The following is a 64,461-nucleotide window of genomic DNA, read 5'->3' as shown; positions in this document are numbered from 1 at the left end:
CGGCCGCCTTCCCTCTCCGCTGCTTCCGCGGGGAGATCTGCGGCGGCGAGCGACCTGGGCCTGGGCCGTGCCCCGGCGGAGGCAGCTCTGCCGCCGTGACTTCAGCTCCGGGGACGGCTGAGGCCGCCCTGGCAGCCGCCGCTCGGGTGAGCGGAGCAGAGCGGAGGCCGGTGCCGCGCAGGAGCCGCGTTTTGCCTCCGCGGCTCCTCCAAGCTGTGGCAAGTGGCCTCGGTGTGACACTCGTCTGTCGCCTGCCTGGCGTGGGGGCTTTTCGCCGTGCAGGCGGTTTTCGTTACTCGTAGTATGCGAGTCAGCTTGCTCCTTCACGTATTCCTCGTTTTCCCTTGTTAGTTTGCTTGAGAAGGGAGCTTTGGTCCCCGCACCAGCAACACAGTGCACGCCTCCCAGCATTTCTTGGTGGAATAGCTTTTTAAATGTTGCAGTCAGAAAATGCTAAAATTCTTAATTCACAGAGTGGTTAATATTATTTTCAAATGATGAGATTTAATAACTAGTTTTGTAAAGCAAATTCCAAAGATTTTGAAAACAACTTTTGAACCCTGTTTCAATTCTGCTTTTTATTCCCGAAATTCCTTTAAATAGATAATGGAAGTAATAGAAATAATTGCCTTGCTTGGCAGTCCGGTTTGCCAGTACAGCTAAGCTACTCTGTTGGCTGAGCAGGGTAGTCCCACTTCTACAGCCTCCCTTGCCCCAGTGCTGGCTCTTAGCTGACCTGGTGAGCTGGCTCTGGGAACTAAACCAAACCGTCTCTCCACATGTCAGGAGCTTTTGCAGCCTTAGCTCTTTGAATTGGCTCACCTTGAGGTCAGGTGGGTGCCAGTTTTCATGCAGAGGAATTGTTGATGCATTAGATTGGTTTAGCTCTGTCGTCTGGCTGCACCCTCTTTCGAAAGGGATAAATAGTAAATATTTTCAATTAGATGCTTTGAAACTGTGTTTTCTAATATAGTTGCAAAGATATTTGAGAGTTCTTTTTCAAAACCTGTGTTTAAGCAGGTGGAAGTTGTTTAAAGACCCGTAGTGATCCTCCATAGGCCATGTTAGAAACAAGCAATACACAGTGCAAAATCGTAATATGAATACAGGTTTCCCTTGTCGTCAGAGTATTTCAGGTTTTTTTTTTTTTTCTTTTTAAGATGAATCCCCAAATAGGTTGAAGAGCTTGTTCAGCTATGTATGTGCTTTGTGAGGATCTACCAATTAATTTGCAGAAGGGGACCACCAGGTCTTCCTGTGAGGCCAGCTGAGCAAATGTTTGACAATATCTTTAAGTCATTTCGGGAAGAGGATGGTTATGAACAGGGTGACAGAGGAAAGTGGTTCTGTGGCACGTTGATCTTTAACACTTTGAAAATCCACAAGAAATCTGGTGACTAATGGCAGTTTAAATTTACTCTGGAGCCTAAAGCTTGGGTTTAATCCCCCATCCCAAGCTGTTTTAGATCCTTGAATAATAATGTAATGCCGTATGGCAGTTTGCAAGGAAGTTTCATTAAAATGTAATTCAGGAACTCTTAACTGTATGCATAACTTTTTTTTTTTTTTTTTAATGTAGAGAGTCCTACCTGTAAAGAGGACATGTCTCACCCCACTGAGTATGAGCTGCATACATAAAAGTATAGTGAAGACTTAGATTATCAAAAATAGAATTAAATCAGAACTGAAAAATCCATTGTTTTTCATATGTGCCATTAGCCCTAACCTTACTAACTGCATGTGGTCTGTTAGCTTCCTCTGTGCATTGATCTTTCACATAGAAAAAAGACAAGAAAAACACTTGAAAAGAGAAAGGATAAACACTTGAAAAGAGAAAGGATAATGAAATGGAAAGAAACCTTGCGACCTCAGGCTGGTAGCAGGATACCTGAAGTGTCTTTGAACTCCTTTCTGAAGCTTAATAAAGCTTAAGTTGAGGCCCTTTTAAATATCCGTCTGTCAGTAAGATCAGTGCATCTATCATACATTGCTGAGTAGGTTTGTACAGCTTGCAGTCACTCTAGAGGCCTGTGTAATTATGTTTTTAGGTATCCATTTCTTCTAATAGATACAGTGAATACATAAAGAAAGGCAATTGTGTTAACAGTTTATCTATGAAGCTTTGCAAAAGCTTCATGAAGAGAGTTATGCCCTTTTTGTGTTTTTTTGGTCATTAAAAAAAATCCGGCTCTGAGCCAAGATTACTCTGGGGGAAAAAAAGGTATATAATGTGTGCTCCCTGAGGCATACAGAATGGCATATTTTGAGTTTCCCCAGTCTTGGATTTCCATACATCTTAGCAATATAATGGAAGCTATTACTATGTGGTTCATAAGAAATAAATTTTGTGTTAATATTCAATACTATGCTCAAAAGGAAAACTGGAAGGTGCTAAAGATCTAGGTTATACTATTGCTTTCTGAAAGTTCCCACTGAGTCGCTTTGAACATCAGGTTATTTCATTTGAACTTTAAGGTTGCTCAGAAAGCGCTGCCTCAGGCCACAAGGTTGCCTGCCAGCAGTCAAACTGAGCTCAGGTCTGAGCAGTTGTGGAGTTGAGATGTTTCTGTAGATACTTGGTGCTTCAGATTTCTGTGCCTTAGTATGATTTATTTCAGCATTAAGTCTCAGAAACCAGGTACAGTCCCCAAAAAAGCACAGCTGTGGAAAAAGAGAAAAGAGAATGAGAATGTTTACCAGTTCCAGGCACTCCACATATTAATTAACTAACAGCGTTGTTTATTAAATTTCCAAAAGGTGTCTGAAGTAGTCATGCTCTTTAGAGCAGTAGAGAGGTCAACATTCATAGCACAAACAAGACAACCCCTCTGCCCTTTAGGGAAAACATGACTAATGATAATTAAAAACCAAAATTAAGATCCAGTGGTTGAGCAAACAAAGGTTTACTGTTTTTCTTCTCAGAGTTTGTTGGGTGAACCCAAGTCATCCCCTATGTATTTCATACTTGAGAAGCTGATGACTTCTCTTGTCGGTTCTCCACCACATGGAGCCATTCACCAACTCTCCCCTTAACACAGGTCCCATTTCAACTCTCCTACRTAATTCCAGTTTGAGGCCCATGCGTTATCGTCATCAGTAAAGGAATTGTTTTGGTTGTAATCCCAGTATAATTGTTGATGTCTGCCTGTTCTGGGCATTAATTTATGGCAATTGTTTTGGAAGGTGAATTTTCAGTTATTTATATCCTCTTTCCACTCTGTGAAGTATTTAGTTTAAGGAAATTTGAGGTCATATTCTTTTAAAAATGACTTTTAACTGTCAAAATCACCGTGGTAAGCATCTGTCAAATTATGTAGTAGAAACTAGACAGGTTAGAAATAGATGAATCCTCCAAGTCCAAGAAAATCTTGCAAATGGAACAAATTTTTCTGTTAGCTTTGGCGATGTAATTCATCAGTTTACTCTCCCTCTCATGCTGAGGTAGTGTAGCTTGGTTGAAAACTTTTGAAAGGGGAGGTGAACCATGTTGCAAGGGTGGATATTCTTGCTCTCCTTAAGCTAAGTCTCTTGAAGCTAGGCTGGGTATAACTTTGCAATGGCATAGGTGGCATAGATGTACCTCAGCTGTATAGACAGGATGCAGGATTTCACTTTTGTTCTCAGAGATATAAATTGTTGCTATAGTTGTTTGCTGGATGCATCTTTTGATTTCCCAGGTATGCACAGTAACCCTGGATTACTAAAGATTGCTCAGTTATGTACCAGTGTACTTTTGTCTGACTCTACTATGGTAGTAGATATTAGTGAAAAAATCAGATGTGCAAGATTCTAATGTTTACAGCATTGGTCATTGGCTACTATGCCGTTTAATTGTCTGTTTTTTAATCATTAATTTTACATGCAGAAAAGTCTTTAAATTTTAGCAGGATCTTTTTGTTGGTGATACAAAAGGAGTGGCCTGATGATATATAATGTAAGAGGAGAGAGATTTTAGACCAACAGGGTTAGTGCTAAATCGATGGGTATTCTTTAGTTTTCTGTTAGATGGTGAGGAATTGCAATGTGGAAGAATTCATATATTGTCCAGAAGTGCTGCTTACAAGCCAGCACCTTCCACAAAAGGTAATTTGAAATGGAAGTAACGTGAACTGGTTGCGCAATGATGTTGAATTTCTAAATTAATGTAAATAAAACTAATGAAGATGAGGAAAGTAAAAACAACTCCTGGGAGTAACAATTTTAGGATTTGTTTTTGCAGGTTGATGCTATCTCATCAGATGGTGGATTAAAAAGAAATCCCTCCTGTAGGTCTGTACTCTTTTCAGTTTTGTTGGCAAGGCTTATGGACATATTAATCGTTTCAATTAACTAAGTTAAATTGAGATGTTAGAACAAAACGGCAAATAATAGAACTTGAAGTGTTTGCTCTTACAAACAAACTTGAATTGGTAAGGAGTTTGCATCAGGAAAGATTAACCGGAATTTTTATTTTCATGTCACCTTGAAAACTACATTTCTTTGTGTAACCTAAGCTTTCTGGCTTTTACTGTCCCATGTGCAACATTTCTCACTTTTTAAGTATTGTAGGTTTTATGCTGCAAAGATTATCCAAAAATGATTGATATGTGTGTGTGGAGGGGAGGAGGGTCAGTGCATGATAAGTGACACATTTTTGATAGGCAGTAAAGCATATTTCTTTGGTTTTGTCTGTTGTTTGTCTGTCTTTACTCTCCTTTATCGAATCAAGATTTTCTTTTCAAATATCACTTAAAGCTTAAAATCTCTCTCAAAAAAATTCAAGGGCCAAGCAGCTGTCACTTGCTCTTAGGGCAGGTCCTTTAAATATTCTTTGCTGCCTTCCCTGACACAGGCTATAAAATTTATACACAGGAGTATCTTTTCCATTGCTGTTCTGGTTAAGAACTAATGAAACCTGTGTATCCAGAAATACTTCCTTTATTTCTAGGTTTCAGAGACAGTATTGAACTGCTATGAAGTGCCTTAATCTCTCTGTGGCTGGTTACAAAAGGGCTGTCAGAAGTGTGAGCTTGCCCCAGCCGTGCTGCCAAACTGTTTTAACTCTTCTTGAATCACCTGCTTCTGGCGTCGCACTTGCTCAGCCCGCGATGCCTCTGCTGAGGCTGTCAGCAGGCTTATCCTGTTGTAGCAGTGTGAAACACAAATCGACATGGCTGTGGGTATCTTAAATATTGACGCCTGCCTGCTCTAGTGGCTTGCTGACATGGTTGCTGATTGGAACGTAACTCACCCAGGTAGCAAGGGAGATGCCATCATCTTGCATCTGCCGTTGTACTATGATCACGTATAGTAGGGGTAGAAGCAAATAGGAGCCTAAAATATTAAAACCGAAAGCAGATCAAGAACAGCCTGCCTATAGATCTCTACTTAATTGCTGCAGATTTAGAGTTTGGGCTTAGTTCCTGTTTTGTGTTTCACGTAGTGGGGGATAAGCGATGAATTTAGTGGATTTGCTTTCACTTCTCGCTTTGTGTTTCAAAGGGATGCTTTTCTGTTTACATCGTTTCTAAAACTAAATCATGACAAGGATTTGATATGTGGTAAATGCTTATATTTTGCAAAATAAAAAGCAGTGCAATACAAATTAAGAGTTCTCCTGAACTTTGCTTTTTATTACACTATTCATGAAGTACTCTTCTGTATAAATAGTATTGTTATTGCTCTGGTTTTTAACTTGAAATTACAAAAGTGAAGTTCTTCAGCCCTTCCTGTTTTATAGGAGTGTTTAACATTCCAGTTTGTGGCCTTTTGCATAGTGTTATGCAAACCATGGACTTTTTTTTTCTTCTTCTGATTGCAACAAGTTAATAGGGATGAGAGTTATAACAGAGTTGAACCTTCTAAAGTAGTATTGGAAGCAAGTGGTAAAATGAGCAGCTAGTTCTCAGATGACATGAAGTGACTGAGAATGGGAGACGTGGCCCTGAAATAGCTACTCCACAGATTTGCCACTTTTAAACAGTTTTGGCCTGTTTTCCAAACCATGATTATTAAAGTACTCTGCAAAAATTGGGGGGGTGGGGGAGGGTGGGAGGTCATCCTTAAAACTTTTATGAGGTTCTCCTTCCTTCTCTTATACAGATTTAACTTAGGTTTGTTGGGTTTGTTTTTTGTTTTGTTTTTAAATTTTGCTGTAGTGAAAGCTGGCGGGATGCGGATTGTGCAGAAACACCCACACAATTCTGATGCCAAAGAAGAAAAAGATAAGGATGATCAAGACTGGGAAACCAGCAGGTGAGCATTCTGATTTGGTGGATATGTTATAGCTAATTTCCATCCCTTGAATATTATCGCTGATTTGTTTTCCTTGCAGATATCAAACCAATGATACAGTTCTTTCTGTATGATAAATTTCATTTAAAGCAGTAGCAAGTTATATGCTCCTTCAAGAGAACTGGGGAATTCAGGAATTTTTACCTTGCTGAGCTTCTTTTAAATGATCCTGCCAAGTTAAGAGAAAAGAAGGTTAGAGAAAAAAGTACAGTTAAAATAAGACTTCAGCTTTCCTAAAATCTCTGAAAATCATTTCAGGTTGTGTGGAAACATGGAGGCTAGGCATATTTGGGCACAAACATTAGGCTGTCCATCTGCATATCAGGTTTTCTTGCTATGTGCTAGTTGATTTCTTCTACTGTGTGGCCTGTACCCCTTTCCTGTTGAGGTATTTGGCAATATGGCATGAAAAGACAAGTAAAAATAAATGCTATTAATATAAGCCCCTTTATTTTAGGTGAGAAATTACCAGTTTTAGTGGAGGAGGATCCCAAGACAGTTCCTTACCTTGCTATTCATCTGCTTAAAACTCTTCAGTAATGAGTGTGGGGAAATGAAAGCAGGGAAGTTCGATGGACTCTACCATATTTCTGTTCATATAGAAGCTTTTGTGCTGCTTTCCTTGACTAGCTGTTTTTCTTTGTAGTCAAGACTATATTTACCTGAAATCTTTCTGTACTCGCTTACTGCATTGCTTTGCCATTGCTATTAGCTCAAGGAAAAAAAAAATCTGAGAGCTATTTTTGTGCTTTTGTACGTAGACTGATTTAGGTGATGCTTATTTTGCATTTGAAACAATGGTAGGAAATAGGCATTGTGAAATGTCTGTGTGAATAGAAACAAACTGTGATTTATTTATTAAATCTCAACCTGAACAGGAGAGAAGTAATACATTTATGAGAAAGAAAACCTAGTTTCAATTGATATATCCAGATGAAAGGCCAGAAAACTGAACTTTCTGCCTTTTCTTCCATAACCATATTGGTCACTTTCTATTTCTGTTCAGTGGAATCCAAGTTGGAACAGAGTTTGTAGTTCAGTCAAGTTTTGTCCAAAGTAAGGAATCACATCCTGTAGCTAATTTAAGCTTTGCTTGGGGGTTAATTATTTTCTTTAAGGTGTCTTTTATATATATATGTGTGTGTGTGTGTATGTGTCTATATATTTATATATACACGTGTGTGTACGTGTATGTGTGTGTACACACACACAGAGTTACATTTTGTTGGCATGCCAGTCTCGTTGTAAGAGAGTCTAATTAGTGATAGGATCCAAATGAGAAGACTCCTTATGCCTGTTCACAGACTTAAACCTCCGTTACAATATAGCTATTTACTCCTTTCCTCAAGTGGATGATCGTTTTCCCCTCTCACTCTAAAACAGTGTAGGGAAAAGTTATAATTTTACCTTGATGTTTGTGGCTGTCTCTGTCTTAGCAAGTATTGTGGCATAATAGAAGCAGATCTGTAGAGGGACATGGTCCTGAGGACTTCATGTTTACTTTGCATGTGTTTTAGAGAAGGAGGTTACTTAGTCTGGTCCTCTGGACTGAAAGACTGGTAATAGTTGTTGTGTGTTAGGTGTGCTCTTGGAGTACACGTTCCATTTCAGTTTCATCTTCAAGGAGTCCAGTTCAGGTGCCTTGAGACCACTCCACAAGGCAAAACGAAGTGTGGCCAATGGGAGGACAAGGAGATGAAGTGCACTTTTGATACTAACTAAGAAGCTTAATAAATATATACCCTGTGTTAATGTTGTAAAGCAGGTCCAGAAGCAGTTTTTGTGCTTAATGGAGGTATAAAGTTTAGCGATCTCTAGAGCTTCCATATTAACTAGGGAATAGTTAGTTATTGTACCTCATGAAATCCATCCCCTCAGCCACCAGTTCAGTTTTTTTGTCAAAATATACACTTAGAGTGGGCTGTTCACTTTGGTTTTGTTGTAAAATGTTCATTGTTGGCCCTTCTGAAGCACTCAGGTGCATAGTTATTCTTGAGCCTGTGTTTTAATCTAAAAAACATTGGTCTGCATTTTCTTTCTTTAGTTTAAGTCCTGCTGGGAAAGAAAGTGGCAGGAACAGCATGAAGAACATAGGTGGGAATCAGTGTGAATTACAAAAGAAAACTCTAAGTTGGTTTACAAGTTTGGGAGAAGTTGTTTTCCTGGTAGAACTGGAAAACCTTTTCTTCTCTGGGGGAAACAATTTAATATGTGTGTTGTAGGTTCCTACTGAAGTACTTCTGCAGCTGGTGGCTGTATGAGCTGCAGATATGAGCAAGAGATTATTTAGCTGTAGACAGAGTGAGTGAACTCGACAGGCCATAGTATATGAAGTTTTTGTCACTTGTCAAAATTAAATTACATGTTTGCAGCATGTCAGCTACTTTCATGCTGGAAGATGGAGTCCCTTGGAGTTTCTGTGCCTCTGCTCCAGGTGATCTGTGTTGCCCTTGTAAAACATTTGGATTTCTGATGCCCATGGGGAGAGGTTTTCATGTGTTTATCAGGAGGGGGAGAAGAGGCCACTAGCCTTGCATTCTGGTTCCTCCAGCGTCAATATACTTTTTGGTCACTGCCTGCTGATATTTTATGTTCCTTCACTAAGCAAATGAGGGGACATCTGTGCTTTTAGCTTTCCACTCTTACATTTTTAGTCTTGGCCATTTAAAGACAACCATTTTAAGGTAATGTTCTTGATATGATGCAATCTCTATTGCCTGTTGCATTCAAAGTCAAAGGAAGCAAACAGACCATTCAGGGAGTTCTTATCAGGTGGTATTGGCAGCTGATAATGTTTTAAGAGAAAATAATGAAACAGGGAAGAATAATTTCTGTATGGTAAGAGGGAGGGTGAGACGACCTAGTGATTATTTTAATCTCATTATAGGCTTAGTTGAGGATAGATTAGTGATGGCAAGATTTGGAATTGGTAGTAAATTGTGGCAGGTTTCAAGCTCTCCTGGAGTTCTCTGGGAATGTTTCAGAAGAGGTCTCTCTAAGACCATACTTCAGTATGGCAAATAGATAGCAGCTCAACAGGAAAGCTTTCTACTAGAGTTTCATAAAAAATACTTGTGGCTTTGGGGACAGCTGGCATTGTTTGCATTAAGACTAGAAATACTGACCCATTGTCCAGTTCTCCAAGCATACTGCAAAAACAAAGCTGATGGTGGTAAAGGTCTTTGAAGTGTGCTAACTGTGATAAAGGTTACTTTAAAGTAACATCCACCAGTTAGACATTCTTTGCCATTTCTTTTTCATAGTTGTTCAGAAACTTGGAATCCAGTCTCCATAACCTACTTTGCAAAGTATTTTAATCAGTCCTAGTTCCTTAAATAAAATTGTTATGACAACCTACCATGAAATGGTAGGTTGTCTTGTCATAATAGTGGTTTGCCATCCCTTAAAACAATATGTGGTAAGATGATTTTATACTAATTCTGTTCTAATTTTAAACTTTTCCTACAAGGCAGTTTTCAGCCTTGAACAGTAATGGAAATAATTGTAGATGTCTGATATAAATATAATATTACTTAAGGAGGAATGGTTGGATATGATTATATGGAGAAGAGCTCAATGAAAGAAGGGAGGAGTTGGCATCATTTGGTTTAGGTGAACTAAAAAAAAAATGTGTGGTATCCAAAGCCAGTAGTGGCACCACCATGGCCAAGATGTCAATGTTGAATGTGACTGTGAGGGTGGGGTCCTTGGCCCGCATGTTCTTTAGGACAGCAGTGATTTTGATCAGCCTGGTTGGAGACAGGATAATGGCTAGATGGACCTCTGGTCTGATCCATTATTGCTTTTCTTATCTTCCTGTAATTTTTCAAGGCTTAGGTTGACTTAGATTTTGGTTGCAGTTGGTTATAGTTGCAGTTTTGATTGACAGTCATACCAATGGCTTCTGGATAGTTTTGTGCTGTTGTATGAAAGTGAAAAACTTAAAAGTAGGATTATGAATACAAACAATCGTTTTTCAAAACTGTTTGTTGTCGTAGAAAATATGTGGAGTTAGTCTACTCATAGTCCTGGGCTTTCTCAGATTGCTTGTTTAACTGAGATTTGAAGTATCACGCTAACTCCTCTGCGAGCATCTGACTCCAACCCTAATAAATATTCCAGAAATGCAGATAAAGTGAAATGAGAGCTGTTTGTTCAGTTCTGCACAAGACCTTCATTAATTGTCACTCTGGGACCTCAAGAAGAAGAAACTATAATTATTTATCAGTACTTGGATTTTTAAAAATATTTAAAGCAGATACCTGGCTCATCTTGTCCTTTAACAAACCAGGTAAACTGCAGAGGTTTTCAAGACTAAATACTCTTTCCTTCTCTTTTGTTATATTTGTGATATAGAGTGGGTTAATTGCAGTGATTTAATTACTGAATGTAAATACAGGACAGTGGTTTCTCAGTGTACATATGTAAATTGTATGTGCTGTGCATCTTAAAGACCAAGTTTACCTGGAGATTGTGAATCCAGCAGTATGCCTGACTTTCCCCTTGACTCTGGATAGAATAAATTATGCAGATTGGATTTTAATTCAGTTTAGGATGTGTATAGCCCTAGCTATATTGATTGTGCAAAAAAAAGGGGGGGGGACATTTAAGAGGATAATTTAGAATATGGAATGTAGTGACTCAAAAGTAAAACCATACTAATGAAGCATATGGGTGTCCATATGTCAAAGAGCCTGTCTCTGTACTTACTTAGTTCCATGGTGAGAGAGGAATTGTTGAAGCTCTCTGTCATCCTTCAGGCGTCTCTGTGTTAAGTCTCTCTTGTTAAGTCTGAATATTTTAGTTAATCTACATCTGCTTTTTCTTTTCATAAGTGCTGTGGAAATCTCAAAAATTTACCCTGTCACTGTATATTCTCATTCAGAAATAAATTTGTTTTTCCTTTCCCTCACTTCACTTTGTTGTAACTGATAAGAAATAAGCTGTGGGCATTATTTCCATTTTTCATTTGCCATTAAAGATTGTCTGTTGTCATTGCAACATATTTAATTTTTGCCTTGTAACGACCCTTGTTGTGCAAACTTCTGGCAGAATTAAAAAAAATTAAAGTATACTATGTGGGTGAGCCATTAGAGCAGGTTTGTATGTTTGTTTACGCTGTAATATGGAAATGCTTGAAATCATCTCTGCTCCTCGTATTTCACCCTATTTTGGTTATTTGGCAGGGGCAGGAATGGTAGAGTCAAAGTACTGACCCTTTAACTTGGGAATAGTTGCTATTCAGCATGGTCAAAAACTGGGAAATGGCAGCCAGAGTTCATTTTGCTTGCATACAAGGCAACTTGTTAAGCATGGAAGCAAACCCCCAAATTTCACAAGGCCAGTGGCACAAAATGCCTGAATAAAGTACTGCACCGTACTTCTGTAAATATTCAGAATGCATAGCCCATCAGTGTTTCTCACATGTGGGTCACCAACATAAAGCTGAAAAAAGAACTCTTACCAGTATTCATGTATCTATAAAACAAATCGTTGGAAAAGTAAGTGGGCATTGACTCAGCATGTTGAATATTCAAGGTTTAAAAAAGATAGTTCAGGACAGATAGGCTGCTGTGCCTTCCACTTTAGTTTTTGGAGGTCCTGCTTGTAGATCTATGATCTTATGAAAACCCAATCTTAATAGTGGGTTAAGTGGGTTCTGAAATTTTGTTTAAACAAGTAGATGACCATTCTTGAAAAGGGTTTATTCTTTTCCTCTTAGATTTATTTTGAATATCAGGGTTGTTTTTTTTTTTCTTTAGATTTATACATGAAACATTTGGGACCAAGTTTTTATTTCCTTTTGGAAAAGGAGGTTCTGTCTGAGAACATTGTCACATCAGACCATTGGTCAGATGTCCTGCCTCAGCAGAAGCTAGTGGTGGAAGGTAGAGATGCTTGCTTTCAGTATTTAGCTCTCATAACTGTTCTTAGACTGCAGATTTCTCTGACATGGCTATGTCTTAATTTCTTAATCTCCATGTCATAATTTCAGCCTTTAATGTGCCATATGTACCTTCTCTATGGGTAAAATAAACCCTAAACTCTTGTACTGTTGTTAGTGTTGTTAAAGCTCTATGAGCTGAGGTGGCTTGATATGAAGATTATGCTCAGGGAGGATATATTACCATTTTGCCCTTGACCATATGAAAACTGAAACTCAATTAACTATATGGATATAATGGATATGACTCTTACGGGTTTTCATTCGTATCTTTGGTTCTGAAGAGTTCTGTTTTCTTGGAAGTGGAGCTTTGGAGCCAGTTGGTCTTCTCTTCACAGTTAAGGGAAAAGTTTCTTAACAGCATCACGCTCTGCTTTCCTACGTAAGTGATACTGCCCTCAACACATTTTCGACTCATGTCTTAATCTTTTGCATATAGTTGTTGTTATTAGCAGATGCAAAAGTATAATAAAGTTAATTGTAAATCATTAAAAATATTAAAATATTAGCAATTAAACATAAATTATTTAATTTTATATATAAAAAAGTATTAGGATTTTTTGTGCAATGGTTTCAGGACAGTACCATCTCCAGATGACTGGTTAGTTGGAGAAGTAACAAAATAATTACTATGACCTGTGTTGAACTGTAACAAATGTATATATGGTTATAGATCTAGCTATAAATACAGAAAATAGCATTGTAATACTCAACTTTAAATTCATATCTTCTGCAAGACAAGAAAGAGGTTGTGAATATCTCCATTTAAGAAATGAAAATCCTGTTAATGCAGGGAAAAGCTAAACACAGTTATGAATGAAGCATTTCTCATACAGGAAGATGCAAGTCTTCTGAAAGATGTTTCATGCTCCCAGTGTTTCTTGATGCTTGAAGCAATAAGTTGGTGAAGAAATCCGTCAGTGTAGGTGCTGAATATGACTTTATATGGATAGCTCTTTACATATCGCTTAAGTACTGTGTGCACATGCTAAAAGAACTGAAAAAGATCTCATATTTTTCCCCTCAAAGTGAATAGAAGATATGCCATCCAGCTCAGTGATAGTGGGGTTCAGTCCCAAAGAAACATATGCCATCCTATGAAATTAGCTGGGAAGCTGAATTGAACAGTCAGCCAAGTTGGGGTAAGAAAAAGATTATAAAAGAAGTGAAAGTCCATCATCTGTATTCTGTGTGTTGAAGAAAGTGAGAAAAGCTTAGTCATATGTGAGAAGAAAATGGATGCAAGAGGAGGTAGCATCTTGTGAGTGACAGCATATTTAGCAAGATGTTCTGTGTCAGTATAAAAAAGGAAAATATCTAAGTTAATGGGCTTGGGGAGTGATATTTTGCATTGCACTTTTCTCTCTGTATCATTCCTAAATACTGGAATACATGGGATGAAGCTATCTGTGCCAGTTTAAAGCAGTGTTGAAACAGAGGTTTTCCATGGGCTTTATAATACACAAAAATCTCCAAACCCAAGTGTATAATCACATGGCATTCATTACTCTAGCTAAGCCCAGATCTCCCTTATCTGAGTACTCAGTGACTCTGGGAGCCCTTCATAAAGCTAAGGGTATGAATTTTGTACTAGAAAAAGCTGCCAAAGAACCATGCACTACTAGTTCTTTTGGAAACAAAAACCTCTGTAGGAAGTCATGGCACCATGAGCTACAAATGGGTAGGCGATGTGAAAATGACTGCGTGCTCCAAGGGGAATCTGTTTTTTCAGGTAGCGCCTTCCTCTCCCTTGTTTGATTTAGTCTGCTTTGACTGAGTCAAGCACTRTACTTCTAAGGAATTTAATATTTAAGTAAACTTGTGTGTTATCATTATTTGTTGACTGTCACTGGGCCAAACAGGAAGGAATTTTTCTCCTTTACTGCTCCCAGGACATTGGTACTAGAAGCAGGAGATATATGAGAGATAATTAAAGACAACCCTGAAAAAATTTGTTAAATTATCACCAGAGTTTTAGTCTGTTGTAGCAGTTGATAGAGCTGTTCCATTGCAACAAGTTGCTTAATGTGAATGTGTTCACTGTAGTAGGCTTGCTGTCCTCTGATTTTGTTGTAATGTTTAAATGATTGCAGCTTGGTAAAAGGCATCCTGTTAAATAAACTGCAAATTGTAAAAGATACTTAGGCAGCATTCACACAAGGCTTAATTCTGATGAGTTTGAGTTTCTCTGAGTCTCATCCCTTAGAGTATATATACTGTGAGCCTGAGCCTGTTCATGCTTTCGCTCAAAAAGGAGCTGGTTCAATTGCTGCAGTGTACAACGAAAGTGACTGCAGGTTGTTCATTTATTTTCCCCAGTGATCTCCAAATATACAACTTTTCTCAAATTGTTTGAGCGATGATTAAATACAAGGCTAGCTCTGTGACCTGAATTATGGGGAGACCAGTGGCTTGCATAATCTAGTACCCCATGCTTCAGGACTGAATTGGACATTCCTGCAGCCCCAGCATTTTGGGTTTCATTGCTGTCTTTCAGCAGCAGACAGGAAAAGGCCTTTTCATAGTATAGACACATTGATTCAGACTCAGTTCCTGTGGGTTGCATTAGGATTATGTCAGAGATTGGGGGGGGGGAGGAGTAGCATTAAGCTTGTAAATGAGGCAGTCCTGAGGATGTGCCTCTGTAGGTGACTTTTCAAATTCTAAATTTTACTCTGGGAAAATTACAAATATGAGAACACTATACTTAAGCAAGAAAATTTTTCATGTGTTTGCAATACTGAATGTTTGTCATTGCTTCCTAAAGCCTGCTGTAGGGCTGCCTTTGTGAAAAGAAATGCAATGCTCCAGATACTGTAGTGGAAGTGCTGGGCAGTTTTGCTAGAACAGCTTAAGTTGTAGTGTCTCTCTTAAGATTTAAGTGTATTTAGAACAACTAAAGTCTTTAAAAATAATTCAGTGAAGCAGAATTTCATTATTGAGTGTGTCCATCCTCATACTCCTTAGACATTGATAATGAATGTTCTCCAGTACTGACAGTCACTGTTCTGAGATTGTAACTTCATATTAATATTTAGAACATGCATTGATAAATTGTTTACTATTTGATTGTTGATAGGATGATCAAGAGTACCTTGCATACATGCCTCTTGCTACAACAAATTCAGTAACTTCTGCTCAAAAGAAAAATGTATCCTGCTATTACTAAGGCTGCCATTGACAGATCTTTTGTGTGTGGGTGTGGGTGTGTGGGTGCGCGCACACACACACGTGCACTCTACGTATTACCTGTCCTAGGTATGTCCTGAAGGACTTTTGACTTTGTGCAGCACTAATGCCTTGACTGGCCAGTTAATGCACAACCCTATTTGGCTTGTTCGACAAAATGCTCTTTTTGTGTTGGAGGTGATGGAATGAAATTTCAGTAAACTGAATTGAGTGGTTTTACACTTCAGTGGTTCTTCTTTTATTTCTGGTATCATGCTAACTTGTGGTTATAGAGCAAAAGTGTATGTAATTGTGTGTACGCTGTTTTAATACTGGCACTAATAAAATTTTCAAAAATTCTTCTACGTAGGACTATTCAGAAGGCTTTTGACTAAAAGAAATTTGGTCTTCATATTTACTATTTTGAAGACTGTACTGTAGAAATGATTTCCTGTTTCCAGATGTTACACAATTCTGTTTCTGCTGGTGTGTTTGAAGATTGTGTTCTTGTTTTAGTTTACAATGGAAAAAAAAGTCAGAATCTCAAAAACTGCTAAGGAGCAGAGTTTGTATTTTGCTGTTCTCTGCAAACAAACTTGTTCTGGCTGATAATACTGGCTCTTCTGGTTCCTTCCCTGTATCGGGATGGTTTGGATGATCTCTGGATGTCCTTGAAATTAATACCACATTTTTCCTCTATATCTTGTAAGCAAGCAAAGTTAAATAAAACTTTAAGGCCTGCTGGTAATGTGTTGTTTATTTCTGCTGCAGCCCTTTGAAGGATTTCCCTCCCTTCATGCCACCTTGTTTCCCGGTCTTTATGTTCTTATTTCATATTGTGCCTTACCCTTGAAATCATTTCTGTATTAGTTAATGACTAACAGTTGTCTTCCTGTTATATTTTCCTAAAAACATCTTTTTTCTGGTAAGAGTTCTAATTTTGAGAGACTTATGTATATATATTCCTTCTTTTGTATGGGGCTTATTAACCACTTAGCCTGTCTGACAATTAGGAATTGGCTCTCTTATATTTTGTGTCAGGTTAAAAAATAAATAAAAGTGGTGTTTAGGAGCTGCATACTTGTAATAGAAATAATAATGTGATAGAAATACAAATTTTACAGCACTGGTTGTCATTTTTGTGATTGGCTTTGTAATTCTTACTGAGAAGAGGAAATTAGCCAAATTAATGCAGACTGTTTCTTTCCCCAAAAAGTGGGAGAAAAGGAAAGATAACTGCTCACAGTTAATGCACCAGATTTTCTCTTCCTCTCCAGTATCTTTTAAATGCATGTAGGTTTATTAGGTAATAGCTTTTGAAGACACTGTGTAGCTCATACTTTTCCCTGCTTGTTTCTGTGTCTTCTAAAACAATAAAGAAATATTCATTCAGCAAAGGAATGGCGGAGTTATAAGCTCATTATAATCTTTCTTCCTCTTTTGTCTTAAAGGATATATGCGTGGTTATAGTGGGTCAGAACAAAAATCTGTCTATCTTAACTGTCTCTGTGCAGCAGTTGCAGCAGATGATACTTGGGGACAGTGCCCAAGAAGGGCAAGTGTAGCATGAGCCTGGTGAACTCTCCTAGCACCTGGCAATCAACATTACTGTTTAGGAATTTGCTATTCGTATTAAATTTCTGCCAACGGACCTACTTTCTATTTCTCTAGCCCCCTTTCAAACATATTTCTTGCTTTGATAATATTCTTCCTGTAGAGGTAGTACCAGTTCAGTGCATGCAGTAGAAAGTATTTCTTTTTGCTTGCCTTATGCAGTAAGAAATAGTGAATAATTGTTTTCTTCTCCTTTCTCCTGTCTACTGTATATATTTTTCTAGTTCAATTGTATCTTTTTGTTTGCTTTTGAGATGGGGTAACTGGAATTACAGTGTTGAATGTAAAAACATACCACAGACTTGCACAGTGGCATAGTTCTATTTTTCTGCTTGTTATTAGTCTAATTGTTCTTGTGTTCCACGTGCCTTTTTAACTGCCATTAGGGAATTAAGCTGATGATTTCAGAAATCCTTTCTGACTCCAACATTTCTCTCCAAGTTTAATAACTATTCTAAAGCCCATTATTATGAATGTATAGATAAGATTATTTTTCCCCACTATGTATTACTTCATATATATTAAGATACCATCTTTCACTTTATTGTCCCATCATTCCTCTAAGATCCTTTGTAACTGTATACATTCAATTTGGGTTTTTACTACCCTGAATAACTCCTTATCATTAGCATRCATTGTCATCTCACTATTTATTCCTCTTTTCCAAAATTTTGTGGGATCCCACTGTTAATCTCTATCATTGTGATAATTGACTTATTTCTGATCCTCAAGAGTGTCTTCTGTCATATCCTGTGGTAACTCAGCTTATTTCATGAGAGGCCTTGTTGGCATTTTTTGGAAATCTGTGCATACTAAATACTCTTTTGCATGCTCCATTCTCATGTCCTTCCCTGGGTGTTCACTGCTGCCCACTGAAAGTCAGCAAGATGACCATGTAGTCTGGCACTGTATAGCTATTTTTTGACTTACCTTGAGAGCAGTTGCTGTTTCAGTAGACACATATGTGTTTTGCTAGGAAATGGTGACCTCATAAAAGATTTACTTACTGACAGTGAGTAAGAGAAGTTCTTGGGAATTTGGCCTCTCTGAGGTCATGGTGGCATTAGTCGATTGTGCAAGCAATCCAGATAAGTTTGCAGTGTGGCTTTGCTGCAGGAGTTTACAGAACATTTATGGCTGATTTTTAGGAATTTGGAAGCCTGCAGCCTGCATCAGAGCACATTCTAGGAAGCCATTTTAAATCTGTATTTTGAATTACTCTAACAAACTGCTTGTTTCTCTAAACCAGTTATAAGTAGGATTTTGGGGCTAGATTCTCAGCTGGTGGCTTCAGGCCTGCCTCAATAGCCTACTAGATGAAGATCTGGTCTCTTCATCCTATGCCTGTTTACTCTATGTGTAGGCTCTATAACAAATTCAGGGAACAATTCAAATGCAGCATTATTCTTTGGATTTACAACTGTTGCACACGATGTTGTTATTATCTTTAATCGCACAAGATTCCTTGGGCAAAAAGGACAAGAGAAAACATAAAGCTAATTGCTCAAACATGATCCGGATACTGTTTACAGTTCCTCAGAAAATCTCTCCTGGCTAGATTCTGAGAATTAGTCTTGAAGAAAAAAATTGCAAGACATACTCTCTGAATTAGGTGCTGTGGAGTTTTCTTTCACAGGAAACAATATAAAAGTTTTTTTCATCATCTTTGTGTGTTGTTTTTTTTTTTTAAGAGTGGATTGCCTAGGAATCCTTCCTGGAGTTTTGGCATAGCAGTGCATGCGCTAGCACCCTAACTCTCCTAGATTTTTTTTTAGGTGTATATCTGTTATCTTTAACCTGTAGCATAAATTGGATATGATTAATTCTTTCCTCGTTTCTTCAGACTATAAGCATGGGCTGAAATATAGACTGAGCTTTTCTAGTAGATAATAGAAAAGAATGAAAATGGTTGCTAAAGCAAATAGAGGAGAAGAGTCTTGATTTATGCCTTTTCAATTTCATTTTCTCTTTCTTAAGATGAAGGGAGATGTGAATTGTGGTGTTAGTAGATGATTCATCATCTGCCAAATCCAATTTGGCTAAAAGGAGAAAAAAACAAACACAAGTTTTAACTTTTGAAATATGGGAAAGGAAGGAAATGTTCTGAAAAAAGAATTTCACTACAAATCTGACAGATTTTAAGGAGGGAGATTTTTGTGCAGTTGAAGATTCGGGAAAACAACCTGGTAAATAGAGATGAAAAACCTTAAGTGACACATTTTTGTCAAACTATCTGTTAGCCTCTAGAAATAAATGCTACTGTGGGACTAGAGACTAGACAATATTTGGATAGATATCAAGACACAGATGTGTTTGAGCTCAAAGTTTAATTTGGTTCTGTACATCTTTCACTTATTCTTTCACTTCCCTAAAGTAAACTGTTAGAAGGAAGAGGTGAAATATTGTATGGGAAGAAGCCTGAAAAATCTTCATGCAGAGTGCAGTTGCTGTAATTCAGTGTTGGATACTTGACTTTTCCTATTCAGTAATGAGCTCCTCTTCACCCCTTCCCCCCTGTGCTCCTGGAGTGATAATTTTCATTTAGGATATAAGTCTATGGTCTATCTGCTACTAGGCATCTTGAAGCAGTCTGGCAATGACATTGTTCTGGAGACTATGTCCTGGAAGAATTCACAATCAGTAGAAGTAGTATTGACAAAATAAATATTGGCTTCCATGGTAGCACTTAAGAGCCGGTAATTATGAACAAGCTTATAACTATCAGAACTTATGTCTGTCACTTATCCACACATTATTGGACCAGAGACTTTTTCCACATTCTTGAAAAGTGAATCTTGATCCACTAGAGCAATAGAAGCATTTTCTGAGGCAAGAAAATTCTTCTGAAGTCGTTTAGCCTTTTGTCTCTTGAGACTGCCAGTAAGGTTGGTAGCTGCTGAAAGTCATTGTTTGTAATGTGAATGGTACTGTGTTCTGGAAACAAGACCAAGACCACCAGGTTCGAAGTGTGAACCTGATTTGAGGTCGGTTGGTAGGCCTGACATGAAGAAGAATCTGCTCTCTTCAGTCCTGAGGCCTCCCCAAGTCCCATCTTTCCTGCAAGGGTAGAATATTAGTAGCTTTAAGAACCTCAGTTACTTTTTTTTTTTTTTTTTTTTTTTTTTTTTTTTAATCTGCTGCTGTCTTAATCATGCCCAGAACTTATAGCTGGGGGAGCTAAAACTGATTATTATTATTATTATTAGCAGCAGCAAACACCATTATAAAGGTAAGCCCATCAGAGCAGGAGTATGAAGTGAGCTTGTTAGCCTGTGTGGGAATTTCAGGTTTTACATAACCCTGGGTAGGTTCGGGGGGAAAATATTTCTGTGATTATTCTCCTAAATAGAAATCTTCTTAAGGGGGATTGTATGTTATCAAAAGCAGGAGATCTGATGGATTAGTAGTAAACTGGGAACAGGCAAGGGGGAAGAAAAAGCTTTTACAGAGAATCCAGTGGTTTCTTAAGTCAAAATTACTAGAGCTCCCAGATGGATGGGCAACAGGCATGGGTGGAGGTCCCAGGTGAGGCTGAGGAGGGCAATTAAGGTCTGTTAGGGCACTCCAGGCCCTCACAGTATAAACTGATACAGAAAGATAGAACTCCGTATTAAATTTAACTGCTTCATTAAAATCCAGCACATGTCCCCTAATTTAAAAAAAAAAAATGCTAGCAAGAACCTCAAATTCAAACTAATCAGGCTGAAAAGTACGAGCTAACTTTAAGTTGCAGAAGCTCATTAAATCTCCAGATGAGTGGCAAAATGACAGGAAGGAGTTGTTTCAGAAAGCAAAGGGCAAGTTATTCTCACCTGCTAGAATACTTTAGCATGTTAGCAAAAGAGGCTGGTGGAATTAATTGGTGTCATGTATTGATGTTTCCAAATGCATTTGAAACCGCCTTTGGGAGCGGGGAGAGGTAAGTACTTTAAGGGAACCTAGCCACCAAGTTATGTGATAAATAAATTACTTAATGAAGAGTGGATGGAGATGGGCTCTGCTTCTGTTATAAGTTTCACCTTAGAACCCTGATCATGGGCTAATGTTATTTTGTGCTGGTTAACAGAAAAAATTACTCAAATCTAGGCTGCAGCCAGGAATACAAATCATCTTCCTTCCCTCACTTCCAACAGCAGGGAAGAATTTGTTATCTGAGATTACTGACATCAAGAGTTTGAGCCCTATATGTAATGTAAAAGCCCACTAGGAACCTGCTTCTAGTGCTTTAGTAATTACAGATGATATTGCTGCCCCTCCAGCTCTGACCTGTGGTATCTCCCTGAGAAAAGCATCAAGAATTTGTGTGTGTGTGTGTGTGGGGGGGGGGGGGGTTAAGGATGACTTTTTTCCTCACATTTTTAAAGCTGAATAAATCTGTTTATATAAGCCTGAGGTAGAAGTGGCAACAACTGTGCTAATTTATGGTCTCCTTGTAGTAAACAAAAGCAGAACACGTGTTCAGTTCTGTCAGTGGCCTTTTAGAAAACTGGTCAGGAGAGTCTGTTGGCTTGTGTTCCTCCCTCTCTGTGATAATGGAAAAGAAATTGCATACAATTGTTCTTTTGCCCCAAGGGCCGTTGTAGATATTACCCACARGGATCTGCAGTGTCTCCTGCTATGAGTAATGTGCGAACAAATTCCTTGGGGACTAAGGCACATCCTGGGTACCACAAGATGTCTTCAACTCAGCCTGGCTGAGATGAGGTACTATTGAGGAACCCAGCAAGGCAGTCCGTAAAAGAACCTATAGCAGACTACTGTTACGTTCTTAGAGTAAGTCTGAGTTGAGTTGCGGAGGTGATAACTTTAGACTGCTCTTTTTCCCTTTGTATCTGCCTTTATACGTATGGTCTTTTCTCCCTGATGCAGGGATATTGCCACTAAGGTGCAAGAGTGTCTCCTTGTTGCTTATACTCCATAAGGGACCACTGAGAAGCTGAATCCTTAGTTAAACTTTTGATGCAGAAGTGTACTTTATAAATATGTCAGTGGTCTGTGCAGATCTGTGTTGGCTCTTAAGTTCATGAACTGAATGAAGAATTATGGCTTTCATCCATAGTTGCTGCCTGTTTTGTTCTTCATTAACTTGTCATACAGTAACCACAGGTGCTCAACTTGAACTTACATCCAGTAAGAGTGCTTTGAGGGGGGGTGTGAACATTAGTCTCACATACTCCAAATTTGCTAAAAAGGAAAAGATCAGCTTTGCAAGGTATTTTGGAACTTCCTGTCTGAATGAGCGGAAGTAGGAATGAGTTGAGGTTGGATGTATATAAAGGTAGTACTTTACTTATGTTGTTTTTTAATTTGAGGTGGAATTTCAGACCACTGGATTGTCTACAAGTGTATTTTTAAAAGCCTAGTCCAAAAATGAAAATATTTGATTGAAACACAGTTGACCTAAAACTTTGATAACATTGCAGCCAAGAGCTCTGGAATGTGTGGGGTTTTTTTCCTTTTTTTTTTTTTTTTTGTTTTGTAATAGATAGATATCTCTAATGTGTGTGTATGTGTGTAATATATGTATGTGTATATATGTGTGTATATATTCATATATATGCATATATGTATTTATACATATACACACACCATCTTCCTTAATAAATGCCAACCTCCATGTGATACAGTAGGGAAAATTTTCCTTATAATCAGATTTTTCTTTAATTTGCTTATTGCTGAGTTTCTAGCACCTTTTCCAGAGATAAGGTGAGCCAGTGAACTGGTTGGAATATTGCCTCGATACTGAGTTAAGATGATGAAGTGTTCAAGCCTAATTTTGCCTGTGTTTCTTTGGGCGTTTCTTTTCATTTAGATATGGCAAAAATAGCTGTCCTTCAGTGTCCTTCATTTCTGATAGAAATAGCTAGATGCCACTGGAGACATATTTTTATATTTATTTATGAAGGTATATGTATATATACTCATATACCTATATGCAGGATGTTAAGCATCAACTGTCCYAACTGTACTACTTTGGTTACTGTTATTCGCTCCAGTAGCCACTCTGCTGACCTCAGTTGCAAAAGGGTGAGGGCACGGATAGATGAAGAAGCTTTCTGAGGATAGGCAGTGGAGTGTAGAAGGTATTGTATTTATTAAATGTTGGTTCCCTGGAGCATATTGTCATCCTCATTTAACAGACTCCTGTAGGAGAAGTTCTCTCTTCTGCTCTGTTTTTATACATTCTGTTAGCCGCTATCCTAGTAAATAACTGGAATACCTCACTCTAGGTTTCATGTCTGCATCTTTAGGGAGGGGGAAATTTTTCATTTTGTGTACTGCCTGCAGGTAAGTTAGAGGTTTGCTATGTTCATATTAAGAATTTGTGGAACAGCAGGGAGAGCAATACCACCTAGCAGAAAGAGGTTGTTGCAAAAGCTTGATGAGGGAGGTATTTTGAAAGAAGAGAGATATGTGCCTTAGTTAGATTAATACACATTCTTTCACCAAGGGACTGACTGTCAGTTTTAATTTGAAAGCAAACTAGTTGTTATGTCTGACAGCCTGATGTGCTGGGAAACATGATAAATACCTTGGTACCAAAATCATTTTCAGCTCTATTATCTTAAATGTTGTTTGATTTAGTGAGAAAGAAAGAGCTGAAACACGTATGTTTTTAGGAACAACCACCTCTAAATTATTCTTATGTAGAAATAATGCAAACTTTTGTACTCTTTACATCAAATGCTTTAAAAACTATTGTACTTCTGTTTCATAATCTTTTCTAATTAACACAGGCATACAAATACTGCTAGTTTTGGTGACATGATAGAATGTTTATCCCAGTGTTTTTAGTCCTGTTAATGTATTCTTCCATACTCTGGTGTATTTGGGACAGAGAACAATCTGAATTCCCTAAACTATCAAGATGTAAAACTAAAGCATTAATTTGCATTTTTTGATCATAAGAGGTTTCGTTAGAATCACTTGAACTAATTGCAAGCTTATTTTCCGGTTGGTATTAAAAGGACAGCAAGGTCACTGATCAAAGCAAAGACTCAAAAGAACTGCTTGGCAATTGACATAGACAGACTTGGAACCAATTTTATGAATCATCGAAGTTTTATTCTTATCGCTTCAAACTAGTGTAATTAGACATTACCTCTTAGGCAGTCACASAATGTGCTTGGTTCTCTCCAAAACGAAAGGAAGCTTGCCAGAACACTGCTGTGAGCCTGGCTTTGAAGTAGATAGCATAACGTTTTCTCAGGAAGGTAGGACTTCAGACAACACTCTGGATTAAGTGCTGTCTTTTTAGACAGCCATCTTACTGCTGGTACTAGGTTCACTTATGATTAAAATTCTCCTGAAGAAGTGACATAAATTTATCAGCTCTTGCCTCATGACTGTAGTAAAAAATGCCCAACAGTGCCAGTAAGATTTTTAGGAAAACTTTCAAGTTAAGTTTACTGTTAAGTAAATATGTGTCTAATCATGAGATGATGTTTCATCATCCACAGACTGTATTCTGTCTCTTAGCATTCCTTGTTATGTTCCTCTCCAGCTTAGCTGCTGGTGTCTTTTCCTCTCTTTCACAAGTCAGTCTTTTGTCTTTTTTTATCTTCATCTATTCTCAGCCAGTCAAGCTCATATATTTTGTCTTGGGGGGTTTTCTGGGCACTGGGTATAGTAAGGACAGTAGAGAAGCAATGATAATAAAGCATAGSTGGTATTTTATGTGTTGTTTCATGGGGACATTGCAGTCTGCCAAAACTGCAGGACAGTCACATTTGGCTCATGAAACTGAGGAATCATGTAGTGAGGGAGAACTGTATTTCCTGTGCTTTTGCACATCCCTACTGGATATGTGCAAGCACAAATRCTTTCAAAGTATAACCTACAAATAGAAGTGATGTATCTTATTAGACCAACTAACATACTTGGAAAAGTAGATGAGCCTTTGAGCTCACTGGCCTTTTGAGGCTTGAAATATTCAAACTTCTGTTTCAAAACTGAGAGTATTACCTATAGCTACATGTCTTGCCGTGTGTACATCCTTATGCCGTCATGGGAACAATGCTGTCACCTCAAGGCCTATCATACCGTGTACTTTTTTCTCACAAATGCCAGAGGGCATGTTCTTGACAAAGAAGCTACAGTCAAGCCTCTTCTTTAAGCTGTTAAAATGCTCCTGCTTCTTAAAGTTCTTTCCAATTTCAATGTGGCAGAACAATTTACCTTCCCCTGAAGACAATTATTCAAACAGCTGGATTACCATCCCTGTTTTCTGGGGGGGGGGGGGGTGTCAATGCTTTCTGTGTTAAGGAATTATTTTACCTGTAGAGGGGTAACCTCTTTGCTGTATTGGAAGTCAAGTCCTGTTGAGAGCTGTCTCAGTTCTGCTGTCAGTCATGCATGAATCTTTCAAGAAGTATCAGGATGAATTTTTCAAAAATTAGGAAGTAGTACAGTCTGACTTCTGTATAGCTAGAGGTGCTTTAGTGAATCATGTCATGTGAATCCTACCCACTAACTTCTGTTGTACATCTCTTCAAGGTCTTTTTTTTATTTCTTCTTCTTCTTTTTCCCTTCCTTAGCTGATGAATTCTAAGAACCAGATGTTTCCAGAAAACATCCCCTAGCTAATCTGTACACTGATCTTACAGTATCTTGGAAAAACAGAGGCAGGTGTTTTTTGCAGGTTTTTTGCAATTCAGAGAATAGGTAATGTAGAGAGAGTGAGATTATCATTCATCTGCTGCAACTAAACAGTTCAATGTCTCAGAGAGCATTTCCTGCCATGGATAAAGGATTCATTCTCACTGAGGTGGACATCATTTTGGGTGGAGTTCTCATAACCAGAGGAAATCTGTAGTGGATAAACTAAGATCTGGACTGTTGTGGAAACATAATTTAGTGTGGACAGAAATTTTTATTCAAAGCTTTGTATTTTTCATAGAAAGAAGTTGCCCCTATGTCTTGCAGTGAGAAGCTTTTTATTTAAAGTATGGGTATTAAACTAATTTAGGAAATGTTAATTTTTTTTCCTGGCTATGAAAATCATCTCAACTGGAGAAAGCTTTAGTGTGAAAGGTGTTACGTATTCATTTTAAGGGTATGTTGCTTATTCTTATGTCTGAGCTGCAAACAGGATGAAGTCTCTCAAACTCACTAAAGTACCTAAAGAAGGCCAGTCGCTAAGCAGTTTTAGTTGTTTGCCTATGTATATTTATTACATGTGTCATTTTTATGGCACCACTTTTATCAGAGGTTCCCTATTCTCCACTCTCAAAACTGAGGTTTTTAAGGCTTTATATTTGTAAATTGCTGTTAACCCTGACAGTCTGAGACTTGATTTCCTCCTCCATAACTCTGCTCTCCCGTGAAGAGGGGTTAACCAACAACCAACCAATCAATCTTTGGACAGCTTTGTATTATTTATTTTAGAGTGAAAGCACTGCAGAAAAATTAAACAATCAGTTTACAAGTTAGTTTTCGCAGGATTTGCCTAAGATGCTGCCATGTCGCAGGTTCACTAGTCTTCTATTAAGTCTAATGGCTTTTAATCCATGCAGCTTCTGTGAATCTGAACTGTATTGACTGTGGAGATCCATGCTTCCTGATTTGTTTACCTGCTAGGGATTTTACATGAGTTTTTCCCATGCAGTTTCAGGAGCTCAACCTTTATCTCATCCTTATATCAGAGATAGCTACTCATTAATAATACATTTTATTGCTGGAAGGCACTGGAAAAATAGCCTAGACTGACCAGATTAGTAATTAACATGTTAGAGGCAGTTAGAGGCAGTTTCTGTATAAATAGACACTATGAACCCCAAACACATGTGATTGAACTGAATCACATATTTTAGAAGGACATTCATCTCTTACAGCTTTACTCAGAAATTGGTGTGGGAGCATTTAGAGGTGGGATGCCCAACACTTGACACAAGCTGTAAAAGGAAGGTCAGTAACACTGTATACCCCTCTCTACAGTCTTTTCCCACCATGGCAGAATATCCTTTTGAAGTATATATTGGCAGGGTGAGAGTCCTGGGCTTAACCTGACAGCTCATCAGACTAGTTTTGGTCTTTCTATGAAACTTAACAAAAATGTGCCTTTTAAGACAGGTAACCCATATATTTTCTGTGTAACAAGGTCCAAATTAGGTGCACCTAGACTTTAATGTGCCACTGCATTTTTGCCGCTCTAGGCAGAACAAACTAGAATGTTTTCTGTATTACACAGGAGTTGAGTTCATAAATGCAAGGAAGAAGGAAATTGAACTCTGTTGTGCAAACAGCACTTTGTAAAAACTGTGTAGATAATAACTTCATAACTTTGTCTATATGACAAGCTTTTTTAGTGGGGCAAACATACTACTGCTGAAATTTGCCAATTTGCAGCTTTTTGGAGAGGAATGAATGTGTACATAGTTACTCCTAAAGCATAAAAAAGTAAATGTTGTGGATGTCATAATCACTTCAAGAGTTTATAGTTCAGTAATTATTTTTGGTATTTATTGTGGCATAATACTGTATAATGTCATGTACATGTCTCAACTTAAGTTTAAATTGCTTTATATGAGACTGTGTGTTTGGCACTGAAAAGATTCAGTTCTGCTATGTTAAAAGCTATGAATCAATTCATTGAAATAAATGAAAATAAAATCTTTAGAAGATGTAAAAATCATATTGGGAATTTTGATGTTTCAATCCCACCCTTACAAATAGCTTTTTTGTTTTCTTGAAGCACTTAACAGAAACTCCCAGTAGAGTAAGAATTTTGTTTGTTCCAAACAAAGGAAAGAAAATTCCCCGTGTTTAAAAGCACCAGAAGATCTTGTGTGTAACTTTTGGCCTGAATGGACTTCTCCATAATTACAGCCCAGTAATTTGTTTTGTTAGCTATTTCAGTGTGTGTTTGTGTCCTTTAGACTTGGTAGTTCTTGTAGTCCTCCAAAATGAGCTGCAGAATCATTGAAGACAGTTCTGCTTTATGAACTGTGTAAATAGGGGTATTCACAGGCCAGGAACGGTTGTTTGCCGTACTCTGAGCAGACTTAAGAGACTTGTATCAGATTAAAGGGGTAATATGACTCTTTCAAATCCACCCAAAGTGTCGTGACAGGCCTTTAGTAAGGGTGATCTGAGAGGAAGCACTTGTGCTACGTGTCACTGTCAGGAGGAGCCAACTGAGCAGCAAATACCAGAGAATGGATGATGCAGGAGAGTCACGTGGCCTTTTCAGGGTGAAGCCTCATGCAGGCATCCCCAGATGTTACAAATTGGGGCAACTGGGAACTACCTTTTGGTTCTCTCTACAACTCCGCTGGACCAAATTGTAGGATTGAGCTCTACTCAACAAAGTACCAGTGGGAGACAATGTGTGTGTGTATGTGTGTGTCTGTGCAAAAAATATGCACGCACAGTGGCATACTTCGCAAAGGAAGAAAAAGCCAGCAATCCTCATAGTGAAACATGCTGCAAACTGCCATGGGCATTTGAACCTCCAGAGATCCTGTCCTGAGCACTGAACCACTGCATCACTGTCGTGATGTGGATGTTATCTGCGGCCGACTGTCTGTTTGTTGACACTGCTAACAGAGCCTAAGCTAGCAGTTGGCCAAACCACCAGGGAAGACCCTGGAGTGCAGGTCAGGGATAAGGTCTCATTAGCAATGGTGTTTGAGTTGGCCTGTGCTTTCTTTGCCTGTTCTGTACTTAAGAGGACTATGATCTCTTGAGTTGTCAAGCCCACATTTTACACAGTGTTGTATTTACTTATAGTCAAATAGTTTATATAAAAAAAAAATTGGTTAGCTATTAAAAAATATTGATAGACTAGGAACAAAATCAAGATTGTGTTTGAGGTAGTGGACAACCAGCTCTTGCTTATGTTCTGTCCTGCTTAATCAGTGCATTCATCCTCAAATTCTTTCCACATTGTCCTCAAGGATAATGTAGATGAGGTATGAGATACTTCCCTTTCCATCACGCTTCTTTGATAGTGATTATTGGTGCCAAGTTGCACATTCCACTGAAAATTCAGAAGTGGTCTCTCAAGTGTAAGTGCCCTACTTGAGACTCTTGACTCAATTTTCAGAAATAGTGTTCTGTTTAAATCAAGTGAAACTGCATGCCTAATCCTTTTGAAAAATATGCCTGGGTATATTAATCTAAACATCAAGACTTCCAAGTCCAAGTTTAGAAATTGCTGTTTTATGTGCACAATAGCTGAGCTATCACACAGGTATTTCTTAGATTTTTCCAAGGACATAAACACTACCACATTACAGCTTCCCATTGGGRTGTTAATGTCTTGATCTGATCCAACACCTGACCTACCTGAAATAATTGCCAGTCTTCCCCTCAGGAAGGAAAGCCTTCATGAAGTTCCAAATATGCATCTCCATTTAAAAAAATGCATCTGAATAGTCACACCTCTCAGTCTGGTTTAAGTTTTTAATTAATTTGTTCCTAAAGATTAGGCACACACCTAAAAGGAATGGTAATAACTGCTGATCAAATTGTTTCGTATGCCAAGAATGGCAGTGAGATGACGCTAGGTAAAATCAAAATGAGGATTTTTGAACCTTCTTTGGTTGATGAGAAGGTTATAAGAGACTGCTTGCCAGTCTCTGAGATTTAAGAACTACTGAGATAAGAACTACTTCTAAGCATTCAGGGTGTACTTTCTTAATAGTTAGTGGGCTCATATAATGTCAAATTTTGAGGCTTTGACACAAATATAGGTATATCAACCCCCCCCCCCCCGCTTTTGGACATAGCAAGCAGTTTAATTGTTGCCTGCAGGATGTTAGTGGTCCTCACTTCTGACATTTGGGTTTTCAGTGGCCCTCCTGGTTACTTTCTAGTGGGAATACATCTGAGCCTGCAGGTTTCAGTCCCTCGTTCTTGTAGCAAGTAATGCCTACCTGGATTCTCTTCCTGTCCTGTCATCTAGGCCTGTCACAGGAGCTTATTCTTCCACTGTGTTTTAGGAAATTCTTCCTGATACTTCCTCAACTGTACTGCCAAAGGTGGAAATCCCAAGACAATCTCTTTTTTTCTTTCCTTTTCCCCTTTTGGCCCTACAGGTTCTTCTCCCCCTGTACTACCTGCCCAGTAATCACAAAATTCTAGAGATATCTGGTCCTGGGGAAAAATGAACCCTTCCTCTTCTTATTTCCACTCACAAATCAAGTAGCATGATTGCACTGTGGATTTTCTGAATTGTGGATGATGCTAGTAGCCTCTTCATGCTACATCAGGAAATGTTACCATTCTGCACAGAAGAGCTTCATAACAAAGCTTTCCTTTCTTGCTTAAAGCTCCTGTACAGTTTTTTACTTTCTGCTTCCCTTGATATGTTATGGTAATAAAAGAAAATTGCTATGGTAAAATTTTTGGAAATTTCTATCTGTGCAACTGGAAATGGCTAGAAGAGAGCCCTCTGATAGACAAAAGTGAAATTAAATCTCAGTTTGCAGCTGGTCATTATGTTTCAGCAATAGTATTGCTGTCATCTGCATGCCTAGGGTACATCTCCACGGAAAACTTCTCTATAAAGATTTTAAATAAATATGACAAGAGCCCAATACCCTTCTGTCAATTTTAATGTCATAGCAGCAAGTATTCAGAGCAAGTATGCACAAGAGGTCTATCTTCTCTTTTGAATGTGCAGGCTAATAGTAGGTATGCCACATTGGTTAATACAATTTTTTTCATAAATATAGAGAATGAAAATTAGAAAATTGTTTGGTCATTTAATAAATTAAGGATGTTCTTTTTACACCTGGTCCCTTTTGCTTCTCTGGTGGTAATGAACTCAAGATGAATGGTTAGGTATTTGGCATGAAAAGAATGTGCAAACTTGTCTGCTGGTGGGAAGTTTATAAATACCAGTTTATAAAATGCCATCTCAGAAAAGAATGTGAGAGGAGGATTGTAGGTAAATTCAAAGGCAAGCAATAAAGATAATCTGTATTATTTTGTATTCTTGTGTTCTTATTTGGGGTTCATAAGCATAACTATCATGTTTTGACCAAAACCTTTTAGCAATCCACCTGATTGTTTTTTCAGCCCTCTCAAGAAACTAGATTTTTGTAGGATCCCAGCATTATGCTGGTTGAGGAGCAGACTGAATTGTGGTCCTGTGTCAGCAATTCATTTGCACCTACCATATGGAACATGTTCTGGGAATCAGTATGAGACTGGGGAGAAGTGACCATGGATAGGCACCATTTCCCAAAATGTATTATGGTTGCACCTAGCCTTGTTGCTTTCCATTGACCTTTCCTATTTTATGTTTCAGAATTTTTGCCTCATCTGAATAATAAATTCAAATAATATCCCTAATTGTCAGTTAATGAAAACCCAGATTTTTTTTTCAATGCCCAGTTTTTAAGATTTATCTGTACTGTAAGTTATCAGATCAAAATTTAGAGCCTTAATGGAGTGCAAGACCTTTCTCAGATACAGGTATTTTTATCAGTGCAATTTCTCCTGTCTCTGTCCCTCTTGCTATTTACTTTCTTTCATGATACACTTTGCTGATGCAGTCAGGTTAACCATTTGAATCCTTTCTCAGTGTTCTATGGCATAACCATTTCTGACCAGTGTCTCTATAAATTTTCTCTCTAAGTTTGTGACATAGAGAAAGAAGATTAAGATCCAGAATAATAGGGCTTCTCTGAAGTATTTTTGAGACTTTTCATTGCAGAGTTTTTCAACTTTTTCTAAAATCATACAAATTCAGAGGAGTTCAGCTGAACCGTGGAGTGCATCATCTCACAGTACAACCTGCAGCAAAATTTTGTTGCTACAAGCTCCAAATTCCTGGTATTTTCTATTTACATAGGAAGTGAATATATTGCAAGTTACAGAGATGTTTTTTCAGGAAAGCAGCGGGTTTGGGGATTTGTTATCCAAAGAATGGATACACTTTGATTGATTAACTTGTCATGGTGCACTGTAAGGGTGGTAGCGTTAAAAACAAGCAGTAAACCAGCAGTTTGAGTACTAGCCCTTCTGGCTATGCGAAGAGTGTGCTGGGGCCAAGAGGCTGTTAGAAGTGGATAGTGGTGTTCGGGGGAGAGGAGGGCGGCAGGATCAGTAGCTCCCCTCTACCAAAAAAATTTTTCTTTGCTTCCTGCTCCTGCAGGTGTTGAGCTCCCTTCAACCACTTGCTTTTGTAATAAATACTAAATGGAGAAGTGTTTTATACTGAATTCTTAAAATAAGGGTAGCACAGTTGTTTAGCAGCAAGCCCCCGATGTCTAGGGAGTGGAATGGGAGTAATAGAAATGGAGGAGGGTTCAGAATGGGGGAAAGGGAAATTAGAAATATAAGGGAACCAAGAGATTAAAAATGGGAAATAGGTTTTTGTAGTGGAAATGTCTGCTATGTTTACAAAATATTTTTTCAAAATGTAAAACTTTGAAAAGAATAAGCTGCCAATAGTCATATCACATTATAAAAAGTCAGGCCCCATACCCTTTACAAATGTGCACACCTGGTTGTGCATATTATGGAAGGTGTACTTATTGTGGCAATTAATATTTCCACTTTTTAACTGCTTGAAAATCCAGGATTACGATGTCATATGTTTCTATTAATTTTTACACTGATGTAACTGGGACTCCATTACTCTGTTGAACTATACAGAGTAAAAATGACCTACTGTATCAGGAGAGATCTCTGCATTTGCATGTTAATGGAGCTCTATAAAAGCTATACCCTGGTTCATTAGGAAATAAAAAACTATTAATTAAAATGCTGAAGTTTGTATCTGAGTACACGTAGGATGAGAGAAATGGCCTTTTGAAACACACAAAGGCATCAAGGGATCTTCAGAAAAGAGTTTGTTGCTAATTTAACTTAAATTGGTGCTTAGGTAGATGCAATTTATTTTTGTAATAAGAAGTACATTTTAGTTCTGTACATTGTCGCTGATTGCAAAGGTGAAGATAATGATTTCTTAAAACAGCTTCCATTATTATATTGTCACTTGTTATAATATCCAGACAGTGGCCAGAGGTACTACCGCTAGGCAGCTGTTTTGGAGAAGCTGTGTTCTTGCTGAGGGCATCCTTCAGCTAGAATTACACAAACATAACTTCAGACAGCTCTGCAGCCACAACTATGCCAACAGGTAGTGGAGAAGGTAAAATATGTCATATTTGTGTCACCTTCACAGGAGTGTTCTCTCTGACAGAACTTCCATCATCTTTCCATTTCAATCGTTTGATATATGCAATCCTTTTTATTTCTGTTGTCTTCTGTATAGAAGCTACCAGTTTAAAATACCACTAATACAAACTACCAGTATAACATACCAACAGCAATACTGCTGTTTAATAAAGGTAAATTCTGGGACTGAGCGACTATTGTGCATAGTTGTTTTACTTTCATTCTTCAAAGAAATTGATCTATATAAGCAAGTGGCTGTTTGATTCTGTATGGTAAAAGTTAATATTGCCAGGTAGTTAGCTGTTATTTTTCAGGTTCTACAATATCTCTTTAAGAAAATGAACTGCTTTAGCTATTATTAAAGCAATTAAAAGCCATTTAAACAAATGAAACACTGGGATGTGACAGATCTAACTGACTGAACTAGAAAATTAGCAGTTGTTTTTGTTAGATTAAGAGAAAAATCACTAGTGGTATTGACTTTCAAGACTTTGTAGTTGCCTTAGATTTCTACATCCCATTGAAAGGAACTATTATATAACCATATTCAGATTTAACAGCACATTGATCTGTTATCCATTTACACTGTCACAGCCTTTATTATCACTTACAAAGCTAGACTTTTATTTCACACTGAGTGAAAGTTTACCATCTAAAAACACCTCTTGAAATCCTCTGAGTGTAATGCTTTTAAACCCCATTTCTGTTGATTTCTCCAGGGTTATTTTCTTTGTATTTTTTTAATGCCAGATTCCGGTCCCTTTGACATTAGCGGAAGTTTTGCAGTTCACTTTAGTAATATCAAACATTGACTCTCTGGATTAAGCCCTAAAGATAAGTATGAAAGAAGGAAGCAATCTTTTTTGATTCTGTTCAGGAGGCAGGACATTTCTGGATGAAAAATGATGATTCTGCCATTCATCCCTGCGTGGTTCAGCAGCAAGCTTAGCAATGGCAGCAGAGGAGCGAAGTGGTTGCTTCCTGTCCTTGACCTGACACCTCTGCTCTGTGGAGGAATTGAATTTCTCAAAATTCACTTAAACAAAGACCCATTCTTGTCAGAATTCCTTTGTTCCTTCTCTTTTGCCACATTAAAAACCTAGCTTGGTTAAGTTCATTAGTGGCTGGTTAGTTTTTTAGTATTAAAAGTAAGCTATTAAGGTAAAAAAATCTTTAGTTCTGTCTTCTGTCGCTCCTTTGTGATCTCTAAATGTGAGACTGTATATTAAAAGAATGTTTCGCTTGTTTTCTACATCTGAATTAAGAGGAGTTTCAGGGTCAAAGACTTACTAGTCTCATATCCTTAAGATAAGATTTCTCCCTCTAGGAATACCACTTACCACTGGAGAATAAGGAAAACAGTGTCAATAACTTTGGCAGGGTTTAAACTAAAGCAAGTTCCTGGCCAGTACAGTTTGCACCCCCAATCTTCCCAGAGAGATCCAATACTGCAAGACTGTTTTCCTGAGCTTCCAGGATGCCACTGTACCTTTGTTGTGCTCAGTGGCTCATTGAAACGTACATGAACTTCATTGTTATCTGCTCTGCTGCAGGGGGAGCTGTGAACATGCATGGAAGTAACCCAAGTCATGCCAGTTTTAGTCTGAGTTGGCTTTGAAGAGCTTCCAAGCACAGTAGGGGTGTTACTACAGAATGGAAACCATATAGAATGAAAAGTGTGAAATGGGGTTGAGGAGGCTCCTTGTTAATAGTGTTGAGCATGCGGAAGATGATATAGGATTTATACACATACAGACGCATATATGCACATTTGTCTTTTTGTGCCTGGAGTAAGCTTATGGTTTGGAATAATAAGAAACTTGTGCTTTTCATTGTGCAAAGCAGTAGGAGAGTGGAAGGTACACATCCACTGAATGCATGAGGGCTTGAGATAGATGGGAAAGCAAGGTTCAGATGTGAATTGAGTGGTCCAGACAGCTGGGACATGGTGGGCCACTACTGCATGTCTCTGAGATGACCATGAATTTACCAGAGCAGGAGGACACAAATGAGAAGATTTTAGCCTTCTCATTTACTTGTACCTTCCACATCTCTTTCGATGCACTGCCATCATATATTCCTAGCACAGTGTCACAGCTTTTTTCAAATTCTACCCCATCTTCCAGCTGCTGGGAGATGGAAGAGCTACAGCAGCGCCACAACTGGATGACACATCCTGGTAGCTGAGACACTGCAGACAAGGCCCGTTATCTTTCTGTCCTCAGGGTGGAAGCATGTTACTGGTGTGGGACATACACGGAGATGCACTTTAGCAAGTGACTAGTACATGGAAGAATTAGTCCTCTCCCCCCTGTGCACCATGAGATCATGCTGGCCATTTTGCAGACATTTAGAGCCTGCCCTACTTCATTCTTTTTTTTAGAGCTTCCTTTGAGTTTTGTTACCATTTAAATACTACTTGCTTGATGTCAACTTTCATAGCTATCATTTTTCCACAGTTACGTGGCTATAGCAGGCTAATGCTGCCTCTACTGCCTGTGCAAAGTTTGTCATTGGTGTTCACTGACAGCTGTGGAGATACTGGGATGACAGAGTTGAACCTTATTAATGAACCAGCAGCAGGAGAATTATGGGTTATTTATAAATTCTCTGAGTCTATAGAAAGGGTAAAATACTTAAATCTTCATTTTGTGATCAGAGGAAGAAATGAAAGAAATTTACTATCTGATAGCAATATCATATACAACAATGTAGGTAAGAAATGGTGAATATCTTTCTTAAAGAAATTTCTTTTATGGCTAATACATGCACTAGAAACAAAGATGAATGAGAGGCTGGTGAGATTAATCAGGCCATATGCTGCAATAAGTTGACAGTGAATGTAGGAACAATGAGTGTCAGTCAGTTGTGATTAAATATAATGGCCAGTGATTTACCATCTCATTAGAAGATTAGGACACTCAATTTGCTTGTATGTGAATAGCAAAACAAATAGTCATTAAAATGTCCTGATAGGGCATTAAGTTCTTCCTTAAGACTCGTGAAATTTCATTAATTTTGCCTGCATAGGAAGAAGAACAGTTTAGCAGAGTGAAAAATATCTCATGGGATTTGTTAGAATGCAGACTAATACACAGGGACAAGAAAATTGTTTTCCAAAAATAGTGACTGTAGATATGTGTATGAATTTGTCTGTGTATATACACTGCATTTCATCAAGATTTTGCATCGAAGGGAAGCATTGCTTTAGCTTGTTTTAGTATTTGCCACAGCACCTGGATTTCTTTGAGGTTGTTCTGTAGTTCCCGTACACAACACTCAGAGGTTCAACAGTGCCATCCTGTGGGTGATCTTAAAGGTTTGAAAGCATGACTATGGCAGATTAAATAAATGACCTCACCAGGATAAATTATCACAGAATATCAGATATTGTATGGCCCTGTGCAATCAACTAGAATATTTCCCTCTGGTAGTCAGCCAGGCTAATTATTACTTTTTGTCCAGAAAATTAATAACCTAAATGCATTATAACCAACTGGAAAGTATTACAGGCCAGCTGATGAGCAGTGTACTTGTTATTCTTACCCTATTGCTGAGAAATGTATTTTTAATCATCTCAGTGTGTTTTTAATCGTCTCACAATTTATTTTCACAGACAATGCCAAAATCAAAGGCAACCAAGTAAATTCAAATAAGAACCACTATAAAGATGTATCTGGACATCTTTAAAGAGGCACTAAACTGAAACTAAGAATAGTTAACTCTCATGTTTTATAACCAGAAAATATGAATTCTCAAGCAACCTTGAAGATTAAGTTAGATGGTTTAAACAACTCACCAGAATACTTTTAGTTCCAGAAAGATAAGGGCAGGATTAAAGTCTAAAATTTTGTTGATTGAAGATGAACTTCTGCTTAGAACATCTGGAGAACTTTCTATTAATACACTGAATATTATTGCAGGGCATATTCTAATAAAGTGTAAAATGGCCAAACTTCAGCCTGCTTTAATTGGGGAAGAGTTGGGGGATCAGTGGGTAATTGTAGCTCATACTATTTAATGTGTGTTTTTCACTTTGCTTGTCTAAGCAACTTGTTCATGACTGAGCGAATGATGTCTTTACTTGGAAAAGGAGCAATGCAATAAAAGGCAAGCTGCTCAGTGGAAGGTTCTGCACATTTTTGCTGGTTTGGGGTGTTTGAGGGGTGGTGTGCATGGTGTCTGCATGCTGCCTTTGCCTGCTTGCTCCATGGTTCAGAGAGTTAGGAAGTGGAGTTGCATCTTGTATTTAGGTGCCTCTTCAATTCACAGCCTTTAGCTGGAATTTGTCCTTTACACTCCATAACTAAAGAGGCCAGTTATAGGTCTCTGTTCATGCCAGTGGACGATTTGATTAAGACAAGGAAACACCACATTATGGACTCCACTGTTACTTTTCGGTAGTTCAAAATTTTAATGTTATTTGTGGTTCCTAAGTCTTTGAAAAGCACCTCACTGTTAATTTTTTCATGTCTCAATTTGCCAGGCTCCCTTAAACAGTAGAAAATGGTCAGCCATAACAAGGCATACAATTAACTCCCACGTATATGAAAAGATAAACATGTAAATTATTCACATTTAGAAGACTAGTGTACTTTTAAAGTATTTACCATTTTTGTATCTATTTTGACTAAAAATCTTGTAGCCTAGCAAAAGACTTGCATCTGTGTGGTTCTATCCTTTTTTAAGTAGGCTAACCTGTTTAAATGTTGGCATATTGAGAATCTTGAGACTGTGCTTCTACCCTGACTTACAGTGCTTAGATGAATTTTGGATGAATCAGATGTATTAGGAAAATAATCTCTTGTGATATTTAACTGAAGGCAGAAAGGATAATGACATATCAAAGTTTAGCCTCTGCACAGAAGAAATTTCTTTGTAGTCTGTATCAGTTTAAGATTAACTTGAGCCCCAGAGCATCAGGATTTGTATAACTTTTACACATTTTTATCCTAACTGATGTGAACGTGTTTCCGTCATATAAATGTCTAATTCTGTTTTTGAATCTTGCTAAGCTCTTGATCTTAACACTTCGTTATTTTCAGRAAGTTCTGCATTTAATTTTATGGTATTTTAAAGGTATCTGCTATTATTCGTTTTAAATGTATGTCTTTTGTTTTCTTTGAGTGATGCTTTATGCTTAGACTATGAAGAAGGTAAATGGGAACAAAATTCTCCACTATTTTGTATATTATATACAAATAGGTCTTAGTTCTTTCCTCATATAGAAGGTTGTCTATACTCTCATGATTATTTCTTCCATCTTTATTTCTGCTCTAATTCTTCTGTTATGGTACTCCTGGACTGAAAGTGATATTTTAAATTAGGTAATAGTATGAGATACTATATTTACCATTGTTTTTTTCTATTCTTGATTTGTCCTAACATGGTTTTTTGGTTCTGTGATCCCCAGTGAACACAGAACACTAGCCTGTTGTGCTGCATGCAGCGAGACCCGTTTCCCTTTCAGGAGCTTTTATGGTTAATGTAGACAACAGAGATGCACATGCATGGTTCAATTTCATAGTTAGTTTAAATGTAGGCTCTTGTTCCCAATTGCACTTTGAAGGATGGTGATAGTCCTTGCTCCAGATCAGAGCTGCTGCTCCAGCAGCCCCTGGAAGCAGAGTCTCAGACTTGGACCCTGTCCACCAGGTAACAGCATGATGCGCGGTTCGGGTGCTGCAAGCAGGAGAGTGGCACCAGACGTCACTCCGCTGCGTGGCTGCAGGGACGTACAAAGATAGTTAATGACTATAAAATTCACTACTAAGAAAACTGATTTATTCAGGTTCTCTCTTAAACAGAATAGGATAAATCATCATCTTCCCTGTGTATTTTCTGTGGCCTTAGTATTATTAATGCCTCATTTCATCTAGTTGATGATCTTTTCAAGTGTTCCACCTTCTTTGTGATTTACTTGCAATGTCAGATAAAGACCTTCTTTAAGCTTTAGCATTTGACATAATAGAAGTCTTTTTATTTTATTTGAATACAATCAGGATAAATGTATCCAACAGAGATACTGATGTTAAACGGGTGCAGTTCCTAAAAGTATCGCACATGTAAAATCAGAATAAGTTCTCTGAATGTTCAGATCTTAACAGATGTGTTCTTTTTCTCCATATGTTATAATAAAATGAGTGTTCATTCTGAAAGTATTGACGCACACTCAAAGCAGTCTGGGCAAATATGCCCATGTATTCCTTACACAATATCAGCTCTGGCTATTATTTAACTTTAAATAAATGTGCCCATTAAATGGCTTTAAAGGTCCATATATGTATATAAGAGTTCCTTTTTAGTCAGAAAGTAATATTTTTTTCTCTTTCTTTTTTTACTGACGCCTAGACAAAGGAATGCTGCATCTTCAAAACACATCTGTCAAACCGATTCTCATCAGATTAGGTATATCCTCAAAGCAACCATCACAGCTTACAAAATACTTAGAAATGTAGGTTGTGCTTTGCGTAAAACACCAATTGAATTTAAAGCACTTGAAATTGTTTTACAGATGTAGCAATACTAGCCTGCACGTATTTTCCATTTTTGTTTCTGTTTTTGGTGGGTTCTTCAGGAAGATAGTGAGTGATGCTGGAATACTACAATCAAACGAGGTGTCTTGGAGTGTGGTTATGAAACTGTGTTCCTGGGAGCTAATCTGGGTCCACAGAAGCGCATGGTTTGAGAACCTGGCAGTGGGGATTGAATTTATTGCAAAGTATGGTGGTAAGCAAGCAACCTATACCACGTTCAGCAAATACAGGCTCTTTTCGGGAAATATTGTTTTGAATTTCATGCATGATCCGAGCACAGTGAACACTGAAAGGTCAGGATAAGACGATAAGAAAAAGCTTTTTAATAATGTAATGTCAAACAGATAACTGGTTCTCTGAGTGTGATTAAAGCCAGATTCCATGTATAATTAAAGAATAAGTGCTGCAGGTTTTTTTCTCCATTTACTGTTCATTTCCTTTATAATTCCTAGTGTTAAGTTTATAAACAGAACCTTCAGCCACTGCAGTGCATGTATGTTTTCTTAGTTAGAGTTATTTCTTTGATTTTGTCACTCAGCATACAGGAAATCTCATCTAGAATATAATATACTGATTGGCTTAGTACAATTAGGGTAAAATGAAAGTGTTTGAGTATTGATCTTTGCTTATTATTAGTTTATACTAACAGAAAATTAGACTGAAGAAGTGCTAATGCAGCTATCAAAATTCTCTTTGTCATTACAGGAAATATTGCTGGTACTCTTAAATGGAAGTCTCTTAAAGCATAACTTCCTTTCTTTTCCTCTATTTCTGTAAGTCATCTAATCCTGTCTCCCTGGTCTTTTAAGAATTTCTAGAAGGGATGATGACTGTTGTTAAAGAATTAGGGTATGTAACGATACCATGATTTAATCAGGGCTCAGATAATATTTATTAGACCATTATATCATGATCTAATAGTATGCTGAGTGTCACCTTGACATCATGTAACATCATAATAATAAATCTTTACAAGCTGTATAGTTGTAAAGTGTGTCATAATAATCAATATCATTCCCCTAATAAATCATTTGGTTTATGTTGTTCCATCCCCATCAGCTGTGACATCCTGGTTTTGGGACCCTCTCATGGGCCATGTTAATGAAACATTTGCTGTGAGTCCCTGGTTATGGACAGGTTCAGAGGGAGGTGTGACTTTACCTCCACACCCTCCTTTCCCTTGGCGGTGCCTCAGACTGTATGTTTTTAAGGACATGTACATCTATTGCAAAGATTTTGGGGAGCTGCTGGTCTTGACCCTGCTGCAGACTTCATACCAATATGTGGTGATACTTGTCCAGAAGACCAGTTGCTGAGCATTTAGAGTTTAGATGTTATGGCAACGTTCACTACCGAGGATGAAGTATTATGTGTGGCAGCCTGTCTGCATTTTGGCCTCCATGCAGGGGTTGCCAGTTTAGTAGATGAGTGGCCCTGGGCATTTGATCCCTTGTATTGACCAGGTTTCAGAGTTGAATTCTGCCCTTGAGTCTGTTCCTATTAGCATAAATGGAAGTTTGCACATGAAAAAACACGGGTAAAGTTTGCTTTATGGTTTTTATTGTTTGTTTTATTGCAGACATGATTCTCCTATGTATTGGAGTAGGTAAATATCTGCTTGAAAATCTGTGATTAAAGTATTGGGTGTGTATTTTTCTGAGACTCAGAATCTTAATCCACTTGACTGACAGAAATAAACTTGTTTTTTAATTTATTCTCAATCACAGCAGTAAGTTTAGTCCATCTACTACTTTCATCATCTCCTGCAATATAAATATACTAAGCCTAAAATACTGCTGGCAGCTTTTGTATGTAATTTGAGGATTAAGAAAACAATACAAACAAACAAACTAACTAACTAACCAAGACTTTCAGCTTTAAGTAAAGAACACAGTATTGTTGGACTTCCACTGCTTTCTATCAATTAACCTGAAATAATAGCAGCCAAAACCCACAGGTCTGTATCAGTGTTCGTGGCTGAAGTATACTAAGTAGTATGGTAAAAGAAATTTGAAGAGAAATTGTCTTGTCTATTTGAAACATTCATTAATTGCCAAGAATGACACTTTTCATTGTATATATGTTCTACTTTTGATTTTTACCTTCTGAACAACTCATAAAAATAATCCTTCTTATCTTTTTCAGCCCACCTAAACCAACTGTGTTTATCTCTGGTGTCATTGCAAGGGTAAGATTACTATTAAGTTTCTTTCAGACGTAGAAAAATGATTGTGGGCTTTTCAAAATTATCACTGATCAGAGCAAGATTAATCTTCTTCATTACGCTTCCTCTTTTATGAGAAAGTGCTTTATGTTTTGTATATTTGTCTAAATCACTTTCAGCATTCTTTTTGGTTTAGTGTGAAATTGAAATTATTTATTGAAATGACTTCTACTGTTTTACTTCAAATTTAAGCACTTAAGGATTATTGGATCTTCTTTCCATATCTAAGCTACATATTACTACATCCATTTTCTTTGAAAGCAATTACATGCAAGTCTGTTGCTATAGCTTGATCTGTGATGAGGAGGGATGCTTCTGCCTGCGATGATGCATGTTTCAAGATAGTGAGGTACCATATGTGCCTTGAGGTAATTGGAATTCTAGGAGTTGTTCCCTGGATTTTAACAGCAAGCAAGGCCTGGAAATCCATAAGCTAAAACATTAGTATTAACTAGTCATTAGTCGTGTGATCAGTAGTTCACGCCATATGCATTGTGATAGTGTTTTTGTGCCAGCCTTACATGATGGTTATCACTAGGGTGTAATATGGTTACCTGTAAGATGTTGTGGCTGTGTCAGATCATGTAGGTGGTAAAGACAGGGTAGCAGATAGGTGCTAGTGTCAGTGTGAAGCTAGTGTATATCCTTGACCTTCGTCTGCACCAAGGTGGATGCCCACTAGGCATCTAGGTCCTGGGCTGCATTAGCAGGAAAATAACTGGTAGATCAAGGGAAGTGATTAACCCCCTCTACTGAGTGCTCATGAGACCACATAAGGTCCACTTTTGGACCCCCCCCATTTCATCCACTTTTGGACCCCCCCATTATATGAAGGGTGTTGATAAGCTGGAGTGAGTTCACTGGAGGGCCCCAGGATGGTCAGGGACTGGAGCACTTGCCCTGTGAGGAGAGGCTGAGGGACCAGGGCATGTTCAGCCTGGAGAAGAGATGGCTTTGGGGGAACCTAACAGCATCCTGCCCCCAACTACAGAGCGGTCACAAAGAAGATGGGGGTAGATTGTTCACAGTGGTGCATGGCAGGAGGACAAGAGACAACAGACACGGATTGAAATGGGAGGGTCTGACTGGATGTAGGAAAACCTTTTTCACTGTGAGGATAGACAGGGAGTAGAATAGGTTGCCTGAAGAGGCTGTTCAGTCTCTGTCCTTGGAGGTTTGCAAGACTAAACTGGATAAAACCCTGAGTAATGTGGTCTGACCTCATAGCTGACCCTGCTTTGAGTGGGAGGTTGGACTAGAGACATCCTGAGGTCCCTTCCAACCTGAATTATTCTGTGATTTTGTGATTCTAAGATATGCATTTCTGGCTAACGCTTACAGATGGAACCTGTCATCTGCTCAACTGCTAAAGCCCCCACAAGTCATAAAAGAGCTGCATTCACATCACCTGTTTGAGAAAACAGGGTGCGAGGGGTCAGAGAAGTATGGAAAAGGCAAACAACCGCACAGAGGGGAAAGAAGGTAGAAAATGTCAAGTCTGAGAAGAAAAGATCTTTAAGAAAGAGGAAGCAACCTGGAGTGGAGAACAAAATGAAAAAAATGTACAATATTAACCTGGTGATCAAGAAAAAAAAAAAAGATGTCAGACTAGAAAGGAAGAATTAGGCTTACGTTGAAATGGGGCCAGAAGTGAAAGAGATGTTCTGAGACATCTGCTTTATACAAAATACCTTTGTGCAACATTGTCACCCTGTGAACCCATAGAATACAGCATGTTCCTGGTTTATAATACGTTTGTCTCAATTTTTAAGCAGGGTGGTTGTGATGCTATTCTCTTCTCCCTGTCGCTGAGCACTGCTAATATTTGTTTCCCATTGCTTTGTGAAAACCTTGTGGGACTGACCCGAGAAAGGATAGTTCTAAATAGGAGACATAAGTATTACACATCAACTGATACTGTAGAACACTAGCAAGTGAGAAGTAACACTAGCAGACCTTGTTAAAAGAACATGTTAAACTTAAAAGCTATCCAGCTGTAAAATTTGAATTGGAAGTAGTGTTAGATCATGCCTTTCTTCTTGCAGAATTGGTATTCCTGCAATTGGTTTTCTTGTGCAGGTAATTTTTCAAGCTGCCTTACCTTATTTTTAAAATAATCTCCCATTTTTTGTTGCTTTGTGAAAAGCAAACATGTCAAGTAGTTCTGACCATACGGAGCCAGTAAAAGTGACTTGGCACAAGAAGCTATAAGACCCTGAAGATAGAACTGTGTTTTTTCTCTCTGGTCACTTTAAGGTACTGTGTTCTAAGATGCTCTGTATAATAGGAAGAAGTGAAAATTGTGTAAGTGTTATTTGGAAGTTGGTTAAAAGATTGGCAAGATAGAATGCATATAGGGTTACTTCAGGGGAATATAGAACACTGTCTTCCACCTGCTTTTTACATTTTTAAAAACTTATGTCCACTTGACCTGTAAAATACGCTTTTAAGATTTCTTTAATTTTTCCTGGTGTGTTCTTCAAACAGGGTGATAAGGACTTCCCTCCAGCTGCAGCTCAGGTAGCTCACCAGAAACCACATCCTTCTGTGGAAAAGCTCCCTCATCCACAGCATGTCAACCAGCACATCCACCAACCTCGCAAGTGAGCCCTCCGTCAAAATCTCAGCCAAAATACCATCAATGAATACATTTTCAGGAGAGGAAGAAAACCCTTTAGGATTCACACTACCAAATCAGTAAAATTGGCCTCTAAAACAATATGTTGTTTCTTTTACTTTAATTCTCAAGAGTTAATAAGAATGGAGACATTGTTCAGTTGTTATCCCAGTGGAAATTTTGCCCTTTCTCTATTATGTATTTGCTGATCAGGGGTGTTATTCAGTTTCTCCAATTTACCTTTTTTATACGACTCTTTTATTGCAAAGGCAAAAATTCAAAATGAATAATATAGTTAATGATTTTAAAACTTTTACTTTTAGCTCTGGCGTTGCAATAGCACATAGTTAATGTAGTTTTTTATGCTAAACCAGTAAGGAAGAATAACCCCTTGGTACTGGTACTTTTGCTATCTGGAGAGAGCTTGTTGTGTATGTTTGATGCAGAAATTGGTGGTTGCCTTGATTTCATAGACTGCTTGAGGTCTTTAGTATCCTAAGACATAATACCTCAGCGGCAGTTCCATCTCATTTCAACTAGTAAGATGATAAAAGGGTCCAAATATATTTTCAAGTGGGCACAAATCCAGCTGAATCTTCCTTATACTCCATTGTGCGCACCCAGTCTTGTTGAAGTTCTTCCATGCAGGCTTTGCACATTTTGAGCTCTGTGGGTATGAACAGGAGTAAGAAATCAGTTTCAGAAACACTGCTGCTGTATGCAAATCATTTGTGATCTAATTTGTCTCACGGGGGGCTGTATTTTTATGAGGTGATCATTTCTCAATTGCAATAGAAAGCTGAAGGAGTTCAGGACCTTCCAGAATTGAACTTAAACTGGAGAAAAATCTGTTTGTTTTTTTTAACTTGCAGTTTGAAATTATTATTGGAAAATAAGAGATATCACTAGTAAATGTGTTTGACTTTATGACCCAGCCTTTGTTGTGCACCATATGTTTTTCCTAGTCTTTTTATTGTGAATAAGGAAAGTAATGGTAGAAGTGAAATAAAAAAGTTACCTTACAAACAGAGCAATTTGATTAGATTTCACCATGTAATTAAATCTTTTTGATTGCACTGTTCAAAATCACTTAGCTCTATCATCTTCCTTCCACAACTCATCTCTATAAAACCTGTGAATATAATTTTTTAAACATTTAACCAACATTTTTAAAGTGTACTTCAGTTTTTAACTGAATAAAAATACACTACAGGTTCTTGTACCCTCTAGGTTTATAAAACTTTTAACAACCTCAAAAAAGGTGGGTACTTGAGCTAGCGCTGCAGTCAGTCATCTGGCAAATTAGTGGAAGTTTGGGGTCACTTGGGGCTTTACTAGCTCATTTATGTTTAAAATCAAATAGTATGGAAGAATAGTAAGGACAGTTTCAAAAATATGAATTTTTAAAACATCTGCAGATTGATTAATTTTCCCATGTGTAGCTGAATAAGAAAAAAATAAAATGATATGAAATATGACCCATTTCATAAGGGGAGAACTGACTTCCTGTGGGTGCAATGGACATGGCCTGTCCATCTCTTAGTAGGCTTGAAATGGAAAGAATGCTTTGCAAAGGAGGGAATTTCACCTCATGTGCATAGATATATGTATTCTGCACCCAAGGAAGGCTGTACAATCTTTACATGCAGTCCTTATTTTCACTTTAATTATATAGCTGTACTTGCCTTAAGGAACGAACATTGTTTATTACAATTATTGTATATGAGAATATGCATAATTTGTAAAATATGCTTTTTGTTTCTGATGGCAGTTCTTCTGAGGCCTTGTTGGTGGCCACTCATGAGTATACAAACGATTCACACATGAGTAACTTATGAATAAGAATAGAAGTGTTGAACCCCGTGGAATATCTACACGAGCTAATTTGCTGGCAGGAGTGTTTGCAGATTCAGGACAGCAAACAGTGGTATCTCATTAATAGTACAGACAATAGTTGTCAGTCTGCTGGGCCAGCGCAACAGCAAATCATCACAGTCACCTGATATGGTGTAGCTGCTGCCTCACAATGTGCTGGGTGGATTCAGCTCTCCTGGTGCTGTATCTGCATCTGAAGTGGTGTCCAGACTGTAGCCAGTGAGGATATAGCCAAAGCAGTCTGTAGAGCGTAGGTATGACTTATTTGACCAAATGGAAGTGTCTCCTGTAAGATGAGCTCAATCCCTCTCGACTCCTGTAGTGGAAGACAAGACACATACCTCAGTGTAGATGCACAGAACTAGATGGGCTGGATACCTCTCATCTGTATCTAGTAATAGTGGGTACAAATGTATCTTTCTACCTTCCAAAAGCAACACCACATTTCAATTCTAATATTAAAAGTTAGGAACATGGATGCTTTGCGTGTTAGTTCTATATATACAATATATATATAGACAATATCTGAATTTTGTCTTTGATTACTTAGATGGATATGTTTTTACAGTGGAATATGACTCTCAAGATAGCTTTAGTGGCTTTTAGAGTGCAGGAATTCCTATAAGGTTAGCAAATGTCTCTGCATGAAAGTATACTATATATTGTTGGAAGGTATCCATGTTTATGTGTAGGTGTCCTTACCAAAGTATTACCTTCCCCGAAATAAAGAATTGTAACTGGTGACCTGGATTGTCTACTGATGATTRTTGATACATTTTTAATAAATAAATATGTTAAAATAACATACAAGCATAGCAGATGTTCAGAGGTTACCATGAAATGATTGTTAAAGAAATTTTCCGGAATTGTCAATGTGGCAATAATGCAACAATAAAACATTGCTCTGAGGTTGTATATTGGGCTCATTTTTCTGTAAATGCAATGTAAATGTGCAGGGTGGAGTTTTATGGGGTTTTATTTCAGAATGTGGAACACTTAATCAACATTTTATAGCTAGTGATATTTATTGGGAAGTTTTATGACACAGTGGATGAGCTGTTTTGAATAGTCCAGTCTCATTTAAAATAAAACTAGGCACTGCCATGAGAAGGGAAGTTGCTGTTTTTCGTTATGAAATTGAAGATCCCCACTATGTCTTTGGGAAGCTGGAGAATCTAAGTGTGGTAATAAAACAGTTTGGTAAAGGAAATGAGATTTAACATTTTCCATCGCCTTTCGAGTTCTAGTCTTCTCTCAGGAAAAAAGATTTATAATCAGAAGAAGTGGCAAACTTCTCTTAAGACTGCAGTTAACATTACATACTTTTGGCATCCTGTATTTAGTATATCTATGGTGTATATATAGTACAATAAATACATGTGATGCCTCACAGTACAAATAAAGATAGATTTACTGCCCTGGACTGTTACAGTGTTAACATCCTTAGGCTCTGCAATCATATAATGATGTACTGTATTTTTTAAAAACTGGCTTCTTTCATTAAAATTTTGGGGAAATACATGGGCATGATGCCAGGCATGCTGTTGATTTAGCTGTCTGTACTTATTCCAAGCTTGATGGCCCTGGTTATCTGCAGAATTGCAAAGGTTATTAGTAATTAGAGTTTTATTTACATCTAATTCCAACAACATAGTTTACTCTTTTCTCATTGAATGGCCTGAAACATAAGACTTGTACGTTTACCTGTGGTAGTATGATTGTCATGTACTCCTGATTATGTAATGAAAATATTCACAATAATCTGACTCATAGAAAGGTGAAGGGGGTGGTATGGGCATATGTTTTTGTCCCTTTGGAATAACATTATTCTGAATAGTCATCATCTTCAGGGAGGAGGAAGTTGTGGGTATTATAAACCACTTCTTATGTCCCCTTCAGATTTCAGTATATCAAATTTAAAATAAGATTTAGGTCTAGGCCAATGTCTTTAGGATTAGGATATTTTAATGCTCTCTAACCTTTCTTAATTGCAATAGGGAAAAGGTGGGGATGCCAGCAGGGGTTTAGTTGCCATTACAGCTGGAATAGCTGTTGCTCAGCAGAGCACTTACCAAAATGACAGAAAAAATTAAGAAGAGAAGTCTGTTTTAGTTGAATTGCTTTGCACGCAAACCTCCTCCCTCACAAGACAAGACATTTAAATATAACTGATTAGAGCTAACATGCCTAACATTATCCAATCTGTCAGTAAAAGAGGGATCCAGATCATAGTGACTGGAGGAGCCTAGACAAAAAGGAACCAGGTCAAGTCTACAGTGGTAAATCTTCATCAGACTTCTCCAACAGATGGGTAAAGTTAAATTTCCATTGTTGTAGCTGTAGCCTTTGGTAAGTGTCGTGCATGATCATATTATGTATAATTAGTAAAGGTATCTGACCTGCTGTCATAGAGCATTATCTTTTTTCCTCTGAATTTCTCTATCATTCCTCTGATGCACACACTTTTTTCTTGAGAAGGTGGAGGTTTGTATTTTGCTTGTTGCTGTGTTCTTGGATCTCCATCAAGAATGTCTATTCTTTGGTTGTCCTCATCCTGCATCGGTGAAAAGACTGCATCTAGTATATACTATTTCTTGCGTCTCTTCATAAAATGATAGCACTGGTATTTACACAGGAAACCAGAGAGGAGGGATGGGAAAAGTGGTTTTATACAAAGCAGTCTGCGAATGAAGAATTCTGAGTTCTTTTACAAAGACTCTTCCCTTTCCTTCAGGATGCTGAGCTGAGGTGAGAAAAGGAATACAGTTTTCTAAGAAAATAATTTATTACTGCTTGGAGCTGATGGGCACGAATGGATGCTGATCATTCTTGCAAAACACACTTCTAGCCCTGCCAGGGACAAAGCGGAAACACAGGTACTAAACCCACAGCAAGCACGTATCTTGTGAGTGACCTTGAAAGAACCTCGGTAACACAATCTCTGCTGCCCAGCTTGTGTTTGAGATATTTTTAGAAAACCAGAGTGGCTAGCATTTTATCGGGTACTCACAGCATTAAAAGAAGAAAAGCATTTGTAATCCACAGTGATTATAAGGATTATAAAAATTGTTTAGCTGTTAGCGAGCTGTAAGCTCTATATTGCCAATAGCGAGGACACATGTATTACCTTTATTGTTTTCTCACAGTGTTCTGACTAAAGCTGGTTCAGCAAAATGTTTTTTATCCTTCATTTTGGCTAGCAAACAAGTGGCAGTTTATGAAAGCAGATAAATGTCTTGTAAGAAGTTATTTTTCGGTAGACTGTCTCAGGTGTCAATGGACGTCCGGTGCCACGTAAGGATGATGACATCACTTTCCTATATATGGAGGAGTAAATGGACTGAAAAGCACAGCAACCAACCTGAATTTCCTCTTAAAACAGAAATGCCTCTTGAAATGCAAAACAACAGATTTAATTGAAATGAAAAGCAAAAGTTAGTTACTAATCTGTGCATTTGCTAGAGGCTGAAATAACTAGTGTCTCAGAGTGTTTCAGATTTGACTGAAATCACAAGATAYGTTCAATGCTTTTTTGAATAAAATTATCCCAGTGTGCCAGTGTTTGGAGGAGCTGGTCTAAAGAAAGAGGTATGCTATTTTTCTCCTTGTTTTACATTTATTTGTGAACCTGCTGTATTTATCTAAAAACTGCTTGATATTTAAAAAATTCATATTCCTAAAGTCATGTGCATTTAATTTAGGCTTTCATTTTGCAAATCATTCATCACTTTCTACAGTGAAGATTAGCTTTCCACTTTTTTGACCTCTACAGACTTCATGATTCTTAAAAAAAAAAAAAAAAAAGGTTGTTTTAATCTTTGATCATTTCCATTAATTCAAAGCAGCTTTTCACAAACAGGAGACAGTGAGCTCCTGCTAAAGGCCTCCTTAGGGCTGAGCTAGTAGACAGGTGAAAGAGTAAAGGGAAAGCCCACGAAAGTGGTTCATGAAAGAAGCAGATGATATAAAATAGCTGGCAGCTTTTGACTGCCAGAGAAGTCCCGGAAGATGGGGGACAGCGGTAGGGGTTGCATCTGTTGTAGTCTTGAGCCTGCAGGAGAGAGGTGATGCATGGACCTGGCCTTTTTCACCCCTTTYTCTGCTGTTTCTGGGGTCTGATATCAGAATGAAAGAAATGTTGGTCGAATGGACCCCTGGAGTGCTCTAGTCCAACCCGCTGCTCAAAGCAGGGCTGTCACCAGCGGTGTGTTGGATCAGCGCTGAGTTTGTAATACAGTAATGGGAAACTTGGAGGAAGCCAAGGGTCTTGTAACTTTGTCTCTTGAAGGCACTGATTGGGGCACATACTGGTGGAATACTGCACATTTTATTTTTTAAAGTATTTATTTATTTTTATTTATTTTTAAAGTATTAAAGTCTGCAGTAAGTAGGACTTGTGACTAAAACAGTAAACTCTTAAGTGTTAAAAATGGAATAGTAAGCCAATCAGCACAAAAACAAATTCAGTAGTGTTCTATAAAAGTGTTGTTAGAAGACCATGATAGAGAAAGACCTCAGTTATCATCTTGTTTAAGAACTGGATACTGTGCATTTCCTGTGCTGCTCAGTGACCTCAGTTTCCACCAACTAATTATATACTGAATGTGCAATTCATTGATTTGTAAATCTACATGTCCTTGAATCTTTTTCATGGGGGAGTACTTCAGAAGAGGAATGCAAACGTATTTTATGAATGCAAACTTCTATTTTAACAAACTTCTGATTCTTTTTACTTACAAGATTTAGTGTAAAGAAATAATATATTATCTCTCTATGCTGTAAAATCCAGCACTGGGTGTATATTTATACAGGCTGTGGAATTCAGACATATTTTAGTTGAAATGAGACCTAATTAATATTCTAGTGTGTGCCTAAAAAGAAAGAGAGTAGTCAATTTTAGAATGTAAGATCTGATATTTTATTCATCCCAGAGGCATTAAGCAACGTGAGATCAGGTTTTCATGGAGCACATAGTTTGAATGGACACCTTTAACATCCTTTTTGAATGTAGCTTTTCACTGTATTAAGTCTGAGTTGCTAATAAAAGAAAAATTACATTAGAAGCTGATTCTGTACTCAATTCCTCTTCTCTGGAAAAAAAAAAAGTAATGAATAGCAAATGCAAGATTTTTTTTTTCTTTTCAGAGTCTGATTTATCATCCAGAACAGAATAAACATTAGGCCACTGCTGATGTGACAATTGTGACAGCTGGAGGGGTCTGGAATGAAAGGCTGAAACCTTAAATAGGTCTTTTGATTGAACTTATTATGAGGACATTTGTTAAACACACAGCTTTGCTTTTTGCTGTGCCAAATAGCTCCTAGACTGTACACACTGGAAACCTATACTTTATAGTACAAGAGCTCTATTTTACATGTTAATAGCTGGTTCACCATTAGCCAATTGTTTCTAAGATAAATATTTATGGAAAGTATAGAGCATGAGCTGAGTATTTATCATGACTCATAATATTCCTCTCTCCTAGGTTCATATATTTAATTTGTTTATAGGCGCAATCTTTTTCCTGGCTGTCATTTCATGCAGTGTATGTCACTGTGTCTCATATTCGGTCCTTTGTAGCAGGTATGACTTTGTTTGGTGGGAGCAGGTTAAAAGGCAGAGACCTCTGCCAGCCCCAGTATAGAAAATGTTAGCAGCAGAGTCTAAGCAGATCTCTCCTGAGATCTCCTACAGATTTTGGTTACTTTAGTGCAAATTAGATTTTCCCATCCTGTGAAGGCTACTAATCTTTCAGAGCGGATTGGTACTTAGTGCTCTTGGGGTCCTGTTAACTTCAGTGATACTCTCCAAGGTGTAAAGCTCACTTCAAATTTATTTTATAGGATCGGACTGTTGAACTAGGTCTTTCATGTGAACCAAGGTAGGGGCCTCCAAACATCAAACTCCTCAGATGCTGTGAGGCATATCAACCTTAAAAAGTGGTGGAAGAGAAGACTTAATGAGCAGATCCTTCACTTTATGTGAGTTTTTGTTTGTGGAGCTCTGCAGAAGAATGTCAATGTTAGACAATTTTATGTCCTATTCAGTTCTGGTGCTTGGCGTCTACTAAACTGCTGGTTTCGTTTGGTCTCTTGGCTTTCTGCTGACTGCCAAGAGAATCTGCTGACTGTAAAGAGAATCACTATGGCCTGTTCTCAGGGAGTGGAATGAAATTTGCCATGCAAAATATGATCCTAGGCTGCCTTCATGCAGCTCCCAGGACTTCAAAAGCAGGGGACTGGAGTTCAGCAGAGCTCCTTGGAGTAACGAGCACTTCTCTGTGCAACACTCCTTGCTGGAAAAGGGATTTTGAAGGAAAAGGTGGTAGCAGTGAAAGCCTGAGTCATTCTGAAAATGGTTGAATGAAATGCTGTGGTGTAAATTAGCTTACTATATTGGAAGGAAAACAAATCACTATTGTAACACACAAGAGTATATTTATATCTTTATATATACATGTTACATAATTCAGTATTACCTGATTTTAATAACTAGGGAAAATGCCCTGATTTTGCAATGCCTAATAAAAGTTTACTGTATTCCTCAGCAGAAACATTAAGTCCTACCACTGCCATTCTTCAAGGAATGCTATAAAAAACATTAATTTACAGAAGCAATCTCAGGGTTACTGTTCTGCAGCTTCTCCCAGATTCAGGCTGTACTTATGTGTTGCTTTTCCTGTAACCAAACAAGATTGCAAAGCAATTGGCAAGGTATCTGCTTAGCCCCGAGATCTTATTGACGTGCTTTTATTAGTCAGAATCAAACAGGGGCTTCATTCTTGATTTGTCATCCTTTATGATTTTGAACATACAAATACTTCTTTGGCTGTTTATAAGGAGCTGAGATTATGGAATGAAAAGATTAAAGTACAGCTCTTCAGGAATAAGAGCTATACCACTTACCCTGGGATGCAATTCTAAATAGCATTAGTGACCTAGTGTTACTGCTCAGAAAAGTGCCTAAATAAAGATGCCATCTTTGTGTTCATTATGGGCCACTGTATTTTGCTAGTTATAATATGTATTCAAGGTAAAATGCTACTGCTGATGTAAATGGTGAATATTACTTGAGTGCATTATAGTTCTAATGGATAATATATACTACAAGAAATGAATATAAGCCCTGTGTATTTTTAGCCATAATTGCTGGCATTAACAATACAGCTTCAGACATGAAGAGAGAGGTGGCCTTGTTTTTACTGTGCAAATTTAATCAAAATACTTTTTAAAACCTTAATCTACCCCAAATGCAACTTGCTGATTGCATTTGCTGGAGTTGGTTGGGGCATAACTTCAATGGGACCAGTGCAGATCTGGGGGGGAAAATTATTTGACTTTACAGCCTTTTCTCTCCCATAAGAGAGAGAGAAAGAAAAATGTGTTTTCACATTCCACTGCTTGGTTTGCAAAACCAGCGACTGAGGGGTAGGAAGAGGCATGTAACTTGTAAGCCACACATGCTCTACCTGGAGTCTCTCGGAGTCAGGGAGGCAAGCAAGACACCTAGTTGTGTCCCGTTTACTGGTGTCTCCCTTCCCAGCTCAGCTGCTCTTGATCTCCATGACAGGCTGTCATACCCATGCCCCGGCCTTGTGTGTGCCTTGCAAACTCACAGACTAAGCTGGGATATACTAGGAGTTACCATTTTGTTGTGGGCTAGGCTTCTTAGAGATGAGAGCATGTCCAGGTATGGGCAGGTGTCTCAAAGCAGTGGCTGGCAGACCATCTGTAGTGAGAGACCTCAAGCTGAGCATGCAACTTTTCGCTCCTTAAAACTAAAATCACCACTGAATGCTAAGAGTCAGGTAGGCGTTCCTTTTTAGATTCCCCCTGGGATGGTTTGGCAGACAGACAGGATTTCAGTATGCTATTTACAAAAGATCATAGTAGCAGCTGGGCCAGTCTAATCCTGATCTTCTGAAAGGGAAATGCTACAGCACTGCTTTTGTCTAAGGCACTCACAATAAGCAAGTTATGAGCATATACTTGGTGGATGCAGCAACTATATCAAAGAGAAGATATGTGCATGAGTGACTAGCAGCTTTCACTTGCACGGCTTCATCATTTTTGTAACAACACAGATGCATCTTCTCCTCCCTTCCCTTCAGCTCTTGCAGAAGAGGTAGCCAGCCTACCTTGCAGTGTCTTCTAGTGCTCCCTGTCCCAGACAGCCCTGTCCCGCTTCCCTCTAACTTACCATCACTTGAGCTGCACTACTGGAGGAGCTGGAGAGATGTCCCTGGCTGYGCATTATTGCTGTGGACCTCCCAGAGGAATGCTTCTCATGAGGGAAGACGCTGAGAAGGTGCCACTGGCTTGCACAGAAATCCCCCTGGAGTCAGCTGAGTTGAGAGCATCTGGGAATGACAGAGATTTGTACATCAGGGAAAAAAGCAAATAGTCACTCAAAAGAAATGGCTTTTCGAGCCTTTAAGCATCCAAACAACAAACACCTGCAAAGTCTGAAAGAGCTTATGAAGTATCAGAAAGTGGTTTTGAGTGTTTTCAACAGCTTTTCCCGTTAGAGGTGAGTCTCTGTGTGTCGTTCTGTCCAAGTCAGTTATATGAAAGGTGCGGGACAGCCTTTGTTCTTAGGGACCAGCCTGAAGGACCAGGATGTGAGGTGTGTATCCTTCTTCAGTGCGGGTCTGTGTGATTTAGGGGCAAATCCTGTTAATGTAGGAGTTTGGCAAGCTGCTGCCACAGGCGTTTCTCTGCACATTGCCTATCTTTCATGGTCTTCAGGGTTCAGGTGCACCAGGCAGCCCAGGGCAGGTGCCCAGGTCCAGAGGAGGGCAGGCTGGGCTGAAAGCTATCTATTTTATCTATTTTTAAGATCTTAGCAGTGAAAAACAAGGAGGACACTGATGAGAGGACTGCATGGTAGAGTTGTGCGATGCAACGAAGTCCAGAGTGCAAGCAAGGACTGCAGGTACCTCGCTAGGGGCAGCAAGGTGTTGTGCCATCACTGTCTTGCTTGAGGGTGCTTCAGACAAGATGGGAATAGTGAGGAGACAGCATGAAGCACTGTAGAGGGGCCAGAGATGTGGTTTTCTTGTGATGTTTATGAGTTACCTCATAAAAAGTGTGTACATGCCCATTAAGGCCCTCACTAAGCATTGTTTAGATTAATGCCTAGAGCATGGTGTTTAGAATATGGACTCAAATTTTGAGAGATCTGAATTTCTAGCCCATTTCAGAGGAAGCCCTTGCTATCATGAAAACCGATTGCTTACCAGTAAAGCACTTGCAGTTATTGTAACAATTTGATAGGATTTGCCTGTGAAAACAGATGTGAAAAAGTCTTTAAATAGCTCCATGCCCTGCAAGCATCCCAGCATTCGCTGGTATTCGGTAGATATTTTCTCAAGGGAAAGAGGCCTGTATAATTAACATTAGCAGAAATGCTTTCTAGGGAAATCTAGGAAAGGCATGAGCAGCACCCAAACTATTTCACAGGCACAGGCTTTGCTGCAAAGCTTTGGGTCTAGCGTCCCCTTCTTCCCGCCACAACAGTTTTCTTCACGTTATCTTGAAAATGTGAGCAGTGTGACCAGTGCATATGAGTTTGCAGGCTGCCTGAAACAACATCTCGAAGAGAGAAGTACTCTTCCTGCATCTTAATGGGGTGGTTGACTGTGAAACCTGAAGAGGACAATTGGCAGCACCATTAAAATTGAAGCTTAAGGCAGCAGAAAACATATTGAAGTTCACATCCAAATGACACGGTTGACTACTGTACTGACTGTATTATTTACTTTTATGTTTAATTCAAGAACTTCATTCAAATTAGATTAGAAGCTACTGCATTTCCTCCAGATCATGGCAGGACTCGGACCCAGCTGGCTGTGGAGCCCCTGGAGTCGAGTTTGCAGCATCCTCACACATGACTCTCAGTCTGCAGGAGGGTTTTACAGTCCCATCCAAGCATCACCTGCCTCAGTTATGATTATGAACAAATTCAAAGGAACTGAGACAAGACGATGCTCGAATAGCGTATGGCCCTTTTAAAAAATGGTATCACCCAGCTTAGGAGTAGTAAAATATCTGCTCTTGTCCTAAAACATTTATCAGTGTGTGCTCAGAGCATCTTGTGCTTGTTTCATGAGATTTATTTGCAGATAACTTGATCGTTTTTGATAACTGTGACATGAAAGATGTGCCTGATCTGGCAAGAGGGAGAAAACTTCTGGCTAGGAGAGGAGGAAATATGGAGATGCTTGCTTCTGCTCTTTCCTGGGTTAACAGATCCAAAGGCTGTTTTGAGTGGGTGCAGACCCATAATTACAAAGGAAGATTCAGAATTTACATCCATATGTTAATGTGATTTTAAAAAACTCTGCTGGGAGATTATCACTGTTAAGTTAGCATCCTGCTTCGTTTGACTTGCTGCTGCTCCTGGATTCTTGCCACAGTTTCTTCCTCCTCTATCCTTTTTTTTTTTTTTTTTTGACATTCTACCCCAGATTCACTTAAATTCAGTCTAAGTGCCATTGGCTGGTACTAGGCCTTCAGAGGAACCTAGCGAATAGGAAATGGCAACACAGGGATTTAATAGCATTTAGACTGCATGGACCTGGCTTTTGATTTCAAGACTTCACAAATCTGCTAAATAGTCCACTGGAATCTCCAAAAGCTGGAGCTATTCAGAAAAGCAGGGCACATACTACTGGTATGTGATGCAAAACATTTTAGCCTTACATTTTAGGCAAAGCTTTGAGTGCATTTTGCAATATAGCAAATACTCATTTATCTGAGGAAAGGTAGGACACATCCAGTAGCTAAGGCTTTTTTTTTTAGTGCCTAAAAGTAGCTACCATTATAGCTCTGTTCTACATGTGGCAACTGAAAAGCGTACCTATACACAAAGAACTAACACCAGCCTCTGAGTAAGCTCCAGGTTTAGTGGCGGGGAGGTTTGCTGTTTGGCTACAGCACACRTTTAAATCCCACCAGCTGAATTCGGTACAAGCTGCATTGTATAAAGAGGCCTTGGGAAGACCTGCAAAGAGGGAGTGACCGTAATCCAGCCTGGAGGTCACAAAAGCACAGATTAATATTTCATCGTCTGCCTCTGCCAGTGCTGTTGACAGGCTCACTTTGTTCCTGAGCTGGGGCTGTGATCCTCAAAAGACAGCCTTGAATTAAAGATTAAGCCAGTGTTTTACTTGATGGGAAAAAAGAGCAGTTCTCCGAGGAGAACGGTTATCATACGGCTCTTTACTGAGCATTGCAAGCCGGTGTTTAAAGCTCCCAAATGATAACTCAAAGCTGCAGCAGGGTGCAGTGGACTGCAAAAGGGGAAAGGTCTCTGGCAGTTGCAAGGTGTTTTAATAAAAGCAAGACTGGTAATTAGCTCAAGGTGAGTAAAAGGCCCTGAGCTGCTCTAGGAGGTGCCATTTGACCCTATCAGGTATGAAAGAGCTCATCAATAAAAAGCTTTATAAGAGACACAAGTAACTTGCCATCCTGTTGGAAAAATGCAGGCTACAAGCAAGGCAGAAGGGATCAGCATGGAGCTCAAGCGAGAGCCTGAGACATGCCACGCGTGAGGCCCTCCACCGCACCACGAAATGGCAGCTTTCGGTATTAGCTTAGGCCCAATATTTTACCTTTGGCTTTCTCTGAGAACAACAGCTTAGTCACGGGAACCCTAAGCATGAGCCTATTTAAGGCTCATAAAGGGATGAGTGGTTTGGGCAGGTGATTACCTCAGAGTGCGAGAATTCAGTTTGAGTGTGTAACCGAAATAGGTGCCCGTAAGTCCAAACCAGGCTCTTACAGACTGGGAAACCGCAGGCAAAACTGCATGGTGTGGGCACGAATGTAAACAAGGGCTAATGCAATCCCGTGAAGGGTACAAAACACAGTTTTCACAAGCCACAAGCAAAAAAATGATCATGGAAATATCTGCAAAGTGAGCACATTCATAGAAGCTGAGTTTGTAAAACAAAATTTCAAGAGCAAAACAAAGGAAAATTAATCTGACTAGTCTGTGCAGTTCTGCTCTTCTCCAAAGCAGTGGTGTTTTATTTTGCTTATGACGATACACTTCGGGAGGCTGAGATCACAGCTTTTGAGAAAGGATGCCAGGCCGTCAAAGCAATCACTTATGAGATGTTATAAGCGATTATTAGATTATTATAAGATCCCTTGCATGGAAACCTGAGCAAAAGCTGAGTGACAACTATTTTACTATGCTTTCCTGGGAAAGCAGCCAAGCTGATAATATAGCACATTCATTGCCCATACAACTAAATTTGTATAGTCTTTTGGAACTCTGTTTCACCTTGTGTTGGAATAGCACTTTTCATGGGGCGATTACTTAACCGAACCACATATTGATTTGTTTCTCATTAACACTGTCACAGGGTAATGCAGAACATCCCAACACTAGCGCCTTTTGCAAGACGTTTGCTTCAATGCAATAGCAACAAGCACGAGGAAACCTTTGCTCCCTCGGCCAGCTGCAGTTAGAACGGAAATATTTTATCCCCTTTGTCAGTTAGAAGGCTGCGCAAGGATACTCACGCTGAAATCGTCTGTGGTTGCCAGTGCTGGCCTGCACAGATTTTTGGTTGCTATTGCACTGATAATTAAATACCACACACACACACACGTACTTACATACACATGCTTACATACACGCACAGAGTAGGGATGTTTGCGCAGTTCCTGGGCCTGTTTCTTGAGGCACGTTTACAAGTATTCACAGTTTGATTGGTGCCTTATGAGAAATCACTAAATGCATCTCAGGTAGCATTGATGCATTGCACATCTGCCTCTTGAGGGGTTGTGTTTATTTGGGGGTTGCTGGGGGCGGGGGGGCTTGTGCAAAGTAGCAAACTGTGATTCATGTTGGAAGCTGCTGCAATGCGAAGGGGAGAAGGAACTGCCTGAGACCCCTTCTCCAGCCTCTGCAGTTTCCCTTAGAGTGGCACGAAACAGTAGCATTTGGCATGCTAACTATCCACAAATGTTCACACGGTTTTGTAGATGTAAAAGAATATCACAAGTATTGCAAATTCAAATGTGCAGAGAGAGGTGCCAAATTCAAACCTGACTCGGCAAAATTATTGTGCATAATAACTTTAATTACATGACCAAGTACGATTTTTCTCAGAAGCCTCCTGCCTCTTTCCATACAAAAGCTTCATAGTATTCAGGCGGCAGGCAGCTGCTCTCTCTTTGTAGCCTCCCTGTTATACCCTGAATGAATGACTCTTACCGAGCAATTAATTACTGCTAGCGTTTGCAGAGCAGTCATCATCAACGTATTTGAGTGCTGCATGTCATCATAGGAAGGTGAGAGGCCTTTTATATGCATATATTTAAAAATATATAAATATTATTTTATATGATATGAAATAATATATAATATATGCACATATATTAAAACAGTATGCTTAGATATAAACACATAAGAAAAATATAAAATTTATTATATAATTTTTATATAAAATGATATATATGTATGATTATGTTACTTATAGGTAGTTTTATAGGCATGCATTAATTTAATATAACATATAATTAATATAATTTAATTATATAGTTATTTTATGACTAGGAAATGAAGATATTCACTCATTTTGGGCACCCCGTTTGACAAGTTTGGGATGCCCTTATTTAGCATAATAAAACACTTTGTGGTCTAAACCTGGCTCTGGCTAGAGTCATTTGTACTTCTCAGTGTTCAGCAGTTCTACAGTCACAGGGCAAAAGGGTCCACAGTTGATATTTTCCTTAAATGCCATATTTAGCCTTACATAGGAAATCTGCAGAAGAAAATAGCTGTTCTCCAAAGCAACGTACGTTGGCTCTTCGCATCTGCCATGCAACATTCTGCAAAATCCAGACCCTCAAATGTAAAATGTTTACAGCTCCTGGGAAGAATCCAGCAGGCTGCACTGATACAGGACTATTTCTGGTTAAATTTTGCAACTGAAAAATGGTATTTCCGAGGAACTCGTGTCTGTGTCATAGCATATTTGAAGCCCTGATTTGTGTTTATCACCCACGAAATGACCTCTTGGTCTTTCTATTAACACAGGGGTGCAATTTTGCACTCATTTAAGGAGGAGCGTTAGCAGGAATATATCTATACAGAAATCAATTGCTTGACATCTACTGCGAGTGGGTCAATTTCAGATTTTCATTTTTTGATCTGTGTGCATCCTACAAACAGCCTGCCACCACGCGGCGGGCTTCCTGTTGTATCAAATTTTTCTGGCCAGCATTATTCTCCAAAGGGCAAGCTTGGGAGTCTTGAACACTTTTAGCACAGGTACACATGAAAGGACATAAGGTATGTTGCTCATGAATTAAAAAGGCATTTGCCCGTGTAAACCTCAGACCAAGCCTTTTACAGCTCTTTGTCCAAAGTCGTTGCCCGACAAAAAGCTTCAAAAGGAAATGCTGAGATGTTGCAGCCCTCATCCAAGCTATTAGCTCATTTATTTCTAGTGTAAGGAAGGACAAGATAAGTTTGTCTTGTAAAACGTAATATCCATGTTAGCACAGAAAGAGGTAGCCTACTGAACACATAGCTGCAATTGGATACTTCACCCATTCAGGACAAGCTTTTCTTCATGTTGGTTATTTCCTATTTTTCCTATTCTTTGGTTATTTCCTATTCTTTTCAGCATCCTGCTCTGTGGGATATTTGCTGCAGCTACTTTACACCAGGGCAATTGATAATTCCAAAGACTGAAGGTTTGTGGAGGTTTTTTGGTAACGCTAACACTTGTCTTCTCATGGTTGCTGTGGCATTTTGCAGGATTTTCATTAACAAAACAAAGAGAAGCTTAAACCATTTTAATATCCATATCATTACCTCAAATTAAGTAAGTAAATATGCTTGCATATGGTGTACAAACCAAATATCTTGCAGTCAGGAAAGCGTGCAAATGTGTTCAAAAGCAGCTACTCAAAACAACTAGGAAAGCCATTTTCCAAAAACTGAGGAGTCATTGAACAAGGCTCATACTGAATCATATTCTTTTTAAATAACATATTCCCTGGCAGATCAGACCAAGCCTTTATTGCTGCTTTTAGCTCTTGTCTGCACAGTAGTCAGAAAAAAATTGAGTCAAAAGCCCATGTTGTTTTAAATCAGAGACACAGCATAATCATCACCATATTTTTCCTTCCTTCCTCCCCTGTCACTGACTCGTCCACTCTTCCAGCTGCCCAGGGTACTTTTCTAATAATACTTGTTTAGCAGTTTTCAGGGACTTGGAATTCAGAGATTTAATTGCAAAATTTACTCTACAGAGAGTGTGCAGAACTGTCAATCCAATTTTTGCTTGCCTTGAGATGATTACTGGGTAGTTCATCAGCTGGTATCTCTGCTGAATATACCCTTTTGCTGGGTAATTAGCAAAGTAATGAAGAAGCTCTTTAGATGACCCAAATGACTGCACTGGTTTGTAATTCTACCTGTGTTAATTTAAAATAAAAGAAAAGGAAAATGTAAGACAATTCCCACCTCTTACAATTCTTTCTGCCCTACTTTATGGCTGAAGTCGGTGAAAATCATTAGACAGCTCTGTGTCCTGGTGCTTGTTTAATCCTTCCAAAGGGGGCTCAAAGGAAGGGGTGCAGTGGGGGAGGGCATAAGTTTCCCAAACATCTGAAAAACTAGTCCAAGCTGCTTTCTTTGGGATTCTGAAGCACTAAAAATACCTCTAAAAGGGTGTCACCTTTGCGTTTATTTGGAACTGCCCAACCTATGCCATGACCGTCTTCCTGCACAGCCTGGCAGGACTGGCTGAGCTCACCGATAGTGAAGAAGATGGTCTATCCCTGTCCCTGCCAGGCTCCCCTGCACTGGCACCAGTGAGCTGGTTTCCATCACYAAATCGGCAGAATACTAACCTGGCAAAATGCCAAGTTTGCTGGGGGCAGGCAGGCAAGAGTACACAGGAAGGGGAGCAGGACAGAACGGCCCTTCTCAGCTTGCTCCCTGCTTGCGGCCTCCAGGAGTCTAACTAAACTGTGGCATACTGGTTGTAAGGCAACCATAACAGCCCAAGCAAAACCTGGCTGCACAGCAGCAGGTGTGCAAGGTGTCTTTTACCAGCCGCTGTAAGTTCTATCTCTTAATAGGACAACATGAGCATATAAGACTATTAAGAACATTTCCAGAAAAAAGGAGATGGAGATGCCCAGTGAGGATTTTTGTCAAGGCCTAAGGAACAGTTTTCATTGGCATAAAAAGTAAATGAATACTATATAGTGGCACAGAGAGCCCATTGCATGCAAGTCTGTTCCTGCCTGAAAAGCCTTCCACTGGATTTGATAGTCTCTTCATTGCCACACCATAGCTTTCAAGAGAAAAGTGAGCATAATGGCATTTTAGCATGTGCTGGGAAGCATTTGGGATTTCACTTTCCATTATCATTATTTTAAATCCCTCTTGCTTACTGCTGAAGTAATTCAGCCCATCAGGCTGAACTCCCCCATGAGTATCAGATGACAAGAGCTGCAGGGTCATGCTGCAAGGGGCAGCCCTTGAGGGCTCTGTGCCGGCAGCTCCCGGCTGACAAAGTTTAAAACCTTAAACAGCTACAGAAAATTCAGTCACACCATCTCTAGTGATACCAGGGTATTGTTCACTTGCAGTAAGAAAAATGTGACTGCTGGTCATATAAGGAACTGTTGTCTCTAAAGAGAGACTGCCAACCGAAGCACAATGTATGGACAAATGTCGCGGTTTTCTTTTATTTGTAGGGAAACATTCTCAAGGAGTGGAAGTCAACTCCTCCCAGGTAAACCAAACTGCTTTCAGATGTTACTGATTAGTTCGCTGGTGAAAGTGAGTGAACTTTCGATCTCTTGAAAAGTGAAAGGCAACATCCCCAAATCTCTCTGAAGAATAAGGTCTCCAATAAGTTTCAAAGCTTGTGCTTCTTTTAATGGAAATATCACATATTTATATACATATACATAAAAAGTACAAAGACTTAGAAAACAGGCTTCATTTTCAGCCCCTAATTCTAACATATGGTACATTAATCCCTGAGAGCACCTGTCAACTGTATGCAAGTGATACTGAGAGTGCAAATTCAACAGTTCACCTTGCAGCACAGGTTGCTTTTGCTGAATCTGAATGCTAAATATTAAGTACACCAGGCTGGCAGTAAACAAAAATTACCAGTTAAACCATTCAATACAGTGTATGACAATAAAAACCCATCCTGATGGCTTTGCCACAGAGAGCTAAAATGTTGTTCTCCCTCTCCCCAAATGAAATGAGTTTCAGCTTCTGCCTTATATTCTGGTCACACAAAATCCAATACAAGCCTAGCGCCTACGAAATGCACTCAACTGATGTTAACAGCAGCAGCAGCTAAGGTCYACTTGGACTCCAACAGAGTGATACTATGAACAGAACGCACAAGAGCACATTTCATTCCAAGTAGAAGCAAAGCCTGAGCAAAAACATAGGCTGAGTATTTCCTGTATGATTTGCTGTTTGCTTTTGATCTCTGCCTTTATGAATGTGTCTTGAAGCAGCAAGTGCAGTGCCCTACCTTACCAAAATTTGTTTGCAGGGTTTTAGCATGACTGACTTCTGGTAAAATCAAAGACAGCCCTAATATGGATCTAAGGGACCTGCAGCAACCTATGGAATTACCACTTTCAAGAGTGCTCGTGCATATCAAGTAATGATGTGTTTCTGTAACATTAAGTGCTACTCTCACCAACTGGGCAGTTTAGATCAAGTTTGGGGATGGCAGAATTGCTCTCAAAGTCTTCAGCTTGGGAGGGCAGTATGTCCCCCATATCCAATTAGCATCATGGTCTCCAGAAAGGGTCTGGGACAGGATGGTGGACATGGCAGTCTTCATCTCTGGAACTGCATGGCCAGTTCCTGCTCTAACCTCAGTACTGAGGAACATTTTTTTTCTTAGTGTTGAGACAGAGGAGTGAGGTACTGTCCTCTCCAGGCACTCAGATGCATAATATCAAAGCGTACAATGACGACTGACCAAGGTTTCCAAATACTAGAGGCTGAGCTGCCGGATACTACATCTCTGGCTGGATTTTCATGGCATATGGCTGTACT

The 64,461-nt window shown here is 38.7% G+C and overlaps 1 protein-coding gene across 10 annotated transcripts; it reads left to right on the top strand.

Annotated features, from left to right (window-relative positions):
• The first annotated feature begins 4,214 nt into the window (after positions 1–4,214).
• Positions 4,215–47,300, top strand: DAP (death associated protein). Of its 10 annotated transcripts, none has more exons than XM_026056874.1 (7): positions 4,215–4,269; positions 6,138–6,234; positions 39,485–39,541; positions 39,711–39,862; positions 41,249–41,275; positions 41,815–41,857; positions 43,235–44,372. In XM_026056874.1, exons 2-7 carry the CDS (start codon positions 6,152–6,154, stop codon positions 43,377–43,379), a joined length of 507 nt encoding a protein of 168 aa, XP_025912659.1. In that variant the 5' UTR covers positions 4,215–4,269; positions 6,138–6,151; the 3' UTR covers positions 43,380–44,372. The 10 variants fall into 10 exon arrangements, with proteins under 10 accessions (XP_025912659.1, XP_025912661.1, XP_025912657.1 ...); XM_026056876.1 differs by lacking the exons at positions 4,215–4,269; positions 43,235–44,372 and adding exons at positions 5,159–5,234; positions 44,381–44,505; XM_026056872.1 differs by lacking the exon at positions 4,215–4,269 and adding an exon at positions 5,159–5,234.
• The last annotated feature ends 17,161 nt before the right edge of the window (positions 47,301–64,461 follow it).

The sequence above is a fragment of the Apteryx rowi genome, unplaced genomic scaffold (genome assembly GCF_003343035.1).
Source record: "Apteryx rowi isolate R43461 unplaced genomic scaffold, aptRow1 scaffold_1332, whole genome shotgun sequence".
Taxonomy (NCBI): Eukaryota; Metazoa; Chordata; class Aves; order Apterygiformes; family Apterygidae; genus Apteryx; species Apteryx rowi.
The sequence above is the reverse complement of the archived record's forward strand: the minus strand, read 5'-3'. Positions and strand labels throughout refer to the sequence as shown.

Excerpts from the sequence above, each read along its gene's own strand:
- DAP (XM_026056872.1), top strand. The coding sequence starts at position 5,204 with ATGGTTGCTGATTGGAACGTAACTCACCCAG. Across the intron at positions 6,235-39,484 it reads CAAGACTGGGAAACCAGCAG|ACAAAGGAATGCTGCATCTT; the intron begins GTGAGCATTCTG and ends ACTGACGCCTAG. Across the intron at positions 41,858-43,234 it reads TCTCTGGTGTCATTGCAAGG|ATGGAACCTGTCATCTGCTC; the intron begins GTAAGATTACTA and ends TAACGCTTACAG.